At 45.1% G+C, this 72089-nt stretch overlaps 1 protein-coding gene across 11 annotated transcripts; it reads right to left on the bottom strand.

Moving 5' to 3' along the window:
* Positions 1 to 20105: 20105 nt before the first annotated feature.
* Wt1 (WT1 transcription factor) lies at positions 20106 to 66466 on the bottom strand. 11 transcript variants are annotated; one of them, XM_026404810.2, is made up of 10 exons: positions 66010 to 66466; positions 60327 to 60449; positions 59806 to 59908; positions 50135 to 50212; positions 49056 to 49106; positions 29631 to 29727; positions 26236 to 26386; positions 23170 to 23259; positions 22494 to 22577; positions 20106 to 20227 (listed from the first exon to the last, which is right to left on the bottom strand). In XM_026404810.2, exons 1-10 carry the CDS (start codon positions 66449 to 66451, stop codon positions 20106 to 20108), a joined length of 1341 nt encoding a protein of 446 aa, XP_026260595.1. In that variant the 5' UTR covers positions 66452 to 66466. The 11 variants fall into 11 exon arrangements, with proteins under 11 accessions (XP_026260595.1, XP_026260585.1, XP_026260604.1 ...); XM_026404800.2 differs by having other exon boundaries at positions 22485 to 22577; positions 66010 to 66451; XM_026404819.2 differs by lacking the exon at positions 66010 to 66466 and adding an exon at positions 62149 to 62158.
* Positions 66467 to 72089: the final 5623 nt, after the last annotated feature.

Here is a 72089-nt window from a genome sequence, read left to right as displayed (position 1 = left end):
GTCATGTATAAATAATTAGAACAAATAAAAATAAAATAAATGAAATCAAACACTAATCAAAGAGCTATATATTGTTGTAGTTTAGTAAATAAAATAGTATGAGTTAGAAATAGAACTTAGAAACTTAAAAAACAAAGTAAACTTTGGGAAAATATTTTTTTGTTCCAAGATGTGTCCTTGAAGTTACAAAAGATAGATCTAGGGATGCGGCTTAGTGCGAAGTATGCCTGAGTCCCTGGGTTCAATCTTCAGCAATGTAAAAAGAAGGAGGAGAAGATATAACAGATAACAACAGACTTATTTATTAGTATAGATGAACATATTTCTCAATCACTCTCTGCAGTTTTAGCTTTTCTCCCATTTATCATTATTTTATATATAGGGGTGTGTGTGTGTGTGTATATATATATATACACACACACATAAATACACCTATACATATATATCTGTATCTGTTAAAATGAAAACTCTAAAACTATTGGCACATGAAATTTATATGCATATGTGTGTATAGTATTTCAGACACAATATACAAACATTATTCATTCTGATGAATTTTCTTATATTTTAGGCTATAAGATTCATTTTCACTAAGTCATTCTTGTGCACTTTACTTAAATTAACTAGATGTATACTTATGCAATCTACAATAGAGTGATAGTCTAGATACAATTTCCCATTTATCTCCTTTGAGGAAATGTAGCAGACAGCAGCTCCATCCCTCAGTGCCTCCTCTCCCTTTTGATGTTTTGTCCAGTGGAGGCCAGCTAGATGAGTGACATGTATCCTTTCCACAGAACCCTCAGTTCCTTGCCCGTTCCCACTGAGGGAGGGGTTTTATATAGGCTGTAGAAGCAGTGACGTCATCAACATTAGCTTGCTTAGTTTGCTTAGATGACCAACATCCCAAGAAGCAACCATCCTGGGTACATGCAGGAAACTAGCTTTCTACAGTAACACTAACCTGCCCTAGATCCCAGTGTGCATAAAAGAAAGCCAGTGTCCTCCAAGATAACATGTATCTGGACTTTCAGGCTCGCTCTCATTGTTCCCTTAACTTGGCTAGGTTTTTGAGAAACAGAAGGGGGCATTCATGAACTTGGTGTTTTACCGTCCTCCTTTTGTTTAAGGATGATAAAACACAACACTGTATCCATCCCTATTCTTATAGCTAGAAATATGTAGCATCTATTTACAACAGTGGGTACCCTCCTCTGTCCTGTCTCTCCATAATTCCTATCATTGGAGACGAATGCCAAGCTCTTTCCTTCCATTCTATTTTATCTGATGTCATTTTGGAAGACTGAGCATTGACTCCCAGAGATGTCCACAACTTAATATCTGGAACATGTGAATCTGTCACCTTACATGCAAAAGGGGCTCTGCAGGTATTATTCAATCAAAGACTTTGAGATGGGAGCTTGTCCCTGATTATCTTGGTAAACCCAATGTCATCACAAGAGTCTTTAGAAGCAGAAGGTGGGAGGGTTTATATGCTATTATCCAACAATGTAAAAGAAAGAGAAAATAAAACCTAGCAAATTTCTTTTGCATTTTGTCCTTACTACAACACCAAAAAAAATGATTTAGGTATCCTTGAAGTTTCTATGCAAGCAAAACCCAAATGAGGAAATCTTTGTCATAATTTTATGAATTTCATATTGACTGCAAATTCCGATTGTTCTTTAAGTCTGGTACGAATAGGGATATGCATCTTTCCTTGAATTAACCATGTTCTCAGGGCCCCCATGAATGAATCTTCAGTACCAAAAATTGCTGAGCAACATCAACAGTTTGTCCATTTTAGATAAGATTTTCTCTTCTGCATTTTTGTTTTATAGACTCATGGTCAGCTGATTGCATAGCTATGGGTCCAAAATGAGGTAAAACATGGCAGAAGGGTGTGGTGGAGGAGTGCAGCTCACCTCCAGTGGCCAGGGTGTAGAGAAAGCTTATTTCTTATTCTCATTTTACCTTGCATAGTTGTTACCAGCATTTTTAATCCTGGTTAAATAGCAATGGGACAATTAACAACTTCATCTGCCTCCTTTTGGAAGAATTGCTTTGGTTCTTCAACATTATTGAATGGTATTGGTTTTTTGTTTGTTTGTTTGACTCTTAAAAATTTTTTATTATAGAAATTTCAACATTTATAAAGAGAGAACAGTGCACTAAATCCCATGTACTTAACACCCATCCTTAATAATTTTTTAACATTTCTCCATCCTTCTTTCATTTATTAACTGAACTCCAAATTTTTTTCCATGTCCTCCTCCTTCATTTTTTGGCTTGGAGTGGTGATGAGACTGATTATTATTTTTTAACTAAGGAAAAGTTCAATGAAATGTATAGATTTTAAGTGTATAATTTTGACTTTTGAGAAATATGTATACCCAAGTAAACAGCATCCTAGTCAAGACACAGGACACAGGACATTTCCCCTAGAACTTCCCCTGGATCTTCTTCCAGTCTATCCCCAATCTCCACAGGCAACCACTGGACTGACTTCTATCTACTAGATATCATAGAAATCGTGCCTTTTCTTGAACTTCACATAAAAGGAATCATGTTCTCTTTTTTATACAATCTCCTGGTAATAGACATTTGAGGTTTTCCCATTATTTTTAGCTCTTACAATTATAATACATATGTTTGTGTACAATCGTTGGTATGAATGTACATTTTATTTGTTTTGAGAAGATAATAAGGAGAGGAATTGCTGGGTGCTGGGGTACGTAGATCTTTATCTTTATAAGGAACTGCCAAACAATTTTCCAAAAGTGACTTTCTATGTTACACTCTCATCAGCAGTGTGTGAGAATTCCGGGTGCTTCATATCCTTGCTGGTATTTGGGGTTGTCAGTCTTTTCTATTATAGCCATTCTGGGTAAATGTGAAATGCTATGTCATTGTTGTTTTAATTTGCCAGTTGCAATGGACTAAATGTTTGCATCCTGCAAATTCATATGTTGAAATCCTCACCTGCAAAGTGGTGGTCATAGGAAGTAGGACCCTTGGGGCCGAGTTCTCATGAATGGAATTTGCCCTTATAGAACAGGCCCAAGGGAGCTCATTCATCCTTTCAGCCATGGGAAAAACAGTAGCCCATGAACCAATAAGCAGGCTCTTACCAAACACCAAGTCTGCTTGCACCTTGACCTTGGACTTCCCAGCCTCTAGAACTTTGAGGAGTAAATTTGCAGTATTTATAAGTCACCCAATATATTGTTTTGTTATAGCAGTCTGAATAGGCTAAGATGCAAGTATAATTGTGAGTGTAAAGAAATTCTATCAAAATTTTTAAGAGTTTGATCAAGGAAAATGAAAAGATCGGTTTGTTGAAGGTGTTTTATATATGGATATGTGTTTTATATATGTTGTTTTACTCCAATTTATATAATTTGTTATACAATTTTGCCATGTAGTGATTAGTTTAAATTATTTGGTAGGAAGAGCATGGTAAATGTAGTACTGTGTCCCCATCAGACATAAGGGTTAAAACCAAATTTGATTCACATGATAACCTCAATGGACAGGTCATCCCCCACTCCCAAACATTTTGGAAGAGTTTATGTGATAAAAGGATCACTTATGATTTCAGAGCCGCAATCAGCCAACCATTCAGCAGCCTTATGACCTGGCAAATTATTTCATCTCTCTGGGCTTCAGTAGTTCCCACAGCACTGAGCAACTAAAGGATAGAGGACAGATAACTGATGAATCTGACTTTGAGATTAAAATTTCCATGAACTGGGACAAGCAACTGTGGGTTGCTTGTCTATTAGGCATAATATCTCCTAATAGAATTATTTTCACATTATGTGAGTTTCCCACAACTGGGTGGCTTAAAACAACAGAAATATATTCTCTTCCAGTTCCAGAGGTCACATGTCCCCAGATCAATGCATCAGCAGGATTAGATGTTTCTAGAGGGCTCAGAGAGAGAATCTGTTTATGTCCCACTTCTAGCTTCTGGATGTTGCCAGCAAACCCGGCCTCCATCTTCCCTTGGAATTCTCCCCTGTCTCTTGGAATTCTCCACTGTCTATTCTCCTCTTTTAAGGATACCAGCCATTTTGGACTAAGGATCCTCCCTGCTCAAGGATGACCTCATCTTAACTAATTGCATTTGCAATGACCTAATACCCAAATAAAGCCACACTTAAGGTTCTGGGAAGAATACATTTTTTTTTTTTTTTTTTTGTGGAGAGACACTATCCAAACAAGTACATGCATCTGTATGTGCACTCATCTTTAGAAACTTAATTTCAGGTAATAAGACATTTACCTCACTTATTCTGTGCCTTCTGCAGACAGTGTGATGCACTCATAAGACCTGAATTCCAGTCATGGTCTTACCTTGAACAATCCACTTCACCTTCCTGGGTTTCACCTGAAAACTGAAAGTGGGACAGGTAGCCTCAAAGTACTCTGAAGTTAGCTATTTTTAATATTTTTTTGATCCAGTGAAACTTCTTTCAAGCAGGGAAATGTGGGAATGAAAGATCAGGAAACAGTGCCAGGGACTGGGGAGAGGGAATCAGTGAACACAAGTGGATGAGGAGTAGGACATTTCTATGCTGTTCCAGAGCAGCCCAGGCTGCAGCTTCCCAGGAAGCATCCCTAAAGGGGCTACTTGTTCATTGTCACCATACAAAGAAACACATAAATGCACATGGGATTGCTTTCATCTATGGCTATTCTGGACATTCAGAGCCTGTTCTTCAGAGCCAGTTTCTCATTGAACCGTGGGATTTACTACCACATAAGTTAAAGACCTCAGTACACATTTTAAGAAACGTGGATTGATAGCTCTAGCAGAAATCAAGAGAGCAGATTCCAATCACTGATGTTATCAGGCATTGTGCTAAGGGCCCTGAATGGCCTCTTTCATGTAATTCCCCAGACAACTCTATGAAGTCACCTGTGAGTTAATGAACTCATTGCTTCTCTGCTCCAAGTTCACCCTTCAGTACCTGCTTTGCAATAATAGACTGGATTCTAAGCCAATTTCTCCTTTACAGTGAGCACAGTGCTCAACTTTGTCAGTAGAGTGCGCTGGAGAGATGTATGGGAGGAAGACACCTCTCTTCCAGGTTCTCTGGTCAGCTGTTTTTCTTGCTCCTGCTTCATTAAACATCCTCTTCTGCATGCATGTGGATATCAGGTGACACTCTGCCCTTCTCCGGCTCCCAGAGTGCCCAGTCCCTAAGCAACCTCACAGCTCTTCCTGGAGCCCTGGGACCCCCTGGCTGTGGCCTTGGTGTACCCTCCAGACCTCCCTGACTGGTTCTCTAACTCACCCACCAGCTTCAACCTGCCTGCACCCTGGAGGAATGTTTCCCATGGCCCTCCAAACACCAACACCACAATCCTAGGCCAAGTGTCACCCTGCCTGGAAGCAGTCTGAGCATCCTGACTCCCTCAGCCCCTGTCCCTTACCTGTTCCCCATGCCTGGCAACTGTGGACCAGCTCGGTCCTGCAACCCAGCAAACTTCTCTGCCATCTGGTGGGCTGCAGTCTTGCCTTCCATGGCCTCCCCATTCCAAGTCTGTCCTTCCTTGGGTACGTTCCCTTGGCCCTGAACTACCCTTTGGAGTTATTTTTTGCATCTTTATCATTACTCACCTAATACAGTTTAATACATCTTTACATTGGACTATCCCTATTCAAATCCTGATTGGATCCAGATCAATACAGGAAGGGACTATGTTATTTCTATTTTTATTTGAGATTTCAAGAGGCTAAGCGACTGACTGAGGATTCCCATGAGTGTGGCAGAGCTGGACACAAACCAGGACAGCCCAGCTCTGAAGATTTTGCTTTCCACCACTTGGTTACACTAACTAGAAGTTACTGTAGAGATGCCACGTAAGACAGGGCTGGGTGAGTCTTCTCCCACCCCTCCTTTCTCTTGCTTATATGTGTTCTGATTAAAACATGGGTTAAAAAACATTGCAAAAACAAGGCCAGCTCCCAAAGGAAGATTTGTAGTGGTCAAGAATGTCAATAGTCATCCCAAGACAAAGGCCAAAATAAATACACAGGAAAAAGAAGAAGGGAGAAAAACACCCCGCATATTTAAAAATCGTTTTTACATACTTTACATATGGTCAATATTCTGTTCCAAATACATTTATTTTGAAGCTCTTTGATTTTTGCCAATTCCCCCAGCTTTGTCTTATCTGCTAAAATGCCTCTTTCTGCTATGGAGAGGCTGAAATCCCAGCTTTGGGTCTTGCCTGTTCTTGTACTTGGCTCAAGGCATCAAGATTCCTGGATGATGTATGTCCCATCAGCTCTAAGGGGCTCCAGTCCCCTTGGAGTTGCAATTGAGGTAGCATGCAACAGCTTCCATATTCCTGGAAATCAAGCCCTGGCCTCCTCTTACAGCTTCCCCACAGGGAAAAGCAGCAATGTGAGTCTTAATTAGCCTCAAAACAGCAAGCACCAATATTAATGATCTTCCTTGAGGATTGTTCTGGTTTTCCAGATTTCATAGGACAGGAAGGAGTCCAATATGAGGATTCACCATATCCTGCTGATTAGAACCAGTAAACTCTACCCTCTGAGCTAGGAGACCTGGATTTGAGTCCTGGCTTTACCGCTAATTGTGTGGTCCTTATGTCTCTGTGAACAAGAGGACTGGACCCTAAGTTCCATTCTAGTTCTGTAATCCTTTGACTCTCTGAGTCCTTTCAACTGGATTTAGTTGCAGCTAGGGAAACAGCAGTGGCTGTATCACTGAGAGCTCACATTGTACCAAATTGTTCAACACCTTCAATGCATTAGCTCATCTGATTCTTACTACAAGCCTATGAGGTAAACACTAATCTTATCCATATTTTGCATATTCAGAGAGCTTGGAGGATAATGATAATAAGGCCAGACTGTGAGTCGCCTCCGCAGATGGGTTACTGACTATTACCCTATCCTGAAAAATATGCTCCAAATGGGATCCAGTAAGAGAAAAGTAGGTATGCTATTGGTTAAAAGTCCCCACCAAAATTCATGCTGAAATTTAGCCCCATTGTGAAGCTTATAGATGGTAGAAGTTTATTTGGGCTATATTTGGAAGTGGGACCTCTGGAAGACTATTAAGGTTAAACAAGGGCTCAAGGGTGGGTCCCTAATGAATGCAAAGGTGGCATGGTAGGAAGAAGAGGAGGAAGAATATGAGCTGGGCTGCTGTCTTGCCAAGTATCCTGTGCCACCTCCAGACTCTGCAGAATCCCCATGAGCAAAAAGGACCTCATCAGATAGAGCCACGTAATCTTGAACTTCCCAACCTTCAGAACTATGGGCCAAATAAACCTTTTTCCTTATAGATTCATCAGTCTGTGACAATCAGTTATAGCAACAGAAAGCACACTAATTTTTTTTTTTAAGTCAGCATCTGCTAGTGGTAAGCAAAGATAGGGAAGCAGGTGGGAGAGGTCAGGGGTTGGATGGAGCTGAAGGGAAGGAAAAGGACATTAACTAGCAAAGTCACACACTTCATGCACACAGCCTCTGTAAATCCTTCCAGGGGTGATCCTCACCCTATGAAGTGAGCTTATTATTCCCATTATACAGACAAATCAAAGGAGACACTGAGATGTTAAGAGACTTGTCACTCAGCACCCCGGATCAGCAGACAAGCTGACGTTTACACATTGACTCCTCCTCCACACTGTATTGGGACAATTGACTGTGCCCAGAGATTTCAGGGCCTGGCAACCATATACATTTATTAAGGCCAACTGCTTGAGAAACCATTTCTTTTACAGATGTTATGGTTTGGATGTGCAGTGTCCCCGAAAGCTCCTGTTAGTGCAGGAATATTCAGAGGTGAAATGATTAAGTTATGAGAGTTGTAACCTGATCAATCCATCCTCGTTTAAATGACTGACTGGGTTGTAACTGTAGGCAGGTGGGGTGTGGCTGGAGGAGGTGGGTCACTGGAGTGTGCCCTGGAAGGATGCATCCTTCCTGCAACATCTTCCCCCTCTCACACACACTCTCTTTGCTTCCTGACCTCACCATGACCTGAGCATCTTTCCATCTTTCCTAGGTCCTTCCCCCAGGAGGTGCCACCTCACCCTGGGCCCAGTGCAATGGCGTCAACCGTCTATGGACGGAGACCTCTGAGACCTTGAGCCCTTGACCTTGACAGTTGTTCTTGTCAGATGTTTTGGTCACAGTGACACAAAAGCTGACTAAAACAGCGCTAGTCCTCTCCTTGCTGTTGGCTAAGCTGAGATTGCTGGGCCCTGCCCTGTGCTGGGGGGCTCTTCCTGCACAAGGACTGTCCCCTTACCCTTCCCTCTGGAAAAGAAGAAATTGAGGCCTGTTTCTGATCTCAACTGGAACTGACGAGTGGGTTGGGGTCCAAGGAGGCTTCGGAGCCACCCATCAGAGGAGGCACAAGAATGCGCCATGAAGTAGGAGCAAAGCCTGCACAGGCCAAGCCACCTTCCAAGGTGGAAAAAATCAAATGTTTGTCCTGTTTCTCTTTTTGACCCCATCTTTGAAGACTACATGCTTAAGAGGAATCACATAGCTGGACCTTCCTCACAGAAGGAAATAATTACTCTAAATCCAAGAGGCTTTGGGGCTATAACAACCCACCCCCCAGCCCAGGGCACCCTATCCTGCTATGCTGGTGAACTGGCTCTCTGGGATCAAAAGCGGCCCTGCCGTGTAGCACTTGCCAATTTCCATGGTGTAAACGCTTCCACTTCAGGCTACTAACACTTAAACTGGCTGTCAGGAGCAAATTGTTAAGTCTTCACAAGCTTGTGAGTCAGTTGTTAGTGTTAATAACTTGACTATTACTAACCAGTGGAAGCTGGATCCATAGAGCACTGGGGAACCAGTACTGAGGGTAGACCATGGTCTTTTTGGATGATGGCCCAGGGTTCCTTCCCCAATATGACTCCTGAAAGACCACAGTATTCCCCGCACTTGTCATTTCTATAGATTCTTACACCTGGAATGTTCTTCCCCTCCTTTTCTTTCTTAAAAACTCCTATATACCCTTCAAAACTCAGGATGGAAAATAATCCTGTTACATTTTCCCTAGCCTCTTTAGGCAATCCTCATTCCTGATCCGTTGCTCATGCCTGTATTGTCTATTTAAGTTTCTGATTCTCCTACTAGACTGTGAAACCCTCGGGAAGAGGAAAATCCTGGATTCGTTTCTGAATGAGGAGCCAGATTTTTAGGAGGTTCCAAATCAATGTCTGTTAAATGAATGAAATTAGAGACTTACCTCTGAGTTCAAGTTAGGAAGTGAAAGACATGGCTCCCTAACCCAATCCAAATATCCATGTCTCCAAAAGCAATTCTAATGGCAGCACTTGGGCAACAGTGGCTAATGGGGGGTCTGCTCTCAGACTGTGATAGGAATTGACAAGAGCAGAGGATGGAGCTCCTCCTGGCCATTCACAGCTCTGAAAGAATGTTCTGGAAACACTTGGAATACTACCATTGGTATCAACCTTTTAGACAATCCCCAAAGGGGAGAGGCAGGTTCTAAGGCCAGAGTCTGATCCAGCTCTGAAGTTCCCTGAGCACCCATGCATGCTCCACAGGGGTGGACTGTAGGCAGGGAGTGTCCTCTGCAATGTCCCTGCAAGTCCTGCCACGAGAACCCAAGCCTCAGCAGAAAGGCCAGACCAATTGCCTCAAACTGGGAATTTCCAATAGTCAAGAGACAAATGGAGAAGAGAAGGAAAAGGAGGAGAGTGAGAGAGGAAGGAGAGTGAGAGAGAAAGGAGAGAGAACAAATGACTGTAGAGAGTGGTGACATCTCTCCATAAATGGGTGATAAAAGCTGGTTACAGCAATGACAAAATTCAGAACATAAAAACATTGTTCTGAAGATTTATGGACTAGGTAACACGGAGCTAAATCGTCAATAATGTGGACTGATTAAAAAGCAACAGGGCATCGGCCACATACACACCCCGGCCACTTCAATGCTTCCGTGTATGTTATAATGACACTGGTTTGTTGACACCACACCACCTTCCTGACCCCAGGCACCAGGAGCCCTGCCTGACGCACTGGGAGAGGAGGGGGCTTGTGCAGGGTCAAGGCAGACAGGCAGTTTTTTCAGAAGGACGAGTCATTCTTGACTGGATGCAGATGGCCCAGTAAAAAATGAAGTCTGCCAGCAGACGCTGTCTTTATCAGCAGCAGAAGTTCAGCAGGGACGAGACTACCCCATCCCTGGCTCGCAGAGCAAGCCTCTGGTTTCAGCACCGTATCACAGACTGTCCTAATGAATTCTTCTGAGAGGTTGGAACCTCCACATATCTCCTTCCGGGAGGGCACCCTGGGAGTCTGGGGCATGGTACTGGGTGCGCCTGGGGTTTGCATTCTGCCCTGTGGGGTCAGCAGGGAATGCAGGCAGCAGGGAAATGAGGGTCAGCCCCATCAGGGCTACGTGCCTTGCCTTCACAGGGCCATCTTGCCACAATCCTGCAACATCCTCTTGGCTTCCAGCTGGGAGGTACCAGGAAAGGCCAAGGTTCCTCATGGCATGTCAAGCCAGATAACCAGTGGGTGTCCACAGTGTCAAATACGGCAGTTACAAGAGGGTTTCTGTGTATTAGCTTTCTCCTGTCTGCCAAGCACCATTCAGGTACCTGGCCTCACTTAATCCACACAACTGTCCAATGAGATTGATGCCACAGCCCCATCTTATAGATGAGCAAACTGAGGGTTAGGTAAACCTACCTAGAGTCATGATATTGGTGTGTTTTCTGTTGCTGTAACAAAATACCTAAGACTGGATACTGCATAAAGAATATCAGTTTATTTGGTCCTTGGTCCTAGAGGCTGCGAATTCCAAGATCATGGCTCTGGTATTTGCTTGGCATCTGCTGAGGGCCTTCCTGATACATCACAATATAGCAGAGGGCTTCACATAGCAACTTGGATCTCTCCTCCTCTTCTTATAACGTCACTAATGCCACCCTAGGGGACTCTCCCTCCTGACCTCATCTAATCCTAATTAGGTCAAGGCCCTAGCTCTGAATACCATTAACATATGAATTTGGAGATTGGGTTTCTAACACAGGAACTTTGGGGAATGCTATAATTTGGATCTTGAGTGTCTCCCAAAGGCTCATGTTTTGAAGGCATGGTCCCTAGCCAGCAGCACCATCAGGAGACAGTGGAACCCTTAGGAGGTGGAAATCATGAAAAGAAGTTAGGTAATTAGGAGCATGCCTTTGGTGGGTGCCGCAGTCTGGCTGGGCACAAAATCACGAGCCACTCAAGCAGGAACAAACTTTATTTTTGAAACTACCGCCAATGTCCCGTAAGCTCCAGGGATGATTGCTGACTGACCCACAGGACGTTCTCCTGGACCCCAACAGGAAGTCCCTCCTCCAGAATTCCCTCCTACCGCACTTCCCCAACTAATGGGAACTCTCCAGGAGTCCCGTAGCAGGCCGAGGTGGACAGCAGGAGTCCAATATCCATATGAATGCAGATCATAACATAATCATATCATCTCAATGGCTTGATGGCGTCACCTTTCAACCAAAAATGCCATGCATCATATTACTTGGCTGTGGCTCTTAGCAGGTGGGGATATTGGGACCCCAGTACCTTCCTGTTTCTCTTTGCTTCCCAGCCTTCGGGAAGTGAACATCCTCCTGTATCACTGGCTCCTGCCATGATATTCTGTGCTGCCAAAGGGGCCAAGTGACCATAAACTGAAATCTCTGAAACTGTGAGCTAAAATAAACCTTAGTTTGCTGATTATCTCAGGTATTTTGTCACAGTGACAGAAGGCTGATTAACACAAAGGAACACTTTTGAGCCATAGCAGTTGGTAAGTGACAGATCCAGCTTAATCTATCCACCGAGCTTATAATCTTCAAAAGATAAATATGGAGGAAAAATAGGCAAAGTCAAATTAAATATCTGGAAATTTAGCATTAGATGATGTCTTGGCCTGTTTCCTGCTGCTATAACAGAATACCTGAGATTGGGTAATTTATAAAGAACATAGATTTATGGGTACTGGGAAGTCCAAGAACAAGGGGCCACATTGGTCAGGGCCTGCTTGTTGCATCATAATAGGTTGGAAGGCCTCATGAGGCAAGAAAGAGCAAGAGATTAAACTCAGTCTTGCCCTTTTATAGTCAGAATTAAACCATTCACAAGGACAGAGACCCCACCACCTAATCACCTCTCAGAGGTCCCACCTCTTAACCCTGTTGCATTGGGGATTAAGGTTCTAACACATGCTTTTGGGGGGACATATTCAAATATGGCAGATGGTCAGATAAATTAGTGTACTTCTCAGTTTCAGATACGCTGCAGGGACATCATGGAGGGCACAATAATTGAAAGATGATTCTACCATGGTGGATTTTTTTCTAAATCATAATAAATTCATTTGGGAACCCAGTCCAGAAGTTTCTAATTACCATCGCTTTAGGTAATTCTGCTAGAACCAGTGATTTAGGAGGCAACGTGTCTCCCACCCTGGATCAGGCCACCAACCTCATTTTTAGACCACCTCTCTGCCAACTCAGTCCAGGTGGAAAGGTGTGTCTGTGCCAAGTCCTTTGGATACTTTCTTCCTTTCCTCCTATCTACAAAGTTGATAGCAGCAGGAGGCATTCGATGGGTTCCAAGAAGACCTTCATATGAAGGATTCTATAGGACATTTGGGGCCTGAGCCTGACATCTGATGAGGGTGGAGTCCAGCCAGTCCCACCTGACAGCACTGCCCACCTCTCCTCTCTGCTGTCAAGGCAAAGTGAACATTCACTGGTAGGAGCAGCCGGGGGTCAGCACAGCCCAGGGCCAGGGACCAGGCTCTGCCTCAGGCCTTTCTGAGCAGCTGAGCTCTGCTCCACACACGTGCCTATGACCCAGAATAGGTGGGTAGAGCTCATGTGATCAATGGCTGTGCCATCCTGGCTGAAGCTCTGAGGCTTTTTCACAGGAGTGAATGACAGAGACCTTGGGTACCTTCCTGCATCCTGGAGGACATGCCACCCATTGCCTCTTTCAACAACCCTCATCGTTGGCTGCCCCTGGCAGAGGTGTGAGCAGAGGGACCCGTCAGGAGTTGGATCAGCAAACAAAACCGTTTGTGCCTTGTTACTACTTATTGGACAGTACTAGACCCTGAGATTTTTTTTTTTTTTTTAATTCTCCTTAGCTGCTTCTCCCATGGCCTGGTAATCTTTGTTAAAAGTGGTGGCATCTTGTTTCCAGGTGAGAGCCTCAGAACTTCCCTCAGAACACACTTTGTGTTGTCCACGCAGTGAATTCTCAGGCATGAGAATTCATAGCAGCAGGAAGTGCATAGGAACTAAAGAGCTTCAGCCTGGTTTGGGGACAAAGGCAGATGCCAATCCCTCTCATCCCTCTTGCTTTCTTCCCTTTCACCAGTCCCCCAGGTCCCTGTGAGCTTTAACCAGGATCACTTGGCTTCTCCTCTCATGCTAGGGCAGAGGTTTGCTGGGGTCAAGGCTGGAAGGCAGGAAGGCAGGTTACGCCCACATTGAGTGCTAAAGGCCACTGATGTGGTTATTACATTTTTAGGGCTCAGAAAAATTTGGCACAGGAGACATCTCTGAAGATTCCCTGGCCTTCTTTGTTTGGAGGGTAAGGACTCCAACATGTCTTTCAAAAATGGAGGCTGCCTCCTGAGAAGAGGGACAATCCTATCCATGGGGGCCCATCCCCCACCCCCACCATCACCGGGAACAAGGGCTTCCTCCTGGACCAGCTTCTTCTTACACAGAGCTTCTTGGGAAAGCAGGATGCTGCCTTTTAAAAACTAACCAATTGACCTTGAACTTTTCAAATGTGTTTCTCAATTTTCCCCTTTTATCACTGTCCGGCTCACATTAGGCTATGTCATCTCTTGAGTTCCGGTATTTAATATAAAATACTGAATGAAAACATATTTTGCAAACAGGCTGTACAGCTGGATACGAGGGGAGGGAACATTTTGCCCATCGGCCTGTCCTGTCTCTGGGCACTTGACAGACATCCCTGGTTTCCTAGCAGTGAGTGGTGAGGTCTGGCTCTTGCATTCTCGGTGGTCGCCCTCCTCTGGTTTGGGGGGCCAACGAGCCCTGGGATGGGGGGTAGTGCCATACAGTGCAGGGGTTCAGAGTGTGGGCTCTGAGTCAGAATGGGGTTAAAATCTCAGCTGTGCCATCCCGCCAGCTGTATGGCCCTGGGTGAGGTGCTTCTGAGAGCCTCGGTCTCTTTACCCGTCTCATGGGCATTGCTGTGAGTGAGGGAATGCACATACAAGGGCTCAGGTCTGGGCACAGAGGCTGAACAAACGCCGCATGGTTATTTTCCCTTTATCACCTGAGCATCTGCCACTTGGGGAAGTCCTGCAGGGTGGGCGGGAGCAGGGCCCGTGTAGGTTCACGTGGGGGTCAGGCCCTGACAGACAGAAGGCCCCTCTTGCTGTCAGACCTCCCTGACACCCACACTTCATTCCTCATCTCTCTTGTCTTTCTTCTCCAACCTGCCTTCCTCTTTCCACCCGTCCTTCTTTTTGGTGGAGTCCAGCCTCCCTCTTAGTGGGCCTCAGAGTCCCCTGTGTCAGGCCATCCTTCTCACCCACTGTCAGCATGGCCAATGCTCTTGGGACCATGAGAGGGGGGGAAAGCCACTTGTTCTGAACAATCGCCCCCCTACATTCATCTCAGCCCCATCCCCCACACCCTCCTTCAAGCCTCCCCTGTTCCAGAAAACTCTCTTGCTATCTCTTCAGCTCCCAATGGCTAGTTCCGTCTGCTTTGCCTGCTCACATCTGCCAGCTCTGTTGGAGGCTTCTGCTCATAATGGTGTGACTGTCCATCTGGTTACAGGCACTGCCTTCCAGAGCCTTATCTTGGGGAGCATGTCTGGCCCTCAGCAGCCTCCAAAGCCCAAGCCTGTCCAGGAGGACTGTGAAGTCCTTGGGCTCTGGCCTGGCCTGTGCACAGCTCCTGTGAGCGGGTGGGGCTGGTGGGTTCCAACCTTCTGAGACTTGGCCCTTCCTTTGCTTTCTGCCTCACTCCTTCTTGGGGCCAATCTAAAAACTAAGAGAATTGGGATTTTTACTTTTAAAATGTAGAAATATAGAAAATTTTAGAGCCTTCTATTAGTTACCTTCTCAGCAGAGCATTAAATGATGGTGGAAAATTCCTCCAGGTGTTGCCATCATCATGAGCATCTGCATTAACTGATTAGCTTTGGTAAGCGTCTATCAAATATTTGCAGATTTCAATCACTTGATAAAAGGGTCACTAAAAATGACATGAATGAAAAAAGCCAAGACCTTCTTCATATTTCTTCAGGATGTGTTCTCCTCATTGTGGTTTGAAGGCATTTACCTCTGAGAAATTCCGACGAACCACTCGGCCTGCTTAGAGACTTCAATGCAAATGCCTCCCAAAGAGTTAATTCAGAAAGGTAGATCTCAGGAGGACTGGCCAGCAATTCTTAGGCCACCTAAGGACTGGACCCCTTCTCCCCTCTAACCTGGTGATAATTCTATCTAGGGAAATTGACTCCCTTCTTCTACACCAGGACCCCTCAACCTGGAGACCATGCCATTTTGGTCCAGATAATTCTTCGGTGCAGGGGAGAGGTGTCCTGGGCACTGCAGGTTGTTTAGCAGCACCTCGGCCTCTTAACAGTGGTGCTCCTGCTCCTGTTGTGATGATCTCAAGCCTCTCTAGACATCGCCAAGAACCCCTTAGGGGAGCAAACTCTCCCCTAGTTGAGAACCACTGTTCTACACATGTGTGCATATGCACACACACTTCTTCCTGACACACTGGTTAGTCCAACTTCAGTGGGGTGTAAACACCCTGCAGGAAGGACAGGGTTCCGGGGCCATTGCCTTTGCCACTGATACCCAAAATAGCCAAGCAAGTACTTCCTAGTGGAGGCAAGATCTGGGAACTCCCTGCCTGCCAATGAGGCTGCTGGCTCCCAGGGAATGGACCCTCTCCAGTCACATGGTTTCAGTTGAGGATGCTGGTTCATGGTGTCAGGGAGGCAGTAGCCCATTGCCGAGATGTGTGGCGGAGTGACATGCTCTGGATGGGATATGCAGGCGTGGTCCCCGCCACACTGGATCTTATCGGGTGAAGTCTCCCCTGCTAGTAGAAGTCACTGACACAGGATGGGCTGTTTGAAAACTAACCTCCTCACAAATGGCTTCACCAGGACTAGTGAACAAAGTTTCACTGATCAAATTCCACAGAATGTCTGACCCATAACATCAGGGGCCACCATCACGGCCATTATCAAGGGCTAGCAGTGTTCAGCACCTCCCCAGAGTTGTCAAGTGCAAATCTCATCTGTCACCTTTGAGTCACCTTTTAACAAGTATTTATTGAGACCATCCTGTAGGTCCTTTCTACATAAGTGCTGTCCGCAGCCCAGCATGGTGGGAATGGGTTAGTGTTGGGAGAGGGTTAGTGTTCGGATTCTTAGGTCCTGCCTCAGAACTTTGGAATCAGAGTCTACACCTTAGCAAACTCCCCAGGTGATATCTATAGACTAATAAGTTAAGAAACACTAAGGCAAATAACCCAGAACAGGGACTAGATCTCCCCCTAGAAGCTTCTGTGCTGGTTGGGGAAACCTAGTATATAGTCAAAAGGGGCAAAATAGAAGTCTACATCAATCAAGTTTGGGTAGGAAACTTGAATCAAGAAGAATGAGACCAAGACCTGTTTCAGTCTCTTACCTCCCTTGGGCCTCAATGTTTTCAAATGTAAAGTGGGCATAACACTTGCCCTGTCTACCTTACAGGATTGTTCTAAAATTTAAAAAGATGGGCAAGCACTACACTGCCATTAGGCACTGTTTCAACTGTACACATTCTGAATGCTTGAGAAATTCAGATGAGAGAATAACAGGAAGTCTGGATGAGAAGACCCAGCAGAGGAAACTGGGGAGGCTGGAAGGATAGAACCAGCCCCTGGTGAAAATCAAGAAGGAAAAACACACATTCTGACCATCTCCCAATATAGCCTCTAACCTAGACCATAGGAGACTCCCACGCACCAGCGCCCACCCACTGGCTCCGGAGAGTCTGCCGAAGGCCCACACTGCGGGTTGCAGAAACACACTCAGGGTTCATCAGGTGCTTTACAAATAACACGGAGCAAGCAGAGCTGGTCTCTGTGCAAGGCTGGCCAGGAACCCAACTGCTATAAATTTTCACCCTAGTTTGGGGGTCTGGGGGCAGACTTTTTGTCATTTTGCAGAGCTGCCCTATGAGGATGCCTAGACACTGCAGGCAGGGAGAGGGAGGAAAAAGAAGTGAGCAGGTGAATCAGTGGCGAATAGTTTCCCTAGATAATTCTTACATAAGCCTTTAGTGTGTACTAGATGTTTTCACAGTTTTTCAGTTAATCCTCATGGTGACCCTACCAATCAGAGGCTCCATCCCCACTTCAAGAATGAGAAAACTGGGACTTGAGATTGGAACCAAGGTGGCTCTCCTTTCTAAAGCCTCTGACCTTTGCTGCAAGCTATACTGCAGGGGTAGTCAGAATCTCCTGTTTTCCTTGAGCCATGGAAGCAATGTGGCTGTGCTTTTTTTTTTTTTTTTAATTATTATTTTAGCTGTTGATAGACTTTATTTTATTTATTTATACATGGTGCTGAGAATCAAACCCAGGGTCCCACACATGCCAGGCAAGTGTGCTGTTGCTCAGCTTCAACCCCTGAGGCTGTGCTTTTGTTGTGAAATCTCTGACTTGCTGACGTTTGCCATGCTTGTCCGGAGCGTCTCCAGGGAAATGCTATCTTCTGGCGGGAAAAGATAAATATGGCTGATATACATGAGTCACCATACTCACTATAATTAACAGTGATGCAAGAGCCAGATGCACAATAAGAGGGGCCTAGAAACCAGGCTTTCAGGTGGCCCAAACATTGAACTGCACTTGAATGCTAAAAAGAGTGTCTGTTGCTGGGCTCCTGTCTGCTCAAGACACATTAAAAAAAAAAAAAAAAAGAAAGAAAGAAAGAAAGAAAGAAAAGAAACGTGGAATGCACATAAGCTCCGAGATAATAGAATTAAGAGGGGCCCACCAAATGAATCTTCTTGTTTACAAGTGGAAAACCACACTCCAAACCATAAAGAGTTTATAGATAATATAGATCTTTGCTTTCACACTCAGCTGCCCAGGAAAATCTAAGCAGTTTTACCTGCTGAGCTGATTTATAGCTACTACAGTTGTAAATTCAGTTGTACTCTGTGTTCAGCTTATGCCCTCCTGATCCCCGGAATGTCTCTATGAACTTTTCAAAAAAGATCACTTGTCATTAGTACCTCTCTGTTCTCTTCTGCTGATCTGGAACAAAAAAGGTTACAATGAACTGGGTGCAGTGGCACATGCCTGTAATCTCAGCTTCTCAGGGGGCTGAGGCAGGAGGATCCCAAATTTGAGGCCAGCGTGGGCAACTTAGTAAAACTCTGTCTCAAAATAAAATGATATAGGGGCTGCTCAGTGGTAGAGCAGTTCCCTAGCATGTGTGAGGCCCTGGGTTCCATCACCCCCTTAAAAAACAATGATGATAATCTTGGTAAAATAAACCCTAAACCATAATTCCCATCACATCATCCACAGACACTCAACCATCTAGCACAAACACAATCATGTCACCATGCAAAGTGAAGGTGGCGCTCTGCTTCTTCTAGCACAGAAAATTCCCTCTGTAAGTCTGACAGAAAAAACATCTGTCGTCAGAACCTAGATAGGCTTACTAGTAGCCAGCAAAGGCGGTGGCATCGTACCTGTTTAAAAAAGGCTGAATTGGTCTCAAGATTCAAACACAACACAGTTGATAAAATCTTGTCATTCTTTTTGAACAGACTTTAATTGAGAGCAAAGTGAAAAATGCAGGTTACAGTTTTTTAGTGTTATCATCAATATGCTGCAAGATCAACACCCAGTGATGCACCTAACATTTATACATTTCCTAATTTTAGTCGTCAAAGAGCAGATCATTACCAGATATATATATTTACACAATAATTTCAAGCAACAGTAAATAATAAACTCCCTCCCTTAAAAACCAAAATACACATACACACTCACACACATACCCCAAAACCTTTAAACAATGGATTTCCTCCACACTAGCAAGTCTCATTTTTTTTTTTTCACATATACTTGTAGACCCAAAGTTACTTAAGTTACTTAAGAACAGACTTATCCGGAGATCCTGGACCAGCCCCCTATTTTCTTTTAAACTCACTTTTAATTTTTACAACTTGAAGCCACATGGCCAGTGTGATCTGTACACTCTAAGGACACCCCCAATGATGAACATGAATTCCATTTTCTTTGTGTGAAGACATGGGTACATCTCTGAAGATGCATCTGACTCAGAAAAAGTCAAAACCACAAAATCCTCCCATCTTCACACACGGTTGCTTAAGAACATTGTGCTAACATTAACACTGATTAACTGAGCAGTTAGATTCTTTTAGATGTCTATACAGAGGTACTGGTTAGTTCTGATTTTTTTTTTTCAGTTGCTTGAAACACGTGTGTTTTAAAAGTCGCCTGGTGGAACTACATCCTGTCTTCCAGGTTAGCAGCCCGCCTGACCTCCAGGATGCTGGATGAGCCTCACCCCCAATGTCTCTGATTTATTTCTTGCTGCTGCTGTTAGTAAATGGAACCCATGACAAAGTTTACGTTAGCAGACACAAACGCATGCCCTGGCCTATAAATATTCCATGATGGGAAATGGTACCATCCCTCCCTTCCTAGTGAAAATGAGCGTAAAGGAGAAGGGGAGGGTTGGAGGGATGTGATCAACAACGGCTCTTCTTACAATGGAAAATCCAGATCAAATGGCGATGGGCTTTTAACTAACCAGACATCATTAGCTGCTTCTCCAGGCCTGTGAGTTAGGCAGAGGAGAGTCCAACTTCTCCCGCAAACCTGGTAGGATCCAGTGGTACAGGTATCTTGTCTTGGAAGTTGGATGAAGATGATCAACGGCCATATCCTTAGGTGAGTGAAGAATTTCAAAATTGGATTTGAAAGTAGTTCACACACTGTCCTGCCTGGGACACAGAACTGTGCCCGTGTTGGACTCCTCAGAGCGCCAGCTGGAGTTTGGTCATGTTTCTCTGGTGCATGTTGTGATGGCGGACTAATTCATCAGACCGGGCAAACTTTTTCTGACAACTGGGCCACCGACAGCTGAAGGGCTTCTCACCTGTTGATACAATTGCTGGTCAGAGACACTTGCCTCAGCAAGACTGGCACAAGTTCAATTATCAAAGGCCCGAGTTCATTCATCACAGCCACCTGCCCCTGACTCCCACAGGTCTTTCCCTAAGCTAACCAATGGGCTTGCTTAACGCAGCACCTCTGGGGGCTAAATAATGTCCGAGATCATGTAAAAATTATGAAATATTCTTCCATCCAGACTAAGGGACTAGGGAAACAGGAAAGAAGGGATGAATCTGGTTAATGGAAATATTTGGGAAATTCGTATTTAATTAAGGGGGAAAGCATCTGTTCCAGTCTACTGTTGGAATGATGTATGAACTATGTCAATGGTTCCCTGTGGCTGAGCAGGGAACTGAGCTCAACTCAGCTGCAAGGGCCTCGGGATCATCACACCCTGGATGTTGTTGACTGCTATACAGAGGTGGAGCTGGGTCTGCAGCTTTAATGTCTCTCTGTGGATATAAATAAATCACTGATACCAAGTTGCATGCTATTTGCTTCTTTTACCATGAAGGGTCAGGGTCACTCAGAGCATCATCTCTGTTATAGAGAAGATTCTAACTGAGGCATGGTTCTGTCAAAATATAAGCCGACTCTATCGACAGAGCCTCAAGACATTCCTCCCAAGCCTCAATCTCATTAGGGACGAATACTAATTTTTATTAAATGCTTGACAAATGCCAAGACTTGTCCTGTGCTGGACATTGTGTGTGCGTATGTGTGTGTGTGTGCATGCGCACACCTTATATATTCCTTACAACAGTCCCATGAGGGAAACATTATCCCCATCCTATAGATGAGGTTGGACATCTAGCAGGAACAAACCCAGGCAGGCCTAAAATCCAGCCTTGTCTAATTCCAAAGCCCAGACTCTTTCCTGTATTGTACCTCCCGGGCCTTCCTAAGGATAATGCCATAGGAGCCAACCCTGTACCTCCTGGAAGATCTTCTCAGGATATTGCTGGTCCCACTTCGCTTTCTCTGACTACTGATCCGAGAAATGTCCCAGGAGATGTGGTGTCCCATGGTCAGAATGGGGGATGAGCAAATATAATATCAGTCTGCTGGTGACACAGGTCACTTGGAACACACATGGGGGGTGGGTGCACAAGGGACAACTCTTTCCCACCACTTTGTGAGCTCAGGACTAAGTCAGAGAAGCCATGTCAAAAGACGGGAGCAAAGCACCGCCCATCATGCCCACTGTTACACCGGTGCCTCGACTGTCTTAAGCGCAGCCTGTGGACTACCGGGGTGGGGGTTGTTTTCCTTCACCTCCCGCTCACTGTCCCTCTGCTCTTCCTGATCTGCTCCTGCTCCCAACTCTGCCTCCTACTGGACAAATTCCGACCCCTTCTCCCACCAGTCTCAATCAATCCAACCTCAGTGGAGACAACTTTCCTGGCTTTGGCTGTCTTCTTACTTCTGTCCTCCTTGGAGGCTGCATGAACTCATGCTCTTCCATCAAGAAGACAGTGGGTTAAGGGGGGCTGGGAGCAGTCTGGCTGAGTTTGCTGCTTACTAGCTTCGTGACTTCAGACAAGTCCTTTACTCACGAGAGCCTTTGCCTCCTCGTCAGTAAATTAGGGATAAATCACTCCTACACTACTCTTTTTATGTGGATATTAGGAAGATAAAATGAGATCACCTAACCAAAAGCCCTCCTTCCGAAGGTAAAAAATATGCAATACAGTGGTGCTAATTTCACTATGAATCACACCAGCCTTGTGGACAAGCAAAAATCCTTCAACAGCCAGTGGAGATGTAAAAGCCCTAATCCCTCTGTACACTAGGACTGAGGACTGAAGTCAGTCTAGCAGAAACTAAGACTGCTTTGGGGGCATTAGAACCAGTTCTCCAAGCAGGGTCCTGAAATATGAACTCTCAGGAGAATAAGTGTTTGGCTTGCTAAATTTTTATTTTTTCTGTAAGGTTGATTATTGTGTCAAACCAAGTGAAAAAAAAATGTGACTGGACAAATCGGGAACAGTAGGGACCTAGTTTATCTCTTCATTTTTATTCTGGACACTCTGGATGTTCCTGCCACATCTCTCTCCTATTCTGTATTTCCCCTTCTCTCCTTCTTTGAGAAACATTATTATTTATCATATTAAGATAGCTACACACTGTTCTTTCTCTCAATTGAGTTTCTAAATCTAATCTCTCTTATCACAAACAAGCTCAATCAACGATAGTTTTTAAAAAAAATGAAAAATAAATGTGAAGAAAAGTTTACGCACTTGTTTTACCTGTATGAGTCCTGGTGTGGGTCTTCAGGTGGTCGGATCGGGAGAACTTTCGCTGACAAGTTTTACACTGGAATGGTTTCACACCTAAACGGACAGAGAAGGTCTAGCCTCGGCCCTAACGATGTGGGGCACAGCGAGGCCCACAAGGCTGGCTTGGTGGCAGCTGGAGGAGCCCAGTATTTCCAGCCACACTTGCAATGTCTGTCAGGCCCTCACATTTCCCCAATCCCCCAGGTCCAGCAGTAGGATCCACCTGGTTCTGCACTGTAACCCTCAAGGACCTGCTTCTGTCCTGGAAACAATCATTCCTTGACCTCTAGCTTCTCATCCGAGAGAAGGTCTCAGCTGGATCATAACTGAAAAGGTGAATCCTGCTGCACCCCTATTCTGCTCTCCGCCACCCTTGGTCTTGACTGGTACTCTCTACCAGCAGCCCATTGCTGTGGGACCTCACTGTGCTGTGGTCTGCAGAAGGCACGGGAGGTTTCCTTTTCTTTCCTTTCTTTTTCTTCAAGAAAAGGAAAGTCTCCAGATTTGGGGGAGGGGGTGGATTCTTGGAAAAAAACGAAACAGATGGCTGACCCTCTCATCCATATTCAACACGGAAGAGCATCACAAAAATCAGCCCTAACCCAAGGGAACATGACTGCTGGCAACGAGAAGGGAACCTACAAACCTGTGTGTCTCCTTTGGTGCCTTTTGAGTTGATCTGAACGAGAAAACCTTCGCTCACAGTCCTTGAAGTCACACTGGTATGGTTTCTCACCTTGGGGAAGACACATATTCTATTTGAAAACAACATTGCAAGTGCGATCTCATCAGAGGCAACCTCACCTACTTGGACTGAGGGGATCCCAAAATGCCTCAGGCACTTCGGGGAGCTCTTCTGGGCAGCGATGCCAATTTCCACAGGAGATCAAAGGCCCAGCTGTGCACACTCGCAGACACTGGGCTGGGTGAACGAGGGCCGTCCCTCACCCGCTCTGCTGCTTACAATTCTGGGTGAAGCACAGTTCTTCCTTGGGAAATTGGACCAATAATCTGACACCTTCAAAGGACTCGACGGTCCATATAAAGGGCTCAGGCTGGTGTGTAGCACAAAAGCAGTGCTCAAAAAATAACATCAGGGAATACTTAAATAAAAACCAAAGGTGTTTTAACTCCTAGGTTGAGTGTGGAGCAGAATTCTGGGATGGGTGTGCCTTGAGGCTAGCCTCAGAAATAAGTGTTTTAAGTTTTATAGCCTGAAGATTTGGTGTTCCTTGCTACTGACTTCACATTTTTGAGTCAAGCATCAACCAATCCACGGAGCCAAAGCACTTAGAAAATTTGTATCATTCTGTTCTAAGAGAAAAGTCAGTCGTGGGGTTGCACAATCCCCTGCCCCACCCCGTCCTCCACAGAGAAAGTGCAGCCAAACCCCAGGAGCTGAGGGCACTCGGTAACTGTGGCCTTCCCCCTCCTCAGACTTCTGAGTCACCGGCATTCTGAGATGGACAACAAGCCACCCCAGGGTCTGGTAAGTCTTTTCCATTGGTGGGCAGCCCCTAGTGCCTTTTTCTGCTCTTGACCTCTGCCCTCTTCCTGATATCTGTACCCCGACTGTAGCCAACTGGACACTCTTCATTCCTACGTTCACATTTTTTTTTTTTACCCATCCAAGAGTCAACCCTCTGTCCCTCCCAACTGCCATTCACTTCCCTGTGATGCCTGCTTGGACACTTCACGGTCAGATACAAACCCCTTCCCTCCCTCATCACAGAATTTATCCCAGTGCCTCTAATGAGGTGAGCCATTTCCGTCTGCCTTCTCCACAGGCTACAATATCTGGAGAGCTTTCCTTCGTTTATATCTGGACCCAGCCCGGTGACTTCTGTGGCAGCTCTGCCACCTGGAGGAGACGGCGCCCCTTCTCATCTGGTTTCCTTGCCCTGCAGTCGGCCTTCTGCTCACCCTTCAAGGGCTCTGCCTGACCTCAGTCTTCCACGGCTAACCCAAGACCTTCCTGTTCCTCAAGAAAACTTCTCCAGTGCCCCTCGCTCAAATCCCTTCCCTCTCAACTTCAGAGCTGTTCCAGGACCTGAGTTAGACGGTGATCCCATGTTTTCTCAGTTCCTTTTCTTTAGTGTATATCCTCGCTCCAAAGTGCACCACCCCCTCCTTGAGAAGGAGGATGTGATTTGGGGTTAAAAGGTCGGAGTTCTGAAGTCCTGCTTCCACTATGTCCTACCCTCTTGACAATGGTTTTGTGTGAGAGGATTAAATGAAATAACGTGTGTAGGCAGATCAGCACATAAAAATTCTCCATATACTAGTCTGTATTGTTATTATAAATACATAAACAAACACTGTACCCTTTGAAGACAGGGGCTGCAGGATTGTTAAACACCGACCTGACTGCCTTGTCTTCTGCAAGGAAGAGCTTCGTGGAGGCTCCAGGGGGCCTGGGGCTCTTGGCTGTCTCGTTCACTGCCTTCATCCACAGCCCTCTAAACCTCCCTTTGCTGTCAGTGCCTCTTTCCCAGTAAGTTTCTACAAACCATATCACCTTCAATACAGTCGCTTGCACTTTTCCAGGCAGAATCTGACTTTATCATTTTTTTTATTACGTTAGTGGATACTTTTCAAATGATCCCATTGAGGGGAATATGTAAAAAGCATAATATGCCACAGGTGCTCTCAACAAAGCCCGTGGTCTACTGAGTGCAAGCTCAAGTTTATGGCAGAATCACATCCTCCAGATGCAATAAGTTAGCAAAGCCCAACGGTCTAAAGGGATCTGAAGGCAGCTCACTTTCAGTTACCCCACAGCGCAATCAGCAGGAATAACAAAATAATGAGAGTAGTCACAGCATGAAGCTGTCCTTCACTTGGAAAGACCAGCACCAGCTTCTCTGCGGAAAAGCCTGGGCTTCACATTCTCCCTGTAGGGAAGACCCAGACACATGCCCATTCTGTGCCTACAAGGCTGAGTGAATCTGTGAAATGCCTGTTCACGTTCAAGGTGGCCAACAACCAGACAAGGCCAACTCTGTCCCAGACACAGACTCCTTGACCCAGGATAGAAGGGTGTGTCCAGTTTCCAGAACATATAATCAAAAAAATCACTTCTCCGTTTTTTAAAAGACTAGTGACAAAAATTTAACTACAGGCCATTTCCCTTTCCTTGCTGGTTGGTTATTACTAACCCAAGCGATTCAGTTCTTCTCTGGACAATTCCTTCAAAGTTTTATGATGACCTTGTCCATCACTCGAGTCATCAGATTATCCTATGCCCAGGTTTGCTCCTCTCCCCTTAGAGATGGTAAGAATATTCTATCACTAGCATTCATTCAGACCCCTAGACATAGGGTCCTATGATAGGTATTTTAAATCTACAATGCCTTTAAATATTAGTCTATGCTTAACAACTCCATAAGGTGGGCATTATCATCTCCGTTTTCCACATGAAGCAAATGACGTTCAACAAGTAACTTGCTCAAGGGCTCCCACTAGGTGAAGCCAGCATTCAAGCGTGGGTCTCTTTAATTCCTTGATATTCTCCTTCTACCACTCTATTCTGTTCTTCCTGAAGATGGTTTACTGACTTCTTAATAAAGGACGGACAATCAGGATGAAAATGGACTTGGCCTGACCTTTCTAAGCAATGCCTACTTTCCATTCCAGAAGTCACCTACGTGTGAGCCCAGAACAGGAGCTCTTGAACTACCTGTGTCCAAGGCTGGACCATGGACACACTTACCAGTGTGCTTCCGGCTATGCATCTGTAAATGGGACAGCTTAAAATATCTCTTATTGCATCCCGGGTAAGCACACATGAAGGGACGTTTCTCACTGGTCTCAGATGCTGACCGGACAAGAGTCGGGGCTACTCCAGGCACACGCCTCACATCCTGTAGGCAGAGTGTGAGAGGAACAGAGGTTTTAGGCCACGTATGAACATTCATGTCAGTCCCAAGGAAAAGTGAGCACTGGAATGTGAGATCTGAAACCATTCCCCTCCACACCCCAAATGCCCGTGGCAGACATCACTAGTGGAGGATAGATCAGATATTCTGCAGAGTTGTACTCTAATGTTATCACTACTATTCGGGTTCCCTAACACAGAGACTCTGAAGAAGAAATGCTGGTGCCTAGAAGAGCTCCCAATCCATCCTGTCTCTGAGCTCCTCCACATGAGGCAGTGAGGTCCGAAAGTCCTCACATCCCAGATCTCATCTATTCCCTCCCACTCAGACGCCATGACCTTGAGCCCAATCTGCAATGGATGTTGAAGTTTCTTATCAGAGAATAATGTGAGCTAGTGAATCAGCACCAAAGTGACCAGAATGTCCACATGCAAATAAATGACCAGAAAGAAAGAGCCCCTGGATTTGAGGGTTCAATCTGTGAAGGGGAACTGAACCCAAGAGAAGCCCATGGCACGGCCAATACAACCTTTAATACTGTCACCAGAAATGACTGGACCTGTCTGCTGTCTCTGCTCTTTACTTGTCCTTCCAAGGCATCTGCTCATCCCCTTTATCTGGTGGAAGAGGCTCCCCTTCCCCGCTGTCAGGCTCAGAGTCACAAACGGGAGCAGGGCAGGTGCCCGAGGAGCCACTGATTCCCCCTGTTCAGCGTCAGATGTGCAAGTCTAGGCCAAAGGGTGAGAGTGGCTGACACAGAGCACACCCACCATCACGCTAAGACCTGGAACGGCTTCAGAGCTTCATCGACACCCGGCCCTGTGTTTCCCACTCTCCCCAAGCTTGAGTTCTCGTTCCTGCTTCACACCCCCTTGCACTGAGAGGGCACTATCTTTTTTGAAGTTAAAAGTGTGCAAGGACTTAGGAGAGCCGGGTTGATAGGCCATAGCATCTCACGGTAAATGGTGGCATGAAACTAAATGCTGAGCCAGCCGTGTGGTGTCCTCGAGGAAAACAATGAGTAGACAGTGAAAGAGCAAGACACCTGTCCAGGGTGGAGTTTGCTACAGGCCATGACAGTGAGTCTGACAAATGGGGTACTGACGAGGAGGAAGGCAAAGGAAGCACTTTCCCTTTCCTCTCATTCATCCCAGATGCAGTGTACATGGCAACAGGACATAAAGATGAGTGTGAATGTCAGTCAGGGTCCCGGTGGGGAAAGGATTGATGGTTTTTTGTCCAAAGAGACTGGATGACTCTTCCTAAACCGCCACTGGTTCCCTGTATTTCTGTGACCTTTGCATTTATTTCTCACCATGGGAAGGCCTGGGATGAGGGAGCACGCTGTTCTACTTCCACGACACTTCTGGAAAATAATCAGAACATCTCGGAGCTACTTGCCCCACATATCACCCAGGGGCCTGGCCCACACACACTTATCCCTAGGGTGCTGACTATTCTGGTGGAAGGATGACAGCTGTTTCTCTTGTTGTGGCCACTGAGTCACACTTAGAAAACACTCATACAACCCCTTGGTTACTGTGTGCTAATGACAGCCCCAAAGAGGCTCTGTGAAAGTGGTCTTCCACCAAACACTGAATTCTCCAAAAAGCTTTTACCTTTCCACTTTACTTTCACTACTCTCCTTGGAGACTTCTTCCTCTAAACTGTTCACAATCCTGTCCCCCCAGCAAGCTGTATTATGCAGCAGTTAAAAACAGCTGTTCTTGCTGGGCGTGGTGGTGGTACACACCTGTAATCCCAGCTACTCAGGAGGCTGAGCCTGGAGGACCCCAAGTTTGAGGGCAGCCTGAGCAACTTAGTGAGAATATGCCTCAAAATAAAAGTATAAAAGGGTTGGGGATGTAGCTCAGAATAGAGCTTGCCTAGCATGCACAAGGCCTTAGGTTCAATCCCCAGAACCACAAAATTAAAGAGGGTTCTGGAGTCAAACAAGCCTGAATTCTAGGTCTCAGCTCCACCGCTTGTTAGCTATGTGGTTCTGAACAAGTCACTCATCTTACCTGGGCTTTGCTTTCCCATCCAGCAAAATGGAAATGATAACATACCTACCTCACAGATGTATGCTGAGGACTAAATGAGGGGAGGAAGACTATGTTTAGACATGGAGGAACCTTAAATGCACAGGAAGAATACAAAGAAGTCAGCCTGAAAGTGCGACATAGAGTACAATTTCAACTGTATGACATCCTGAGAGACCATCAGTGGGTGCTGGGAAGGAAGAATGGAGGAGGGGAGTGATGAGCGGGTGGAGGATAGAGCATTTTTAAGGTGATACACCACATAAGAATACCATGATCTGATGCTATCCAAATAGATTCATGGCATTGTGTATTTATTAAAACCCACAGAACTACACAACATGAAAAGTGAACCCTAATGTAAACTATAGATTTAGTTAGCCTGAACCCGTCAATATTGGCACATCAATTATAACAAATATATCGTACTAATACAAGATGTTAATAATAGGGGAAACTGAGGATACTGGGAAGGGAGATATGGGAACTTTGTGTATTTTCTGGACAATGTTTATGTAAAACTAAAACTTCTCTAAAAGACAAAGTCCATTTTTTTAAGGTCCGTGTATAAATCTTAGCACATAGAAAATGTCCGAGTAGCTGGGCGCAGTGATGCATGCCTGTAGTCCCAACAGCTCAAGAGGCTGTGGCCGGGGATCACAAGTTCCAGGGCCAGCCTCAGCAACTTAGCGAGGCCCTAAGCAACTTAGTGAAACCCTGTCTCTAAATTAAATATAAAGGGGCTGGGGATGTGGCTCAGTGGTTAAGTGCCCCTGGGTTCAATACCTGGTACCAAAAAAAGAAAATGTCCGAGCCTAGGTGGTACTGTTATTATTGCTATTATCAACATCCAGCAAGACAGTCAGTCTCTGGGCACTTTCCAATGCAGATCAAATCTCGTAAGAGTCCAGGTTGTTGATTCAAGCCCAGAATAGAGCTTGCCTAGCAAACACAAGAGCCGTACAGTTCACTCTGGAGAAAGGAGGAAAGAGCAAGACTCTGCAGGAAGCATCTTGGTCTAAGTCAGGCAGGAGACAGCATCTCTGGAGGAGGAGGAGGTGGGGGTTCCTGATGGCTAAGTCTTTCCAGGGCCAGATGGTCAATCGGCAAGGAACTGAAGGACAGTGGAATAGGAAAAGAGGCCGTGCAGTGAAGGCAGCGTCCAGGGGACACCCCTGAGTACTCACCTGAATGCCTCTGAAGACACCATGGGTGTGTATTCTGTACTGGGCACCACAGAGGATGGGTGTTGTGTGGTTCTCGCTCTCATACCCTGTGCCATGGCTGCAAATACAGAAAAGGGAGGCCAACACTCAGGTAGGTTCACAGCCACCTTTTGGAAAGGCTCTTCTCCAGCCAAGAGGGAGTGATCTTTTTTTAAGCTCATGGGACAAACACAATTGGTTTTTGCCTCCCTCCATGGGGCGCCTCTGGAAGCAGAGCCTCTGTGAAAGCTGAGGCCACTTCATCTTCATGTCACCACCACTCAGTCCTCCCTCACCCTCAGATTCTTGCAGGCACACCGTCTGGGTCTGTACCACGCTCAGACAAGTCAGGAAAAGCCACAGAGGCAGGACTTCATCCCCAGCAAGTTGTTTACCATCTCAATGGAGGCTGACAGCCTCGGATATCTCAGGAATGAGCAGAATGCTTCAAGCTTCACATGAAGTGTACTGGATTTTTGTCGACACCTCATGACTCAGTTTTTTACCAGATAGCACCAAAAAAGTGACGACACTTTCAAGAAGAGATATCACATCCCCAGGAGTGGGATTACACATCTGTGGCTCTATTCCACTTAACCTACAGATTTGTCTTCCAGATCAGGTTAACTCTTTGTGGTCAATCTGTGCTGCAGCTGGGCCCTGGACAATCTTCCAGTATCAGACTGACTAGTCCTCTACTTGGTGCTCAAGGTAACTTGGGACTACTAGTGAGACCCGAGGAATGTGGAGCTTTGAAAACAACCACTTGGAAGAAGTGACTGCTCTGTTCTAAAAATAGTCTTTACTTCAGGTACAGTGCTGAAATCTGTTCTGCACCAATTTTATTTCCAAACGAAGCAGAGAAAGGATTCTTATCCACACAGGCAGGACGTTAGAATTACATCAGGAAGCACCATGGAGATGATGATGAAATCTCTTTTATGAAACATCTCTGTAAAATGGTGCAGCTGCTTCAGAAAATGTCTGGCAATCCCTCAAAAAATTAAGACACACAGTTACCATGTGACCCAGAAATCCTGGGTATATTCCCAAAAGAAAGGAAAACAGATGTCCACACGTAAAAAAAAAAACAAAAAAAAAACTTGTGTACATTGTTTAGAAGCTACACCGTTTGTAAGATCAAAACACAGAATCAAACTCCAATGTCAATCAACTGATGAATGATAAACAAAATACAGTATATTCACACAATGGAATACTATTTGACCATAAAAAGGAATGGAGTACTGATACATGCTATAATATGGATGAACTTTGAAAACACTATGCTAAATGGGATGAGCTAGTAACAACAACAACAAAAAAAGATATTGTGTGATTCCATTTATATGAAATGTCTAGAACAGGCAAATCTATACTTGGTGAGGACATGAAAGAGTGACTGCTGAAAATGTCCTAAAATTGTGGGAGCGGCCAAACTAATGGTTTTGGATAAGAAGTATCTCCCAAAGACTTATGTGTTGATGGCTTAGTCCCCAATGCAGCAATATTCAGAAGTGGATCTGGGGAAGTAACTGGATGAGGGTTCTGACCTCATCAGTGGACTGATCTATGGAGGCATTAATATTTGATAGCATTATTAGAAAGAAACAGAAACTACAGGCAGGGGGGCCTGGTTGGAGGAAGTAAGTCACAGGGCCACGTCCTGGAAGGGTATATCTTGTCCCTGGCCTCTCTTTCCCTACTACGTGGCTATCATGAAGGGAGTAGCTTTGCTCTTCTGCCATGGTGTTCCTGCCTTGGAGCCAGTCAACCATAGAATGAAACCTCTGAACCTGGGAGCCAAAATAAATCTTTCCTCCTCTAAGTTGTTTTTCCCAGGTATTTTGTCCCAGCGATGAAAAGCAATCACACCGTACATATTAACAAGTATATTAAAACCCACTGTATGGTGTACTGTAGAAGGGTAAAGGATGAGATATGCAAACTCAATAAAGCTGCTTTATAAACATTGTGCATCTGCATTTTTCAGCCTTCAGGTAAGATTAACCGGTTGTTTGAGGCTGAGAATCTCCACCCTCTGCCTTTGTTACTCCAGCTGCTCCAGGGGTTTCAGGGCAACAGGCAGGTGCCTTTGTCCATCTCATGGAAGAGGGGGCATACCACAGGCTGACTCAAGTCTCACTCAACCAGGGGAGAGAATTCCTGGAAGGCAAGAGTGTCTGACAGGATGACTGAGGTGTCCACACAGCCTGGGGCCACAGCAGCCAAGGGGTTTCACATTTACTTCTGGCTCCAAGCATTTTAGAAAGAACTGCCTGTCTGCTTTGCATAGTTTGGGCAGAGAGGTGGCAGTTCTGCATCCTCAGTCGACTACATCTTTTCTCTTGTGCCCTGCTTCGAGTAATTTTTAGCACATCTTGGAGGTGAGGAATGTCTCAAAGAGCTACAGCAGGGTGAAAGATGCCAAGCCCAGAGGGCCTCTGTCGGAGGCCGCCCTGCACAGGAGCTCTGCACACATCTTTAGGTCTTGAGTAAGGTGGTACTGAACTGGCACTGCACCTGCTGCAATGCAGGTGGACTCACCTCTGCCAGGAGAGGTGCAGCCATGGAACTGGGCGTCACCCGATGAGTTCCACCCACCTGTTGGTTGTGATACTACCCCTTACCTTCCATTGATTGGCTCCCTTAAATACACAGGGCTTCAAAACATGCTCCCCCCTCTCTTGCCTGCCTCCTGTATTTTTCTCTTGCTCCCCTTGTGGGAGCTTGTGTCTGAGGTGCAGAAGCCGTCTTGAACTGCCCTAGAAAAAGGTATTTTCTGTGTCTCTGTGTGATATTTCATGCCAGCTCAAATGCACCTGAGTGCCACTGATTCAGCAGCCCGCGTTGGATGGGGGCTACAGTTGCATCTGTTTTTCTGACTCTTAGAATGTGCATGCCAGGAAAGCAAGGGCGTGTCTGCCTTCCACACCACTATAGTCCACAGACAGTGAGAGTGAGTGACATGGCAGCGTGACAGCAGAAGGAGGACAGGGCCAGAATGGTGCTGCCAAAACACTGTGCCTCAAAGGCTGAAAGGAGAAGCTGTTTTGCATGGTTCTATCTTCTTCATAAAGCCAAAATGCAACTTAAACATTTCCTCAGGCTAAGGGACTTTTGGGGACACACCATTAGTAGAAATCTGAATTATGTGCAATTTCTGCCATCAAAGGGGAAGTATTAGTAATATGTCTTAATAGTTGAATTCTGGTGGGGGGGTATCTGAATTTTTTTTTGTGGGGGGGGGAAGGCTCAGACTTTTCTCAACAAACTAGTTCCATGACTCAAAGTGTTCTGTCACTCAAAGGGAACAACACTGATCCTCACAGCCAGATAGATGCAAGTCAACAAAGAAAAGAAGCAATAAGACTATACCCGAGACTGAGCCAATTATGCCACAATCTAGTAGAGTCTTCTATGAGATCCATGAATAAAAACAGTAAAACAGTTGGCCCCTGCCTATGGGTTCTTATATCTCCATAAGACAAACACCAATGCAATCCCACACTGTGGAAACCCTGTAAGCCAACGTGCCTTCCAGTGTGGTCTTCTCAGAAGACCAAGCCTAACTTGTGAGCATTTAATTTGTAGAAATCACTTCAAGTCAATGAAGGAAAACAAGCTGGTAGTCTTGGGAGCCATAGACTATAGAGGCAGAAGGGGCCTAGAAAAGTCATCTCCTCCAACCACAGTCGAAGCAGAAATGGCTTCCAGGTCATTGTCAACAGCTGGACAACATGACTGGTAAATTTTCAAGGCATGCTGTTCTATTTGGGGAAAGTTCAATTGTTAGGAAAGGCCTTTCCAAACCAAGCTGAGATCTGTGTCCTCACTCCTGCCTGATGGGGAACTGTACAAGTATTACTATGTTACAGCCATCTCTATGCATCTCCCATACATGATGGTAAAACTTGGCATGGACAACAGAATCACCTCACTCATCCCTGCATCCTTTAAACTTAGTGACTAAAGGATGGGCAGAGTCCACAAACAGGCCCAAGATGGACTGACTCTAACTCCTCCTCCACATTACAGCCCTTCAAGTATTTAAAGATCTAGCTCTCTTGGGGCTGGGGATGTGGCTCACGCGGTAGCGCGCTCGCCTGGCATGCGTGCGGCCCGGGTTCGATCCTCAGCACCACATACCAACAAAGATGTTGTGTCCGCCGAGAACTAAAAAATAAATATTAAAAATTCTCTCTCTTTCTCTCTCTCTCTCCTCTCTCACTCTCTCTAAAAAAAAAAAAAATAAAAAAAATAAAGATCTAGCTCTCTAGGCTATAGATCTCTTTTCTCTCAGCTCCGACAAGGTGAACTGTATTTTGATTCTTTTACCGCCTTGATTGTCCTCTTCCTCTTCCCCTTCATTTTGATAAATCTTTCTCAAAGTGGTCACTTAGGATGGATTGCCAATGCTACAGAAATGTTTCTATAAAGGAGTGGGAAAGAAAGATCATTCAAAACATAAAAGTTTTTAGAATCTGGACAGTAACATGAATGCATAAGAATAGAGAGTACATGTCTGACCTGAAGGGATTCCATTCCAAATCTTTCAAAGTTGATCCACTAGTCAAACACAGTACCATGGATTAGGCCAACAGGCTGCCAATGCTCAATTCTGGGTCAAAAGGCTTGGGCCTCTGGGCTCAGTGTGGACAGAGTATTATGATTATCACATGTAAGAGGAAATAATTCCTCTATACTCAGGTCACAGTGACCTTCCTCAGTTTTACAGTTTGGATATGAGATGTCCACCAAAAGCTCCTATATTAATGTAGAAATATTCAGAGGTTCATGAAATGACTGAATTATGAGAGCTGGAACCTAACCAGTCATCCTAGTTTGAATGGACTAACTGGGTGGTAACTATAGGCAGGTGTGGCATGGCTGGACGAGGAGAGCCAACTCCATGGGGCAACCTGAGGGACCATCAGAGAGAATTGAATAGCTTGGATGGGGTCCAGTCCACCAGGGCATGAGTTGTCAACAGGAGTTAACCTAAGACAGAAATGCTCAGGAAGATGATGGCTGCCAATGGGACAACACCCATTGTTAAGATGCAGCTACTTGGGCTGGGATTGTGGCTCATTGGTAGAGTGCTTGTTTAGCCTGCAAGAGGCACTGGGTTCAATCCTCAGCACCACATAAATGTAAAATAAAGACATTGTGTCCACCTAAAACAGAATAAATATTTTTTTTTTTAAAAAATCAGTCTCCAGAGAGGATCCAGCTACTGGCTTAGATGTTCAAGTATCACCAAGCTTCACCCCTGGAGAGAACCATCCTTCAGAATATCTAATGATATTTAATGACTATGCTGTGGATGAACCAAATAAGAATGATGGTAGGATTCCAAGAGGTCTGGAGCCATAAGGCCTTCCAAGAATGAGAAGGAACTGCCAGCCTAGTGGGGATACTTCCAGGGTCAAAGATACACATTCCAAATAAAAGAATCACAGAACCCTGAACAGTTGTGGGGTGAAAAGAATCAGAACCAACCCCAAAACAGAGAGTTGTTATCATTCATGGAACAGGCTCTACAGTATGAACTAACAGAGCCCCAAATCTCCATTAGGATAGAAATGTATGTCCTGGCTTTATCTACCTTCCAACTCAGATAATTAAAAGGAACATAAAAGAAAACGTGGCACTATGCATAGCAAGATGCATGATCCCAGTCTGAGTAAGTCTGGACAACTTTCTTAGGATAAGAAATTGGTGCTTTATAAAAAGTGTCTGTGTTTTGTTACCTAGGAAACTTCCCTTAGGAAGATATCTGATTCAGCTGAATGATGGAAAAAAAAAAGGATTGGATGACTCCTTGGCCAAGATAATCAGGGAACCCTGGGATTTATACTGAGATATCATAGGACTGCTATAGCTCCAGGTGGGCAAAGATCCAGTGGGCCTGGTACAGATACTGAAGATACAAAGGATCATCAGAACGTGCTTGTGCCCTGCCACAGAGGCCACCCTGCCAGAGACCCCTCTTCAGCTTGACAGAGAGACTTCAGACATTGCCTCTGGTTTTATTGTTCAACTAGGCACAAAGCATCCATTCAGAGCCCACAATATCCTATCTTGATCAGAAAATCATCAAAAATAACTATCAAATGTCTGTTCACAATAAATATCTACTACATTAGTGACCTTCCACTATCAAATTGGTAATTTTACCACAAAGGAAACAGACTTGGGCACACCTTACATATGGCTAACCAACTTTGGCTGCTAATGATCTGTTTTCTTCCCTGCATATTCCCAAAGATCTAGCTTAGTAACTGAATTCCTAAAATGCAGGGTATCCTCACTGCTGTGATTTCTAGAATCCTCTGACATTTTCTACTTGAAAACCAAGATATTAATCTGTCTCAACTCTTCTGTCATCTGTCTTATTCTCCATGAATTTCCACATTATTAGCCAAGAGGGCAATTATTTTATGAAAGAAAATGGATTTAGTTCTTTTTTATTTAAAGCAGAGCCAGAAATTCAAATATTCTGACAGGGTCAGAGTAAATGAGAGAAATCAATGAAGAGGGCTCTACAGAATAATATGGCCCTGAACTGGCAAGGACAGTCACCCAGGCTACACTGTCCCCTGCCCAACAGAGGCAGCCACAATTCAACTCTACTGGCCACCATCTGTTGTTAATGATGGGAACCCAATGGGACCACATCTTTCCATTCTTCAAGGAAAAATAGTCATAAATCTCATCTTCTTCTGAGATGACTTGAATTTATATTCTTGCAAATTATTGAAATCTTAAAGAGTCACTGTTGGATGAGATAAAACATACATCTGCCCTAAGGGTCAACAATTTGCAACTTCTGCTTTCAAGGCTGAGCAGAGAAGTTATATACTGGAAAAATCCATTTGTTTCTGCTGGTCTTCCCACAGGGCAACAAAATAGAGGTGGGGATGTACCTGGCTCTTTGAAAACTGGGTGTTAGAATCTCCCATACCCTAGCTTGAAAGGATGCCATACTTATACAGCAGGAATGGCCAGCGCTGTCCAAGCAAAATCTAGAAGTTTCCATCGAGAGGCTTTCTGGAGTCCTGGAAATGGTATGGCTCTAATTTCAGCAGCCCTCTTGAAAGCAGGTGTAAGTACTGTGGTCACAGACAGAAAGCCATAGGTGCAGTACTGCCAATTCAAATGCATGAGTTTCTTAAGACAAATCACCACAACTTTAAAAAAAAAAAAAAACTCACCAAGTTACCCTCTTATGATGATGGAGAGTTAGAAGTGCCAAATCAGCATCCCCAGGCTGAAACCCAGGTGTCAGCAGTCCTGCTTTCCCCCAATGGCTCCAAGGAGAGAGCTGCTTCACTTGCTTCTTTCAGTTTCTAGAACTTGCCTGGTTTCTTGGTCCCTTCTTTGCATCACCCCAACCTCTTGCATACTTGTTATCACATTTAGATAATTCAGCCCACCCAGATTAATTCAGGAAAATTCTCCATCTCACGGTCCATAACTGAATCATAACTGGAAAACCCCTTTTGCCACTTGAGGGAACATTCACAGGTTCCAGAAATTAGGACCTGGATATCTTTGGGGGTCATTATACAGCTCACCATACCAAGGAAACGAGATTTATTACATTTCTTGCAGACACATTTTTTTTAAAAAACTTAATCAATCTGGATCCCTTATCTACAGATTTGTCTGGGAACACATGATTTTGCATCTGAAGACCTGTATTCCAGGCCCAATGTTACTATTTATCTTCTCTGTGGTCATGAGCTAGTCATTCAATTCTCTCCACATCTGAGATGCATCATTTGTAAAATGAAGTTAATAACCTACACTAAGGATTCATCTGAAGATCAAAGAGATGAGTCATGTTGGGAGCAAAAGCTAAACATCACCAAATAACTTTATCCCAACCAAAAATTCTGGAAGTCTATGACTATATTCGATCACTAACAACCATAAAAATTATTTATTGTATGCTTTATGTAAGTCTGGTGATTGAGATCAATATAATTTGTATTTTTTATTCACAGCACAACCCAGGAGTCATTAAGGTGTATTGCCTTAGCAAATGACTTAGCCTTCCTAGAACAGCTTCATGTAAAATGAAAACAATAGCACCTGCTTGCTCTTCGGGCTACGTCCTGAAGGAACCAATGAGATCAGATTAGTTCTGTACAATATTTGGTGCATGTATGCACTCAATAAATGTTAACTATTGCTTAAACAGTACCATCCCCATTTCACAGTGAAGTATACAGAAGTTTAAGGACAGGTTGAGCTTATTTGCCCAAAATCAGACAGATGGCAAGTGGCAGAGCTTGAGGTGTGTGTCCAGGTCAGTGCAACCCCATCCTAAAGGGTTCCATTCTATCCTGACACTTGAATGATTCCAGCTCTTTTCTCCAAGGTATGAATGAAATCAGGCACACTGGAGTTTAATAAATGTAGTGATGTGGAGGGGAAGACTAAGGGTGGGCAGAGAGGAAGGGCAAGTTCAAAACATTCCTCCTCAGCATATTTCTGCTTCTGCTGTACGAGACAATCTTTATATTGGCATAGAGAAAGCACAAGGGACAGAAATGACCTGCTCATATGTGACAGAGTAGTCCAAACTGTGCACATTTGTTACAAAGTAATAATAATTAATCATTATCATCATCTCTTTTTACCTAACTGGGCAGGGGGGGAACTAAGCAGAAGCAATTATCACAGAGCATACACCTTGTGACTTCATTTCTGGTGGTAGCCGAGACAATTTTAACAGCAAAAACTGTATCCTGAGAAAATTTGCCTTTCCTTTCCTAGACAGCTTTAAAATGCATCAACACGTGTCCTTAGAAAGTCTGCAGAAAGAGAAAAATGTCCCTCATCTAACACAAATTATGAGCCCTCGTCTCACTAAACATGTGTACATTGAGGCTTGGCTTAGAAAAAAAAACAACATAACTTTCGAAGGGGTAGCTTCTTTAGAAATGATTAATTTTGATGTTCCACAGGCACAAGAAGATTAATAAAAAGGAATTGAGGTTTTACAGATGAGAAAAACCAGAGCCGCCCTGAAATCCCTTATCAACACAAGAGGAAAAAAGAAGAAGAAAGAGAAAATGTAAAACGAAAGAGAAAGAGACTTTTGAAGGCCATTCTCATTGAATATGAATATTCAGAAAGGAGACACTTCAGCCTGTGACTTCTCTCTCCCACCTCTACTTATTGGCCAGGTGGTCATCCCCCATCTTCACCTCGGTCTTCTCGCCTCTGCAGACTTAATCAGACTGCAGGGAAGCACCTGGGGAAATCGCAAACACTCGTGCACCAGGACACAGAATCCCCCCGTCAAGCTCTCTGTATCCTTAATGCTGGGGGCTTATATATGAGATGCTTAAGTGCCTGATTCTTTTTGGTGTTGACAATAAAGTTTGCTGCAAGCCTTGAGGCCCATCATCCCCTTCTCTAGCGTGCCAATTTCTCAGAGAAAAGAATGAAGAACTGCGTTAAGAAACTGGGCTTCCTAAAAGGTTAAACACGAGATGAGGCTGAACTCAGCACCACCCATAAATTATACTTGCCTTGAGAGAGAGAGAGAGAGAGAGAGAGAGAGAGAGAGAGACAGAGACAGAGAGAGACAGAGAGAAGAAGAGGAGGAGGAGGAGGAGGAGCTGTAAGAACCCCAAGTCTAAACCAAGCTTCCAGAACTAACTACCTGTCTACAGGAAATACAAGGGATAGAGGCCCAAAGTCAGAGACACCAAGCTCTTCAATCCAGATCATGGTACAGTCTACTGAACATGTGCTCTGGGCATATAAAAGGAGAAAGATAAAGTTTCTTTTACTAAGCCAGCACAGAAAGTAAAAACCTAAAATAAAACAACCAAGTTAAACTTGAATGAGTTTAAACACACACTCAATGTCTGTTTTCTAATAACGCATAGGTATCAAATTTCCTCAAAAATAGTCTACAGGAGAGAATCTGGTTTGTTTTTTTTTAACTTGGGACAGTTTACCCTCTGTCTGTCCCCAGGTGTTTCATTTCAGTTTAGACCTTAAGAAAAAGATGCATCTGTTACTTTGGACTAAAACAATGTATTTTAGTCATTTTTCATTAAAAACTACACTACAGCAATGCTTCTATTTTGCTTTTTTACTAAACATTTTCCCTAGGAACCTGGGAAAGCAGACTCCCTGCCTGCTTGCTCTTCATTCCCATTCTCTCCATGTCACATGCATCCCTATGGCACCCAGAGCTACAAAACATCTGGAGGGAAAGGGCACTCACCCCACTTCCACTAACTCTGACTTTTTAAAACTATTGCCTATTTCTTGTCATGCCCGCCCACATCCACTTTCCTTGGTAACAAAGCCCTCTGTTCCTTTTAGGGAAACTCATATATATATATTTTTTAGTTTAGTTTTAGGTGGACACAACATCTTTATTTTGTGTGGTGCTGAGGATGGAACACCTTGCCTCAGGCATGCTAGGGGCGCTCTACCTCTGAACCACAACCCCAGTCCCTGGAAATTCCTCTCTTTAACCCCACCCCAGGCTCTAGAAGAGAGTACAAGACTAAGACCTGGCCAATCAACCACTATTTTCTCCAGTCACATGACCCACTGCAAGCCAATCAAAGACCTTTCCCTAAGTCTATTGTTGAAAAAGAACCAATAGAGAGACATTCTTCTTGTCAGGCTGTAGGTGCTAAAATCAAAGCTGCTTTTGACACAGTGGAGCAAGGTTGCCTGAGATGACAACCAGCACGGAGGAAAACAGACAAGAGACAGTGAAACAGTGTTCTCATGACACTAAGTCCCTGAATCCAGAAAAGGGTTTTAAAATATAATACCCACAACCTACCAAATTACCCCATTGATCCACACCTGTTACAACTGGGATTCTGCCACCTGTTGCAAAGTTCTGATTAATAATGTGCAATCTAGCCAGGCATGGTGGCACACACCTATAATTCCAGCAGCTCTGGAAGCTGAGGCAGGAAGACCAGGAATTCATAGTCAGCCTCAGCGAAATCAAGGTGCTAAGCAACTCAGTGAGACCCTGTGTCTAAATAAAATACAAAATAGGGCTAGGGATGTGGCTTAGTGGAGTGCCCCTGAATTCAATCCTGGGGACCAAAAATCATTAATAATAATAATAATAATTATAATACACAATCTAATATTCAAAGGTAAATGTATTTTCTTTTCAAAGACATATCAGAATATGAAACCTGTAAATGAGTACTGGTCCCTCCAAATTACCTTTTAGAGGATGCTCATTTCTTCCAACCATGCTGTTATTACTAAAGTCTTACTGTATTCCTCTTTTGAAACTTTCTTTATAGTCCTGGCTCATTCGTCTTCACTTTCCTTGCAGCCTAGTCCTCAGCCACTATTTCATAGGAGCCACAATCTGAGTGGGTTAAGAGCCAAATCAGGCTCACGAGCCATCAAGCCCTCCTCACTGCTTGCAATGGTTCACAAACCTCCCCCAACTGACCTTTTTCCTTCTATTTTACCCTCAAGGCAGAGCTGAGGTATCCTCTTAGATCTAGTTTCCCACAACAGTTTGGAGGGAAGAGTCCAAAAAACAACCCCTATGCTCTTTTCTGGCCCTTCATGCTTATAAGACTTTTAGACATGACTTTCTTTCTTACATCAATACACACAGACACAGGAACTCACGAACCCAAGGTCCCACCATCAGATCATAGAAATATCTGGATGTCTTACTGGAAGTGGGGTGCTAGTCCGTCCACTTCCTGGTTTCATCTAACTCACTGGGTTCTGGATACTCAATGCTTTCACTCTATGGCCAGAGATTACTGCTGGCTCCACCCCTAAGAACAGGGTCCCAAATTTATATAACAGACGAACCCTGCATCTCACACAGGAAAGATGGGAGCAGGATCTTTGTAGCCTGGTTCTAAGAGGTTCCCACTCAGGTTGCTCATACCCTCTTCTGAGAAAATTTACTCCAACTACTCAATTGCATTTTTAAAATAAAGTTCCTTCCTAAACCCCAGGATCAAGCACAGCGTTCTGAAGACTAAACCCTCTCTTGATTCCCCAACTGAAATGGAGCTCGCAGGTGTGAGGAATCTGTGCAGATCCAACACTTCTGCTGGCTCCATGCTCCAAACTCTGACTTTTCACAACACAAGTGGGATGGAGATGTAGCTCTGTGGTGGAGAGCCTGCCTAGCATGCTCGAGGCCCTGGGTTGGATCCCCAGCACCAAGAGGCAGGTATAAATTAATTCCAGGTGAACAAACAAAGGAAAACTTTTGTAATAAATTCAAATGAATCACACTCATTCTTGAAGGGATTTTGAGACCAGGGGTATTACTGTTAAAGTCTTGGAGGAAATTCTACACATGGGCATCTGAAAGAATAAGACATAAAAATATTGAGAACTGTTTTGTTCTTAAAGAAAGGATTCAAAAATTTTCAAAAGTCAACGTACTTCAAAATCAATTTTTTTTTTTGTACTGGGTTTTGAACCCAGGGTCACTTAACCACTGAGCTACATCCACAGCCCTTTTCGATATTTTATTTAGAGACAGGGTCTCGCTAAGTTGCTGAGGCTGGCTTTGAACTCACGATCCTCCTGCCTCAGTCTTCCAAACTGCTGGGAATATAAGCATATGCCACCATACCCAGCCTTCCAAAATTAGTTTTTAAATGTGATACAATCCATCCAAACTTACATTTAAGTTTTTTTTTAATAAACTTACTTCAGAATAGTTTTAGATTTGTAGAGAAATTTCTAAGATAAAACAGAGACCTCATAGACCCTACATCAATTTTCCTCTATTATTAACATCTCAAATTAATACGGTGTATTTGTTGCAATTAATGTATTGATAAAAAATTTCTCTTAAATTAACAAAATTAAATAATCTTAAAGAGAAGAGAGTCAGGCATGAGTGGCTCATGCTTTTAGTCCCTGCTACTGAGGAGGCTGAGGCAAAAGGATCATTTGAGTCCAGGAGTTGCAAACCAGTCTGTGCAACATACTGTGACCCTCATCTCTAGTAGTAGTAGCAATAATAATAATAATAATAACAACAACAACCACCTCAAGAGCTAACAGCTAGAAATACCTTGAAAAAGAAGACAACGTTGGGGGGAACTTTAATATCAGATATTAAAATGGACTATGAAATTATAGCAAAGAAGCTTGATACTTGGTAGAAAAGCCAGACTGATCAAAAGAAGAAAATAAAGAGTCTAGAAATGGATCCAAGGAATTTAGTCTTTGGTAAAGGTAATACCTGAAAGCAAGGAGGGAAGAAAGGATAGCTCAAAATGGTCTAAGTATACTGTATAGTTTCTCGGAAATAAATCAAATTGGAATCCCATAGTCAAATAAATTCAGGATGAATTGAATGTTTAAATGTGAAATGTTAATTTTTAAATATTGAAAGTAAATAAAATAATACTAAAAAAAAGCTGGAGTAGGAAAATCTTTTCAAGTATGATACCAAAGCCAAAAACTTGAAGCTATGAAATAAAACATAATTTTTACTGCAAAATTTTTAAAAGTTCTGACAGGAAAAAAGCCATTGTCATAGCTAAAATATAAACAAACCAGAGAAAAAAATTCTAGTACTATGACAAGCAAAAGAACTCTTATAAACAAAGAATGCTCACGAAACTAATATAGTTGCTATATGAACCAGCTTCTGGCTAAAGCCAGCCCACTTGCCTACAGAGCCTCTTCCTTCTCACCTCCCATCATCAATTTTTCCCTCTTTCTGATCATTCCCATCATCAAACAAACAAGCAAACATCTCTTTTTAAATACAAAAAAAAAAAATAAGTAAAAGCAAAACAATTAAAAACCCTACTATCTACCATCTTTTTTCCTCAGTCAACTAGAACCTCATTTTTTTCTTCCCCTTTGCATCAGAACTCTATGAAAGAGTTGTCTCCATATGATGCCTCTGGGTCACCTCCTCCCATTCATTCCCCCCCCCCACACACTTGTTACCGGGGACTGAACCCAGTGGCACTTAAGCACTAAGCCATATCCCCAGCCCTTTTTCATACTTTATTTAGAGACAGGGTCTTGCTAACTTCACTAAGTTGCTGAGGCTGGCTTTTTTTAAACTCACAACCCCCCTGCCTCAGCCTCCTGCTTCTTCAGTCTTTTGCCCCTTCCCTTAATTCATCCAGAGGTTAGATAGTTAATAGATAAATGGTTCTAGCATTTTTTTCTCTGCAGATTCAATACACACCAAAATGTTTTAAAAACAAAGAGGTTATCTCTGGGTGGTGAGATGTCAGATGACTTTTCTTTTCTTCTTTATGTTTTGGTACTGTCTGAATTTTTTTTTTTTAAGTGATAAGCCTGTGTTACTGTTCTAATCAAAGGGGAAAAAAGGCTGTTTTTATTTTGGATAAAGTCACCATCTTCGCCTAGAAAGCACTCCCTTTGTGACTTTGTGTTAAAAATTAAGAGATGGAAATAAAGCTAGAATACATGAACTTGTTCACTTTCGGTAGAAGAACTCTTATGAAACGAGGCAGTAGCCTCTTATTTCTAAGAAACATCTGGATGACTTTTTACTGGTGTGCATTCTAGATCAATATTTTTTTCTAGCTAGACGATATGATCTGTTCTTATAAATGATGAGCAGATAGTCTCACAAGGGCCCAGAGGAAGCTAAAGATATAAGAGTTCCAAAATACTCCTTTGGGTGGTGAAGATATCCTCCCTCATCTGATGTCCCCTCTCCCCATGGGAGACACACACACCCCTTTATCCACCATTCATAGCTTGATTTAAGTTACTGAGGGGTTGGGTGATTTCCTTCCCTGCATAATTGTATTTTCTAAATGTTCTATAATTTATATATCTTATTCACTTAATAAATACAAATACATTAGTTGAATACATGCCCCAAGAAAAAAAGGGTGGGAAAGGCCAACAGCCAGGGAAGGTAAAAGTAGCAGCAGGAAAGTGAGACATGAGGTCCAAGAAGCATCTGAATTAGTCTTCCTTAAGTGGGGGCATGGAGGGGGGAGAGCACTAGGTCATCAGCTCCATCACTATGGAACCAGAGTCCATTATTCCTTCTGGTAGTTAAGTCCCATACAATAATAAAGAAAGAGCTGCTTTAACGACACACGTGTTGCTGTTTCAAAGGGGGAAATCCACAGCCTTCTGCTGGGGGTGGAGATGGAGGAGTGCACTCAGGAATGCGCCTGTTCGAGGGACTGACTGCTGAGATTCCCAGAACTGAGGCTCCCCACCTTTGCTTTGCATCTCAAGCTCTAGCAGCCACTTAAAAGCAGGCTATCTGCTTTCAAGAAGTAAATCTCCAGGACGGGTACCTTATGTTCACAAGCCCACAAGGGAAGGCACGGGGCTGCGTGAGGAGCTCCCGGCCAGAGGCTCGGCTATCTCTTTTGGCACAGGTTCTCAGGGATGAGACCATGTCTAGCGGGGATTTTCTCCAGATTCGACAGCCTTGGCCCTACCAAAAGGCACAGCTTTGTTTGCACCATACATCACTCACTGGGAGTCTTCTCGTTTTTCCTTTCGAACATCCTCAGGTCAAATACTGTGTGTTCCCAACAGTCTGTGAACTTCTTGGAGCAGTGAAGGGACATTCATTTTGCTCAGCACTCCTTTTACATTTCTATTGTGTTCCATTTCCCACTCCCCCTACCCCAGTCCCCACAGAGTAACTTCCTCCTCTCTTTAATAACTTGGACCACAGTCAAGGTTGATGTGTTTCTCCATTTTGCAGGATATTTTCTTCAGAAGAGACAAAACAGAGGCCAACAGGGTAGCCAAGGCTTATTAGCAACCTTTGTAAATCAGCAACCCTTAAGAATACTCATAGAAAACGTTTTTAAAGAAATGAAAAGCTAACAGTACAAGGCATCATGAATAGGATTAATAAAGGCGGACTAATCTTAGAAAAATTCCTCAGCAATTTCCCCCACCACGGACCTGCTTTTAAAATCTAATTTCACTTGTTTATGGGTGTCAGAAAGTGGTTTCATGAAAGAAGGTTTCAGTACCTTCTTTCTGACATAAATTGAAACATGGGATTCTTCCATTTGAGGTCATAAAAGTAGCTTTGATCCCAACAGACAAGCCGAAGTCAGAAAATGAGTAAGGCAGGGTGGGGATGTGGTCAGTGGTAGAGCATTTGCCTGGTGTGCATGAGGCTCTGGTTCAATCTCCAGCACCAAAGGAAGAAAGGGAAAAAAAAGATGGAGAGAGAGAAAATGAGTAAAGGAAGAAGGAGGACAAGGACTCAGTCAGCGGGCAATAGCAACTTCCTACCATATCATCCTCTACTTCAAAATCCTATCCTCACCCATTCCAGCACTGCTGCTGCTATTTAATAAAGGTGTCTCCGTGGACTTGCTTAGGACACAAGGAAACAAGACTATTCTTTTTGGAGTCACTTTTTTTTTTTTTTAAGTAGCTTTCAAGGAAAGAAGACATGAGTAAGTATTCAGTGGGATTTCATCTAAAGCATATAATATTTCATTAAAAATTAAGCATGCCTTATTTTCACAAGTGATATAGAAATTATGTCTTTTTAAAATTATGCTAAGCCTGGCATGGTGGCAAATGCCTGTAATCCCAGCAACTCAGGAATCTAAGGCAGGAGGATCACAAGTTTAAGACCAGCCTCAGCAAGTTAGCAAGGCCCTAAGCAACTTAGTCCCTAGGTTCTCTCAGGTATTCTCTTGCCCCCAACAAGCCAGTTTTTCCTGCTATAGCTCTAGCTTGCCACCATGATTTTTCCCATGTCAGGATACTACTAGTTAAGGATGAAAGCAAAAAGTTGTCTTTCTCTACTTCATGAAGTATCGTTTCATTTCCCAAATGTATTTTCCATATTAACAATGTTTGTATCATGGCAAAAGAAAGTAAATTCAGTATCAGAGGGAATAATGACTCCACCCTGGATTGTGTCTCTTCTGGGAAGAAGCCAATTTTTCTACTGGAATTTAAGATCCACCCAAATTCAGTTCTCAGCTGTTCATGGGTTCAGAGGAAAGAGCTAAGGAGTCACCACCTTTGAGAGTAAAAAGAGAGGCAAAATGGAGTTGTGACACATCAGTGCACTGTAAAATCAGTCTAGTATGTCACAGACAGTATTTTTTAAAATGATGTGGAATAGAGTAAAAAAAATCAGCAGAGCAAAAACATATCATAAGGATAATTACTGTTTAGTGAAAATTTGTGTTTTGTGTGTCTATTGGAGCTCAGTGTAAAAGGTATTTCTAACTGTGGTCATAATCTTAAAGTCTAAGAAACTCTAAGGCCAGGTCCCAGAGTCAGAAAGAAGCTAATTCCAACATGGCTCTGCCACTTACTCCATGGACTGGGTTAAGTGGCTTAATCTCTCCAGCCTCATCTGGACATGACCATAGCTTTGGGGTGGGCAGGGGATGATGACAGTAGTAAGGTCATTAGAGAAAAACATGTGTAGCCCTATATGTACCCTTAAATAAGTGGGAATTCACAAAATGGAAGCAGAAATCAATTGACTTAAATATGTTCTAAGGGATAAATCTACCATGTAAGAGAAGATGTCAGAAAAATTAAACAATTGTTGACAGGTACACACTTGTAATCCCAGGAACTCGAGAGGCTGAGGCAGGAGGATTGAAAGTTGAAAGCTGGCCTCAGCAATTCAGTGAGGCCCTCAACAACTTAGTGAGTCCCTTTCTCAAAACTGAAAAATAAAAAGGGCTGGGGATATGGCTTAGTGGTTAAGTTCCCTGAGTTCAATCCCTGGTACAAAAAAAAAAAAAGGAGAAAAAAAAAAAAGAAAATTAGACAATTGTAATTTTTTGTTTTTATATGGGACTATACATTGGGGCTATTGGATCCTTGTTCTATAGCTTTCTAAATAAAGATTGTATTAAAAAAAATTTAACTTCAGAAATCCTTCCAAGATGTAAATAGCCAATCAATGAAAACTTCTAGTTTTTTTTTTCCTCTTACACAAGACTGAACAAAAACTATTTGCACTTTGTGCTTCATGCTTATATTACAATTTCTGACTCCCCAGCTAGTGACTAATATCACATATCTGAAGACCTTTAAAAGTATCAAAATTATCTCAACTCTGGAAAGATCAGGATTCAAACCATGCCAAGATTCCTTATCTGTAATTTTTGTAATTAAACCAACCAACCAACCCTGTAGTCCAGCATGCAGAAATTCTAAAAATTGAAACATACTTCTCACTTGGCAATCATGTTCTGTCTGTTGTTGGCGTTTAATATGAGAAGAGTTACTAAGTTCTGAGTAGAGAGAAGGAAAGGAAGGAATTCAGAAATACAGGGTGGGACCGGAAAAGCCAAGAAATGTAAAAGAAGCTGGCAGCAGAGGAGGACAGAAGGCTAAAATTGTCAGCTGCCCCTTGGATGGAAGTGGGAAGAGAAGAATCCAAAGCAACAGAAGGCTTTCTACTTTGGAATCCAGAGAGAGGAAGTAGAGATTTGGATACAAGAGCAGAAAAATTGGGGTGGGGGTGGGGAGAAAGATCTGAGAGTAAATCTTAGAAGTTGATGGCTGAAGGATGATCCAAAAAATAGAACTGAGCCAACGAAAGAAGGAAGAAAGATGCAACCTGACTGGTGTTTCAGCAGAGAAAATAAAACAAAACAAAATAGCCACAGAAATGCCCCAGGGTGCAGGTATAAAGCTGAGGAAGACACAAATGTTTGCGAATGAAAAAAAAAAAAAACAAAGTCTTCACAAAGCCTGGCCACAGATTTAGAGTAAAAACTAAGTTCTCCTTGGGAGATTCAAAGGTAAATAGAGAAAAGCAAGTTTACCCAAGTTAAGACTGAAAGACTTGACTAATCTAACATGGGTAATGTCACAAATTTGGTGTTTTGTGACACACTCACAAAGAAATGAACAGAGTTCTTGCTGCATGATTTTTAAAAATTATTTCCCCAGCCAGGCACAGTGGCACACGCCTATAATCCCAGTGGCTCAGAAGGCTGAGGCAGCAGGACTGTAAGTTCAAAGCCAGCCTTAGCAATTTGTGAGGCCCTAAGCAACTTAGTGAGACCCTATCTCTAAATAAAAAATGCAAGTTATTCGTCACTCCCCGGTTATTTTGCTGTAGCCGGACTGTGGCAAAAAAATAAAAAGGGCTGGGTATGTGGCTCAGTGGTTATGCACCCCTGGGTTCAATCTTTGGTACCAAAAAAAAAAAAAAAAAAAAAATATATATATATATATATATTTTTTTTTTTCCAGGAGTATGCTGAGAAGAAACATTTCCACCTCCATTTGACCTGTAGCACGTCTATGATAAACATGAAGAGGTGGGGAGTAGGGATATATTTTCCCACCCCCCACCTGCTCCCTGATTACCCATGTCAGTCCTAACTCCTGCATTGCCCCAGACGTCAGTCAACAAGGCCATTGATCACTCACTTGCTCTGCCCTTCTGTCCATTTCACTGAGCTGGAGCTCCCAGTAGCAACTCTAGAAGAGAAGAAGAGGTGGGAATGGGGAATGGAGCATGGGGGCTCTGGAAAGCCCCCCTGATCCCAGATTCTAATGAGAAACCATGGAATACACGGAGACGTGATGCTAGCTGACTCATCAAGAGTGCTGAACTAAGTCCCTAATCCCACTAGGCCAGTGGTGGGATTTCGAAGGCACTAGAGAGAGGCTGGACAGAGCCTGGGCTTTGGAAATCTCTGGATAGATCTGGACTTGGAATCCCAGCACGACCACTTAGTAGGATGTGAACCTGGGAAGTTACGTGACTTTCTGAGCTTGTAAAACGGTAACTACAGTACCTACACCTCATAAGGCTGTTAGGAGAGAAGCCAAGGTAACCTAGGAAAGTACCTGCTATATCACAAGCACTTCATGAGTGTGGTATCCTACTGCCAGCTCCTTAAGACTTATTAGAAAACAAAGTGAGTTCTTTTGTTGGTGAAAGCCAGCCCCACACACCTGTGTTCCATCCTTCCTTCATTTTTAGTTGCAAGGAGAAGCTCCTATGTTCGGCAACTGAACTTTTTCTCTATGGTGGCTGTATATTGTGTGTGAGCAAAACCTGTTGGTGCAATTAGGTATGAGCACATCTGACTTTGGATTTTCCAAATCATCCTCACACAGATAATAATTTGGATTCTGGATTTTTTACATGCAAAGCATTTCTTGGATAAGATAGTATAATGGTTAACATCTGTGATGCTGCTAGCCAAATATTAACATTAAACAAGGCTGCATGGACACAACCTTGCAGAATTTTAAAACATTCAACAAGGAGAGACCATATTAAATGTCTCCAATATTCTCAATTCCCTTAGTCCAGACAAAACATCCCGTTTGTGTTTTTGAAAATTTAATGAACACAGCCCACCAACTGGAGGACAGAAGAAAACATTTTAATGCTACATTTTTCTAAAACTGTACACCCTTTGTAAGTTATAAGCACCTTTAAAATGACTTGAATAGGTAGAAGTCGCTGTTGAAGGGCAATGGAATAAAAACCTTACCCCTTTAAGGTGGCTCCTAAGTTCATCTGATTCCAGGTCATGCATTCAAGCTGGGAGGTCATCTGATATAAATTGTCACTGTTGGAAAACATCCAGAGTTAGAAACATATAACCATGCACACCTGTGCATGCACACTCACACGCACAAATACAATTGTCTTCAAAAGCAATGGAGTTTTAATCTGTCTTTACAGTGCAAGCCTTTGCATTTTCCAGAATGACAGAATATGTGTGTCTGAAATTATTTTCATTCCATCCCACTGATTTCTGAACAGTTATTCACTTCACACACAGCAGAAGGGATGTGAGGGTAATTTGGAAGCTTTTTACAAAACCTTAGTATAGCAAACACTGGCATTTCTAAAGAGGTCTTAAACCTTGGAGGAGAAGAGACTGACGGGAGGGAAACTTTGAAAGGCAACACAGGCTGGATAACTCAACATTAAAGTTAAAAGCCTGGAGCTGAGAGTCAAAAGGCAGCAGATTAATTATTCGTGAAAAGGCCATTAAGTTGTTTTAATCAAAAGGATAAGTATCATGTGGATTATGAGGGCCTGAAAAGTCCGAGTGATGGGTGATGGATAGCCTAACACACAAGGATGTGACAAGCCAAAGAAAGAGGATGATAAACTTTGTGCCCAGCTGAAGGAATTATTCTCTATATAAGTTTTATAATCCTGGTACGAGTCAAATGGAGTTTTTAAAAAAAAAAAAAAAAAAAAAAGCAGCCAATGATTTACATTAAGATTCCCAAAAGAAAAAACACACCACCATGCAAACCAATCAAAAGCCTTTCTTTCTCCTTTATGTTTATCTTATTCCTAAGAAAATCAGCATATAAATCAATTACCAGAAATCTGAATTACTAAGACCTATTGACAATAAATTGAGGCCAGAACTGAAATAGTTAATTATGAAACCAGAGACCCTAGAGATTAATGGTTTGTCTGGAAACCTCACGTCTAAACACATTACAGGAGAAAATGTTCACTCTACCTTCGTGGCAGAAGTGAAAGAAGATAAGCAGCCTTCAATATCTACCGTGTGATATCAGATCCCAAATCCTGGACAATCTCCGTCTTGTCATGGCATTCCTTTCCGTTGCAACACTAATTTTTAATTCAGAGAGGGTTTGCTCAGGCCAACTGAACTAGGGACTTGTGGAGGGATAAGAGAAATTCCAGCAACATGGAATAAATGAATACTGGGCTCCCTCTGCATAGCTTGATAAATCATGGTGGAGTCCATCTGACTCACATATAATCACTCTGCAAATTATTTGGAACTCCTTGGTGTTGGGCACATGGGATAAGGAGGAAATCAGATTGCAGGAGGGAACTTTGCATATGAAAAGTGAAGTGACTTCAAACTCCAAGTATGCATAATTTCATTAGTCAGCGTGTATCTGGACCCCATCATTCATCCCCATGTCCAACTGGCTATTATGCTACTACAATATCCTACATATCAATGAAAAAAATGATTACTTTCTCCTGCAGCTTCCCTGTTTGCAACAGCAGCCCGTGCTGGTCTGTGCCACTACATTTCGCAATTCCACAAATTCTTGCTGTAAGGCTAGTGTAATTAATTCCTGAAGGACCCCAACTTTTATTAGAAGTGCCAGCCTGCCGCATTTACCACAGGAGAGTTTCTTGAACTTTCTTTGGGCTGACAGTTCATTAATAAGCGGCCTCCTCCACAATCTTTCCACTGGTTTTTGTTCTCCTGCACCTTTTCATCAAGCAATCCATTTATTAATCTTGCCATTAATCTCAGCCAACAGGCATTGTATTCCCCAGGTAGCTCTATATTTTTGTCACTAATTTTTAAAAAATTGTTCACCAACTAAAATCACTCAGCCCCAGCTGACAATTTTTCTAGGCCCTTTGGGGATGTGGGATCTTTCTGAAATTATTTAATCTTTGCATAAGATGAAGAATATGATGGGAAAAGATGATGAGTGACAGAAGTTTATGTGCAAACCCAAAATATCTAACTTTATGATTCAGAAACTTTCTCAGACTTAAAAGCACAGTCCCACTGATTCCAAAGGGTCCCCACATAGGAGGATAACACGAAAAAAAAAATGTTTTAAGGCCATTTCCTTGGTCCCCAGAATGCAAACTTTCTCAAATACAGGGTCTGTGTCTTAAATGTGTATGTATCTTCCTAGTGATTGCTTAATAAATGCTCTGTTCTGCATTGTCCAATATGATAGCTACCAGCCACATGTGGCTACTGAGCACTGGAACTATGGACAGTGCCATACACTGAAATAAGATTTGGGCTAGAATGGGTTAAAGTGTTAACTATAACATTTCAAAATTAATTTTATATGTTCTTATTATAATTGGTTTTAAGGTGCGTAATGGCAAATTTTAAATTACATGAATAACTTGCATTATGTTTCCATTGGATGGTGGTTCTTATAAGTTTGGGGACATTAAGCAAAGCACAGTTCAGTTCTCTGGACCTCAATATTCTGATCCATTAAATGGGAATATTGATCTGTCATTCTAACTTTTATGGGGATATTCTGAGGCTCAAAGAAAGGAAGCTGGGGTTATGGCTCAGTGGTAGAGTGCTTGCCTTGCATGTGTAAGGCCCTGGGTTCAATCCTCAGCACCACATAAATAAATAAATTTAAATAAAAGTATCGTGCCCATGTACAACTAAAAATGTTTTTTTTTAAAGAAATGGCTCTTTTAAGATGATACAGATAATTAATATAATTGAATCTCTTCTAACCTATCAAAATTTGCATAGCACTTACATACATCCTCAGTAACACGCATAACAATTTTGTGACATCAGCATAATTATGACCTCCATTTATGAGATGAGAACTGGGACTCCGAAAAGTGCCTAGTGCTGGCATGCTTGATGTCCCCCAGGCATTACTTGACCTCTAAGCCTAGTCCTCTCACTACCACTAAATAATACAGACAAGAATCTGGAGATTGAAGAGAACATGCTCCAGGGAATATTCTGACCAACTCCGTTCCCAGGAAGGCACAATGGTGAAAGATGCCCAGGCATCCACTTCAGTGAACTAAGGTCCCAAGAGGAACCCCACTTTGTGATTCAAGTTGTCCTGTAAGCTCAGCCTGCAAACCCCGAGAAGGGGACAGGAGGTGGGGATAGCGGATGGGAGAGAAGGACTTCCAGAAAATCCCCAAGCTACTAATAGGTTTCCTGAGATAGGATCGGAGCTCAGTTTTAACCACATCCTGCCTTCTGCTGGCTGGGGCTCCGTGGTGGCTTGGTCAGTCGGCCTGGCTGGCACAACCTTTCCTATGGAAGTCAATGACAACAGTAACAATAACTGCTGCCGGAGAGAGGACAGAATGTGAACTTGGGCTAAAAATACCAGGCCTAAGCATGCTTGGGCTCTGATCTCCTTGGGCAATCAGTCAACACCCAGCTCTCATCATGGAAGTGCACATGGCCTCTCGCAAATAAAACCTCTAATTATTAAATGACCACTGTAGGTGTCGACTATCTCATTCCCAGAGGAGATCAGATAAGCAGGTAGTTTGGCTCACGGTGACCACAATGGTGGTCACGTAGGCATTTCAGCTTGAACTCTGCCTGTTTGGAAGTGAACTCTGAAACTGCAGGCTGCCAAAATATATTCCAAAGTCATGGGATCCTTTATTTTTTAAAGTAGATCTTTTTTTAAAAAAAAAAAAGTCACTTGTTTCCTATGTTAAAAAAAAATATGTTTGAAGTTAGAAGCAAGGGAGAGAGGAAAGAAACTACTATAACTGGGATTAATGCAATTTGGAGTAAAATAAAAGGAAGTCAGTCTGAGCAAAAAAGGGAACTTAAAAGGAAATCAGTAGTACATCATATAGAGTTTGTTTTGGCCTGGACTGCAGTATTACTGAGTTCTCGACCTTTGCACAAAAAGAAAGGAAGGAAAAAAAAAAAAAAACCTCAGCTATTATCTAGACCAGGACTCCCCCACTCTTCAAATGCACGTGTGATCCGAGCACATTTTGCATCTTAAGTGTTTACTATGTTGGGCAGGACAAGAAAGAAAGGTTCATGTCACCACTGGACCAGAATCTTTCAGCCTTGCTGAGATTAGGGTTTCTTCTGCCACATGATTGCTAGCTGTTTGCAAAGTAGCATCTTGGTACTAGAAAAGTTTCCCCCACTGGATCCAAAAAAAAAAAAAAAAAAAAAAAAAGTTGAGCTAACTGGTTTCTGTGATATGAATTCATGATGTTTTCCAGTTTCTCCTATCATGGCCCTGTTCCATACTAAGGGAAAGACCCCTACCTACTAACCAAGGTTCATGCTAAGGCTGCATGCAGACATCCACATGGCCCTTTCCTGCTCTTTCCTCCAAAGCATCTTGGAAGCTGCCTGCCTGAACTTTCTGCCCAGCAGGCTACAGTGAATAATTATTTCATAGTCACTTTCTTGGTATTATAATTTCTCTCAAGCTCTCCAGAGAAAACCCCACTGGGGGTGTGATTTTTATTAATAAACACTTGGTCAGCACAAAAATTAACAGAAATATTTGGAACTGATTTTTCCTTATCCCTGGAGACAAGCTCAGTTCAAGCCTGTGGCTTTGATAACACTATCTACCATGAGACAAAGTATTTGAGATCTTCCATTTTGCCTACCTGTGCGGAAAGCAAATAGTAGTATTGTACTAGGTGAAAACACCAAGTAACACTCACATGGGTGCACATGAAAAGAGACGTTATTAATTATGCCTTTATTTTCTTAAGCACCAGTTGTCATCTGATTTATGTCTACGTCTGAGACCAACCCAAATGGTGAGTGATGCACTTCCCATTGACCTGCAGATGCTGAGATTCACAGAACCCTTATGGCTGCCATGGAGGTTTCTCTCATATGAAAGGCAGTATACTTCCAGAGTTGAAGCAGTATTACCTGATAAAGGGCCAAAATAGAGGAAATGGATATATCCTCATTTATCCAGCACAGTAGCTAAAGAAAGATACACAAAACTAATAAAGGAATAAAAAGAGAAAAAAAAAAACAGAATGTCTTTTTAAAAATCAGTGTGAATGGGAATATGCTTTAAAGTCCAGAACTTTTCAAAACAGCTCGGAGGATCAATTCATGAAGTAGGCGCAGTAAGGGCTCCAAGGACAGCAAGCAAAAGAGAGAGAAGGGGACTGGAGAAGATGGAGCAAGGGAAGAAAGAAGGGAAGGTTCAGCTGGCTGCCTGGTGAGGTGATATTCAGAGGTTGGACTTCACTGCCCACCCCCTACTCGCTGGACATCAATGGGGTCTGCCCTTCCTGGGATCTTGCTTCTAGACAAGCACAAAGTAGTCAGTCCTCCTGGGTCAGATGAATGGACAGAAAGGTCCATGCCCTGGAATTCTTTAGGTGCCTGTACTGAGCTTCTCCCCAGTAGTTCATGCCCATTGGTAATGAGAGAGCTGGAGTGGTCTAGAGTTTGAAAGACAGCTGTTTTGTGAGTTAGGATTTCAGGAGAAAGCTCAAGTCCATTTCTAACAGTATTCACCAAGGAAAATGCTGCCCCTAAGCCACTGAGAGCTTTCTAGGGATTGTAAAAGACTTTCACAACTGTGGGGGATAAAGTCCTCCAGTAAGACCCAGGACAAATGCCATCTTCAAAAAGAGAATGGCAATTATCCACTTGGGTGCAGAGGGAAGGAGGATGGATTCTGAAAGCTCACTACTTGAATCTGAACAACAAATCTATCCCTTACTGTGTCACACTGGGGAGGTTCACCTCTCAGGGCCTCAGCTTCTTCCTCTGTAAAATGGGAGTTGACTTGTTTTTATGGGGATTAAAGAAGTCGTCAGGATTTGTAAGGTGCTTACAATGAGACCTGGTGCACAGTAAATCTACATAAGCATTTGCTCTTATTATTTACCAGAAAAAGGTGCAGGCATGGAAGTAAGTATAAGGGAATTATCCAGACAAAGAACAGTGAGTGGTCCAGCATTACTTGTGATTCAGAGCACAATCTTTGAAGTTAGAAAGACTGAGAATCAAATCCTGGTTCCAATTCTCACTTACTGTATAACCTTGAGAACAAACGTCAAATTGAGTCTAATTTTGTCATGAGTAGTCAGAAAGGCTAAATGAGGGAACTGAAGAAGCCCTTGGCAGAGTGCCCAACAGCACACAACTAGCATGGCTTATTATAAGGAATCATGCTTTCATCCAGCTGTGGTCACTGGGTTCCATAAAGGCCAGCATCTGGTTTCAGAAGCTTTGGTGACGTTTAGACAAAATTGCCCACCTTAGTATTAGGGGGCCAGGGGCCTAGGACAGATGGATAAGGGAAACCATTTCCAATCACTTCCTGTGAGTTGAGTAGGGGTATTTTCTATTCATTGCTGTTCATATTCACACAATAATGTGAGCAGCTGTAACTTCTCAGATCTGTTACCTGAGAGAGAGGAGAGAATTATGCAAGGGACAAGGAAAGAAGGGGAACTTCTTGAGATTTCTCAAAGTAAATTCACAGTGTACACTGCTTATTTTATATCAGATATATACCACTGCCACCATTTCAGGTTGAGAAGAAAAAGAAGAGTCCAAGTCTGGGGAGACAAAAGCTTTGTGTGGGGGAGGGGAGAGGAAATGGTGGGGAAAAGCTGAGCAGTCTGTCTCAGAGGGTCAAATGCAACAAAGCAAACAAGATACAAGCAAGTCTTTCCCAAGAGGCCCCAATTTTAGAAAGAAAAAGGAATGGACCCAGGGACTAGGAGAAAGAACTAGTGAATATATAAAATTCAAAAGGTAAGCCATTGGACAATTAAAATTTCATCTTATTTTCTATGTTTTTCAAACATGGCATTCACAAAAGCATTTAAATACCCTTCAAATTTATTTTAGAATAGGAAAGAAAAAACCATATAACTACAGTAATGTTGGTGCACAGGCCCAGTTGTAAAACATCTGTTTACCTATCCATTCATCATTAGTACATGGGAGGGACATGATTTGGAAAAGTGATTGGCAATGTTGTGAATTTAGGTTGGCTGGAACGTCAAAAGCACATACTTTAAGGGAGCAAACTCTTTTCCTACAGGGGTCACAAATTCTTTTTTGAGATGTTTCTGAGGAAATTTCTATAACAGAAGAAAATTGTAGGATAGAATTCATGTAAAAACAAAACCAAAGAAAGTTTCATAATTACATAGAAAGAAGAACATCTTCTTTTAGTGGTCTTCATATATTTCTAAAAGATGAATCTAACAAAATTGCTTTCTATAGTGACCAATTAGAAGCCGGATTCGAAAATGTGAAAATTTGCCAGGCACGAAGCACACGCCTGTAATCGCAGCAGCTCAGGAGGCTGAGGCAGGAAGATCACAAGTTTGAAGCCAGTTTCAGCAATTTAGTGAGTCCCTAAGCAACTTAGCAAGACCCTGTCTCAAAATAAAAAATAAAAAGGGGCTAGAGATGTGGCTCAGTGGCTGAGTGTCCCTGGGTTCAATCCCTGGTACCAAAAAGAAGGGAGGGAAGGAGGACAAAAGAAAGGAAGGAATGAAAGAAGGAAGGAAGGAAGGAAATTTGTATATAAAATACAACCAGGGACTAGGGGTGTGCTTAGTGGCAGAGCCTGTGCTTAACATGATCAAGGCCCTGGATTCAATTTCCAACACCAAAAAAAGTTTTTTTAAAAAAAAGAGGAGGAGGAGGAGGAGAACAACAAACAAACAAAAACATCTGAATGACCTGTCTACTTCCACAGTAGTCACAAATTCAGCCCTAAATCAAAATCCACCTCAGGGATGTGGTTTGGAGAACTACCATTAAACCACTGGTTGTGATTACTTTATCCTGGAACTCTTCTGTTTAGGCTGCTCAGCTTCTCTGATGGGCCCCCTCCTAGAGTCCCACAGAGTCCAGGCTTGGCAGAAAGAGGAGCAAGGGATCTGCATGTAGCAGATCATCACTACTGCGAAAGACATCAACACCTCCTAGTCCTCAAATCCCAAGGAGATATGGAGCCTTCATCAAGAATGCCCACTCCTATACCAGAGTCTTCCTCTAGCCTGGGGTGTGACTTGGGGGAAACTCCACATGGTGCCAAGGTGTTCCCATAGGGAACTATTTCAACTGGTCCCCTTACAGCTACTAAAATAACAGCAATGACACCCCGGCAATAAACAGGAGTAAGCAGCTTAAGAAGGATGTCAATGGCCCAGGTGCCACAGTTCTGCTAAGGTAAGGGGTTTCAGCACAGAATGGATATGAATTCTGTAACCATTCGGTGACTTGACCACCGAGAGGAGGCCTAGATGGCAGGCTTGGGGTAGAAGGTGGGTCTGCTGGTCTGTGATGCCAGAACAAAAATGGTTTCTAGCTAGGGAGGGAGCAAAAGCAGGGTGCGCAGGTGTGACTACTGGCCTCAGTGTGACCTTCATCCATTTCTCTGCTTCTCCCAACTTCCCCCCACCAAAAGATCCGATTAAATATATCAAATTTTCAGATAAAAAGTAAAGGTTTTAAGTCTGCGTTCTTCAGGCGTCAGAAACAGAAGAAGCACGACCTTATACCTTTCTAGAAACTTTTAGGAAATGATGTCCGGGGTGAGAGAGTCAGACCAGTCCCAGGCACAATCTCAGAAGTGCAGCTGGGACATTGGGATGCGCTGCTGCATACTCAATAACAAGGACGCACCCCTCCTCCACCTGCGTGACGGGAGGTCCCCAGGCGCGGCCATTCCCCCACCCAATCTCCCAAGACAGGCGCTTTTCCTTCCTTCATTACCTCACTACCTCCTTCCCTTGACGTCAGCCCCGGGTCTCCGCGCGGAGGGGCGGGAGGATGGGGATGGGTTTGGGGGCAGTCGGTGTCAGGATCCCCGCAGCACCCGGGGAAGGGGAGGCTATGAGGTAATGCGCGCCCAATCCTGGGCCACAAGGGCAGCAGCGAGGACACTTTCCTGCCCCCGCCCCACCTTCCCGCCCAGCGCAGGCCGGGGTGTGCGCCACAGTTACTAGGCAACCCTATCAGGGACGCGGGATGCCGGCCAAGTTCACCCAAAGTTGAAAAATAAATTTGGGGGAAGAGAAGGATAAAGGGCCTCGGGGGAGGAGCTTAAAAGGGGGGGCTGGTCTTTTGCCTCCAGCGAAGAGCAAGACGGTGTTGCGGGCTGGAGCAAGGCACACGCCAGGCCCTGCTACGTATGACCCGATCATCTTGTGGCACCCATGCTGGGGTCGTGCCCCGGCGCACAGCCACGACGATGCTGGGAAAGACGCTTACAAAGCATTGCAGGCCAAAAGTCTAGTTGGTTGGGTGGAGAGAAGGATGTGGACCACCGTAAGTGCCGTCTAAGTATTCTGGCCAGTGTGGCCAGCGGGTGAAGGGGAAGAATAGAGAGGGATGGACTCCCTGTTCAATCTTTAGTACGGAGGAAGTTATAAAACTCCCAGGAAAGAGTCTTTTAAAAAATCACTTCTCTGGAAGTGGGCTCCTTCTTTAGTTCCATACAGCAATTGCCCTCATTTATATCCCAAACAAAAAACAACCAGGAGACGAGGGAGATTTGCTTTTGGGCCAGGTAGAAAAGTGAAGGGGTCTTTTGACTCCAGAACCCTGCATGCCTGCAGTCAGTGCTGCCCGGTGTCTGATGTTCCCGCCACCTGGAGAGTTCCCAGGACCCATCACACTGCTCAGCAACTTCTTACCTGCTGTAGGGCGTCCTCAGCAGCAGGGCCTGGCTCCCCGTGCAGCTGTCGGTGGGGGTATGGCAGCCATAAACCGGGGGCGGCACGGAGTACTGCTGCTCGCCTGAAGAGAGAGCCAAAGACAGCAGTTTGAGCGCACCCCACGAGTGCTATGGACAGCGGGTAGGGGACACGGCATGCTGAGCTGAGGGCACTGGGGCCTGCATTCTGGGGCGTGTTCATTGAGGCCGCCCAGATTGTAGCAAGCTAAAAGCTTTACATTCCCATAGCAGTCAACGCGTGGCCCGAAAAAGCTCTCGGGATAAACGTAGACTTGGTTGAGCAGCGCTCTACTTAACGCACTGGGGATGGAAGGAGAGAACATCGTTCTAAATGATGAAATTTGCCTAATTATTCCTAAGATTCCTTTGGATGTCCTCTTTTCTCTTCCCCAACTTGGTATAGGTTGAAAATTCCGGGAAAGGGGCAATTGTCTAGAAAAAGCGTGTAAAGACCCACACACATCATCGCCACCGGCTTACCCAGAGATCCCTGCTGGCCCATGGGGTCCTCGTGCTTGAAGGAATGATTGGGGAACTGCGCGGCATGGTGCGAGGGCGTGTGACCATAGCTGGGCGTCCCGTCGAAGGTGACTGTGCTGTATCCTGCAGGAGAGGCCGAGAAGACAAGCTCAGCGTCAGCGAAGCTCCTGGGGAGGTAGGGACCCTGGATCTGAACCAGAATCAGGGCGGAGGGATGCCTCACCACTGAATTCGGGTTCACCGCAGAGGATATAATTCTGCTCCACCTGCCCAAGACTTCCCGGCGGGAAGCCGAGGCCCAAATCCTGGAGAAGGATCTCCAACAGGTTCCCCATTCATTCCCAGCCCAAACGCAGAGTTTCCCGCTGTTTCCCAATCTGTCTATGCTTTTATCTTCCACTGTGACTGTCGCTTCTAAACCGAACCTCCGACGGCAGATTAGGTATAAAAACCTGTCGCCTGCAGGGCGGAGAAAGTTGTTCTCCCCCCAAAACAAACCGCGGTTCTCGCGCTGGGGCAGCATGGGCGAGCGAAATGAATCTGCTGGGCTGACTCCGCACTGACTCTGAGCTGTAAATCAGGGGCCCCGCGCACCAACTTTCATTAATTACTCGGCCTGCGTTTTAAATGGGGGGAGTAATTACCGAGTCATGTTATCTGTCTGGGCTGCACAACCGACACCACAACACCCTGGGCCCTAGGGAAAGCTGGGGCGGGGGAAGTGAGAGGGGGAAAGTCGGCCCCGGAAACCTTAACCCCAGACCCATGTCCCCCTACCTCTCTTGATCCACCTGGCAACTCCCTCACACCACCGACCAAAAAAACGGGGTTCTTTCAAGGTGGTACTATATACCTGGTAATATATCTCCCTTTCCCTCCATGGCAGTGCCCAGTTTGCCTACCGAGAAACTATCACGGTTCTTCCATGTCCCTCAAAGATGAGAAAAGGAATGTGGTGTCTCAGTTGGAAAAGTAGGCTTTTATGCTGTTATTAAATTTGCTTTAAACCTATTCAATCCACTCACTTTTTGAAAATTGTTGGTGCCCCCAGGGGGGGGGGGGAAGTATCCTCGCTAAAGGTCACTCCGGAGACCTTTCATCTATGCTCAAGCTCTGAAGGCTGTGACCTGAGGTTCAAAACAAGTGGCAAGGAAGTGGGGCAGGACATTCACATTGGGGCTCCCTCCCTGCAAGGCCACTACAGCCAGCCCCAGGTCTTTTCAACTGCTCTGGATCTTCAAACCTCATAAAATTCCCAGGACTGAGGCAGGGCAAACGGTTCTGCAACAAGTGTCCAAGAAGACTTGTTCAGGACAGGGATTGGAGGCCAATGACCTCCATCTTTGGAACACAGTCATCCACCCTCCCCCCACTCCCCCAAAATCGAGTCTCTTTTGTTCACTATGTGGCAATAAAACACAGCTCCCTTCCGTGGTGTTTCAGAGAGGGATGGAAGGAGGGAACGAATTGGAATCACCTGGATGGTATAGGTCAGGCAAAGATTGGTGCCAAAGATTGGTGGTTTAAGAAACCACCAGCTTTTATAGTCTACATGAAACCCTCCATTTCTTGCCTGCTGAGTAAGGACAGGTAACCCCCTTCCAGTTAGCTCTTGGGCGTGGGTGAGCACGCTTAGGCTTCCAGGAACTTCTTTTAGGGAGCGGAGGCCTGGCCGTCTGAGGCCTCCAAATCAGCTTACAAACGAAATTTGGCTCTCGGTACCCATTTTTGCCCAGAGGGAAGACCGAATTTCTGAAAGGGCTTTTTTTAAATGAGGAGGAGGTGGAAATAAAAGCGAGAAAGAAATTTTCTATAGACAAACCCTTCTCCATTCCTGAGCTGATGAGCAGGCAGTGACCCGAGGCCCACGCGGTCTTGGGAGACTGGGTCCTCAAACAGTAAGTGTGCGGCAGGAGCTGCGGGTCCCCGGGTGCAGCTTCGGCACCGACTCCGTGGTCCAGAATCGCACCGGCCCAGGGATGCTGGTGTCCCGTGAGGCTCCCTAGTCCCCTTCCCGGACGGGACACCGACCTCTCCGCCAGCAGAGACCAGTCTCGAACCACCACCCCCTCGGTTTCTCCGGGAGGGGCAGTGATGAAAGCGCCTGCTGAGCTGAGGGAGGCCTGTTTTAATTAGAAGCTTATCGGACGCAGGGCTGATTAGAGCGCACCGTGCCCGGGCCCTGCGCCGGGGCGGGCGAGGAGAGCGGGGGCGGGGGCTGGAGGAGGGACAGCTGCAGCCGGGAAGGAGCAGCGTGTTCAAAGGCTCCTTGTACAGGCCTTGAAGGGAGAGGCCCAAGCAACCAAGGTAGCTCCTTTCCCACGGTTAGTCCTGGCCCGGGAAGGGAGCGCAACCTTGACCGCTGGGAGAGGCGAGACACTCTCTGAACCCCTCTCCCCCGCCCGCAGCTGCGGAGGATCCCGGGAACTGCCTTGCCCGCAGAGCCCTGGGGAAGCTAAGGGATGGAATGGACAGCCAGGAAGGTGCTCTGGAGGCTGAAAGTGATAACCACAGCGGTAGTGGGATTGGGAACATCTTTCCCCCAAGAAATACTCTGTCCTGTGTGACCGGAGGGGGGCGCTTTGACCCTCGGGCCTAATTCCTCTGACCATGTGCCCATGCAATAGCCTGGAGATCCAAGGCCTAGTCCTGAGCTTGTTCTTTGGGATCAAGAGCTGCCTGGAAGCAACATTTCTCTTTTCTCTCTTTCCCCTTTTCTTCTCCCTTCTCTTTCTCCCTCCCTTCCCAACCCTGCTTTGGGCTGGGGTTAGAAAAGTCCTCACTCCCACTTACACCCAGACAGACTTTCCAACCATCACACACATTACAAGTAGTTCAGTGCTCGTCCAACTAAGCAGAACAAATCAAACTCCACACTGGGGTCAAGATCTCTAGAAAAGAACCCTAGAATAGTCTCACTTCAATCTCCACCTCTACCACAACCTGAGAGACCTCTTGCACACCTAATCTCTTAGCCCCTGAATTTTCTCATCCAGAAATAAAAGTGTCCTTCAGTGTCAGGCTGTGAGCTTCTTGCAAAGGTTCCTGAGGCCATTAATTGTCTTAACATTCAGTCTTCAGTGCCTGGCATAGTGTAGGCAGTTGATGTTTGCTAAATTAATATTTAGAAGATGTCAGCTATACTTATGAAATACAAGAAAAATAAAGTGTTTATAAGAAGCTTGGGGTCGGGGTGAGCGGATGCCAGCAATATCAGCAATTGCCCTTGCCTGTGGTCCTGCTTGAGGGAAGGTAACCAAAGCCCAAGAGCCTGCAGTTTGGTCTTGGGAGTTATGATCACCATTGTAACCCTTTCTGGAGAGAGCTGGCATCTTTGCTTCTCCCTTCCAAGCCTCAGATTAGGCCTTGCATACCTGGGGGCAGCCACAGGACCCTGAAAAACCAAAGGAATAAATGTGGAATCTCAAGGGCCCGTCCTTGCTGCCTACCCAAAGTAGCAGCTTCTCACATACCAACCCAGCTTCTATTGCCAAGTGAGCCCCAAGGGATAGGCATGCTGGATCCATTTGTTTTTACTAGGAGCAAAAACTCATAGGCAGAAACTGGATTACAAGCTATATGACCTTAGTCTAGGGATATCTTCTTCACCGGGCTTTTCCCTGGAGGTGCAGTAAGGGTGGAAACTCGCATTCACCTGCTCCTTCTGGTCCTTGTCCCTCAAGTGTTTTTTCTCTATTCTTGTGGCAGCTGGGACTGTCTAGAGGAATCTGGATTTTCCCCAGATGTGTAGTGACCACTCCCAGCTCCCCATGCCAGATTGATGGGATCAGGAAAACAGAGCTGCCTGCAAAAGGCTGGACCCAAATCCAAGCAACAGAGCCCATGTTTCAAAAATCTGAATCCAACCTAGAGGACTCAAATACAAAGATAATGACACAACAGTATTTTTGACCCCAGGAGGTTAGATCCCAGTTGCTTCTCCAGCCTCTCCAAATAGCACAAATCCTCAAGGCTCACAGCATACACCTGCCTGACAGTGGAGCTGTATCTGGCCCAGCGATATTTAGGTGGGCTGGTACCTTCTGTGTTTTGACCCCAAACACTGAGAAGGGCAATGTTTCTGCACCTCTGGTGTATAACTCTTGCCCAGATCCAAGCTCAAGTTTGCCCAACTCTGTTCTCTCGCAGATGAAAAACCAGACCCGGAGATTCGCAAAACGTAGCACCTGTATGCTAAGCAGAGATGGCTCCATGGGAGAATAGGAACCTCTGCGATCAACACTAAGCTGTCCCATTATCCGTTAAGTAAAAACTGCTAATTTCATTTTGAAAGGACCTAGAGTGGAGGAACCCCTTGAGTGTGCTCAAGGTTGCTCCGCACGAAACGGATCCCAGATTCTCCTGACCAAAAGGGCGGTTTCGGTTTCGCTAGGGATTTTGGATTGGCCAGGTGCTCCAAGGTGGACTAAAGTAGAAATGGCCTCAAGACATGCTTTAAGAAGAAAGGGACCAAGGCGGCAAGAACAGCTTTCCTTCTGCGACTTGAGAGTGCAACACCTTCTGCAAACAGTTCACACCCTGATCTTCCATCCCACGCATTTCAGAAAAAGCCCAGTCCCTGGGCCCTCACTAATTTTGCTCCAGGAAAAGCATCCGCCATTGTGTTAGCAAAGCATTTCCTAAAATATCGAACCAAACCAAATTAGTCTAGATTCTCAACAGCAAAGAAATCAAATGAGAATAAATGAAGAGACCAAACTACCAGTGAGCAGTAAGACAGGGTCTGCGCTGGCCCTGATCGAAGGCAGGGAGCCTCCAGTACGGGATGAGAAAACATACTTATTGTGCGTCAAGACCCTTTCATGTTGACTGAACATGACGAATAAACCTTTGTTCTAGCCCCAAGTCTCTTTTAAAAAAATTTTTTTTTTTTTGTCCCCAGCTGAATCCCGTAAACCCACAACGAAAAAGCACCGAGTAGCACTGAAAGGAAGAACTCATGTCACCGCCTGCAGTTAAGATCTGGCTCCCAAGAGCGTGGAATCGGATAAACCGGGTTCTCTTCTATCCCTGCAGCCTGCGTGACCTCTGCCTTTTCAAAACCCCAGAGAGATTTTCATTGTACAATATCCTAGAGCTATACTCGGACGCGAACAATGCTCCAAAAAGCCATCTAGTCACTGGCCCATTCATCCCCTCATTCTAGTGTTCCCCAGTACCTGTACACCAAATGCGGGCCAACACTGTTATTAAGGGCTAGAGATGTTTCTTGACATTTTGCAGCGACGGAAGCAGCGCAGGCTGAGCATCCCGAGCTTGTCCCCCTCCTAATCCAGTCTGGATATCTAAAAAACCCAATGCTTAACGACAATTGGGTGGTACCTTCAGCAACAAGACCTCTTTCCAAGGCAGAACCATACACTGCACTAGTCTCTTCTTCCCATTTGCGTGGAGACTAACAGTCCTGGAAGCTCCGAAAGGCCCCAAACCGCCTCCCGGCTCAAGCGAACTTTCGAGCTCCCAACTTCGCTCTGCCGTGCAAGCCGTCTAAAGCCGATGCGGACGTACACTCTCTCCCGCCGCCGCTACCGCTACTCTCGCCGCCTCTGGACAGGCAGCCGGCTAAGAGATGGGATGGGGTAGTATAAGGAAGAGGCCACGGGTGACTAGAGCCCCGGGGCCGCTGCCCCCGCGTGTAGGGGGCGCTCCCCGGCCTACTCACCCTGGTTGCGAATAGCAGGCTGGCTCTCGAGGCAGCTTGGCAGGTAGGGCGCATTGGGAAACATCCTGGCCTGTCCGGAGGACGCCTGGCTCGGCGGGGGAGGACCAAAGGGTCCGTAGCGACAGGCTCCAGCTGTACCGGTGAACTGACCGGAGAAGTGGACGGTGAAGGCGCTCAGGCACTGCTCCTCATGCGGCTCCGCGCCCCCCCAGCTCGGCTCCTGTTTGATGAAGGAGTGAGGCGGAGGCGGCGGAGGTGGCGGCGGAGCCGGCGGTGGCGCAGGACCGCCCAACGAACCGTAAGCCGAAGCACCCGGGGGCGCAAAGTCCAGCACTGGCGCCCACTGCGCGGCGCCGCTCACTGGCAAAGCGCAGCCGCCACCGCCACCCAAAGAGGGTACCGCCGGCAGCAGCGCGTTCAAGTCCCGCACGTCGGAGCCCATTTGCTGCGGCTCAGTTCCGGACACCCCGCGGCTCCTCCGGCCCTGCGGACGCTCGACGCTGGACTCGGAAGCGACTAACTTGGTCCAGATGCCGCCAGGACTTCGGTCCCCCGGCTGCTCAGACTGCTGAAGGCACTCAGGCTCCAAGCGGAGTGTGTGCTGAGATGCCGGCTCCGGGGCACACGTGGAAGCCGGCTCCTGTGGCAGGAGGAAGTCCAGGATCGCGGCGAGGAGGCGGCGGGGCCCCTGGGCTGCTGTCCTGGGTCTGGGTGGGTGGGTGAATGAGTGGGAGGGAGGGAGGGAAGGGGGGAGCCGGCAGGCTGTCGGGTTGCGGAGAGCCCCCGGGTGTGGGCGCTGCCTTGAACTCCTTACCCCAGCTGCCTGGCTGCCCCCAGCTTCCCAAAGCTCAAATAAGAGGGGCCGGCGCCGGGAGAGGAGGAGGAGTCAAGGAGGCTTGGCCGCTCCATTCACACAGCAACCCAAGCCCGGCCAGGCAGCGCGCGCTGCTCCTTGGGGGCGCCCTTGCAGCGGGGGCGGGGGCGGGCCTGGAGAAGCGTCTGTTTCCGAGGCATTCTCTCCTATTCTACCCGCCACGCGCTCCAAACTGGCCTATAAGGCACAGCCCTCCCCCTACCTCCCCTACTGGGCCTTGGAGATGTGGGCGCCCCGCGGCACTGGCAAGTCCCTCCAGGTAAGCTACGAGTCTCCTCAGCATCTGAAAGCTGTAGGAGTACAGATGGGTTGTTAATCTGAGAGGGCGGGTTGGAGGGAGGAGCAGGTGGGCTCCAAGAGGGCGGGAACTTAAAAAGCACCGAGAACTCTCAGGGGTTCAGAGGCGGAAACCTTTTCTTTGCATCCGAGAGTCCAGCTCTTGTTTCTAGAGTCCTACAGGTTACTGGGAAGGGACCGGTCCCTATGAGTTCCAGAGATCGGGACTACAGATGAAAATACCCCAGGTAGATAACCAGTGCGAGCCGCATTAGTTACGGCAAGACTACTAGTAGTCTAGTAGTTGGTTGCTTGGTGAGGTTTGAGCCCAGCGGAAGACGGTTGCCGCCTACCTAAAATCCATGTCAGAAGCACTTAGTTTCCCTTTCTGGGGAGTATTTATTTCTTATACGGTTAAACCGGGAAAACAGTGGCTAGTTTGAGGAGGGGGGGGACTCCTGGGGAAACGCCCAGTGCCTGCGCTCTTTTCCGGCTGGAGCATCCTGGCGCCCAGTTGAGGGAGGAAGGGAAATGGGAAGGGTTTGGGCACCAAGCCGATGGGGAGAGGGTGGCTCCTAGAGCTGCTCTTCCAAGCACTGCTTCTGCTCCTGAACCCGGGGAAGCCGTTCTAGGTGCACAGTGATTAACCAGAAGTTGCAAGCCAGTTAGGCCTATGGGAAATAGGGCAGGAAGAGACTCCATTGGCCGGTGGCACTGTTCTCACCATTCGGATTTCGGAACTCGGAATTCGTGGTTTCGCTCCACCTAGCAGCTGGGATCCTCTCGCCTTAGAGCAGGTGCTGAGGGGTAGGTTTGGTTTTAGTTCTTCTAAAGTAGTCAAGATCTGTTGGGGATCAACACATAAGCAAGGAGAAGGGGATCCAGGAGTGAAGTGAGCGAGGAAACGCCCAGGAACGCCAGGAGTCAGCGGCGACGGCGCAGCCTGGAACCGACAGGCGTGCCCGGCGGGAAGCGCCCGATCACAGTCAGGCCTCCCGCATCAGGCGGGTCAGAATGGGGCTCACAGCTTTCCAGACAACCCTACGCGAAGCAACAATGGAAGCAGACGCAGTTTAACAACAAAGCATTTCGACGACCTTAATTTACTGTCCATTTGTTACACTAAGGTTTTAACTTGCATGGTGTAAACATAACCGCTGTAAATTCTGGCTGTGGATCCGAAGTATGTGCCGGCTCAGGAAGTCCATGTGCGCGATTCCTCTTCCTCTTGGGCTGCACATCCCCTAGGCACAAGAGACCTTGAGGGCAAAAGTTGGAAACGTGAGCTATCCGCTTGCTCTCCCTTCCACTTTCGCAGAGGTGGACACCTTTCTGCGCTACAAATGGTGTTTGATTTTGTTTACTTTGCTTCCTCTTTACTAAGATTTTCTTTTGCCCGTGCTCTCTCTCTCCGGCTTCCTCTCCCCTCTCTCTCCCTCCCTCGCCTTCCCCTTCCCTTCCCTTTCCTTTTCCCAAATAAAGCTCTTGAGGCCAGCTCCTTCCCCCTTCATTCTGCCACCTCTTATCCCTCCTTCTCCATTCTAAACCTGTAGAGGGGCTCTAAGCAGGGCCACATGCGTTTGAGTCTTTTGGGTAGAGACAGACCTTGGAGACAAAACTTCTCAAGCCAAGTTGCCTCTGGAATGCTCCAGATCCCTGTCTCTCCCTTTTATCTTCCCCACCTCTTATTTCTACTTCGAAGTCGTTTTTTTTTTCCTCCCTTGACTATGCTACGACTCAAGCTCTGTGAGAAGAACAGCTTTTGATGAAAAGCCAGAGTTCCAGTTCCATAGGAAAAGACCAAGATTTTCTCTTTTGCTTTCCTTTGCAAGTTTTTTTTTGGGGGGGGGACAGGGAGTGAAAAAATGTAGAGAGTCTGGCTTGAATAGGAGGTCGTGTGATTTTGGATCCCAGATAGGGCGAAGAGACTTAAATCTCTACCTCAGTATTTAAAAAATAAGTTTTGGCCCGGGGGGGGGGGTGAGTTGGGGTCAGATGGGGCACAGAGGTGGGTGGGAAGAAGGAGCACCCAGCAACTTGTGAATCTTCTGTCTTTGCCACTTGTTTTCCTGGCATCCTTGAAGGGAAACGGAGGAAATGCCAGCTCCATTTCCACACCAAGGTGTTCCTTGCCCTGACTTCTCAGTGTGAAGCTGTGGGAGGAGTTCCATGCAGCTCCCTAGACAGAGAAAATTGCCAGTAGCCACCCCCAAAACGGCTTCTGAACATTCATTACCCAGCCCTTATGCCCTGGAGCCCAGGCATCCATAAGCCAGGGTTGAAAAACCCACAAATCTCTGGGGTCACAGGGCTCCCATGCCTCCCATCTCATCTCCCTTCCCTGTGTAAGGTTCTTCATGAGAGTCCTACTGTTATCCCGGTGGATGTACTGGCTTAGGCTCCCTGAGCTGGGTGTGGAGGAGCAAACAGGGTGATGCACCTTTATCCATCCTGCACCTCCTTCAGCTGGTGAAAAGAAGGTTGCAGAGAATTGGATGCTCTCTACTCTCACCTTCCTGCTCCTGTCAGCGCAGGAACCCACGACAAAGAGGATCCCTGCTGGATTCCCAATGGCAAAGCTGAAATTTAAACTCCATGTTCTATAGAGAAAGAAAGACCCAGAAAGGCAAACTGTGGAGCACAGAGGTTAAGAGTAAGGGGTAAATGCCTTGAGAATGGAAATCTCAACTTTGCTAGGCAGCCAATAGCTGTGTGACCCTAGATGAGTTCTGTAGCCTTTCTGAGCCTCAGTTTCCTCTTCCGTCAAAGAGAGAGTGTGATAGTAGCGCCAACCTCGTGGGGTTGTCCTGCAGATTAGGAGGATAGTGTTGACTTATTTACTTGATAAACTACGATTTTTGCTACCATTAGTGCTCAAGGGCACATAGCAAGGTGGTGGTAAAGCCGAGATGAAACGTAGGTCTTTGAATGTCCAGGTCATCCAGCAATGGCTTCAACCATCACTCCTCTGCCTCTCTAGAACTAGGGAAATGAGGAAAAGCCGGCGATACCCTGGAAGCCCAGGGGGCTTTAGTACTTTGGCATAATGCATGCATTCCGGCCTAGAAGGTGCGTAAGTACTGCAAGATGAAAAAGCAATCGCAACTAGGTGGGAGGAGGTAGTGAGGACCTCAACCCCCCACTTTTACTCAGGCACTGTCAACTGCCTATGACCTAGCACGGAGCCGGGCAGCTGCAGCCACGGCCCCAGGGACCAACGCGCACGCCGCCGGGGCCGCGCTCTGGCGGTCACCCGGCGGCTGCTGACAACTGAATAAACACTCCGAAGCACTGCGATCTGTCAAGGGCTGGGGCCGCCAGCCAGTGCCCTGGGCCGCAGATCGGCGTGAAGAGTGGCTCGACCTCCTGGCCGCGCGTCGCCTGAGAGGAACAGGGCTCTCTCGATTAGCTGCACCCTGGCCGGCTCCGGGACCCCTAAAGCTCAACCGCTGCTCCTCCCCTCCCAGCCAACTCCAGCTCTTCGGAATCTGCCCACGCTGGGCTGCTGCGTAGGCACTTCAGTTGGTTTCCAGCCCGACGCCGCGGCAAAAATCACAGCTTCATTTCTAAAATTAAAATAGATTTCAAAGCAAAAGAGGGGATTTTGTGGTAGAGCCCACCCCCGGGCTTTCTCTGTTAATTTAAAAATTACATCGATCTCTGATCAGTCTTCAAACTCTCTCTCTCTCTGACCCGGTTTAGGCGCCCACAATCATTGAGCACTGCCCTGGTGCACGGTGCAAAAAAAATTCCCCTCTCCCCCAGCTCTCGGTGCCAGGAGCCGTCCGGGTTACCCGTGGCAGTTCTGATGCCACCGAGAGATGGTCCCTGAGCTCCCCAAGAGTCCCCAATGAAAGGATTCCTCAGTGCTGCCTCTATTATTATACCGTAAATCTTTTTAAATTCTGGAACTAATTATATAGAGGATATGTCTCAATTTGTTCTGCATTAATGCCACAGTGGGGATAGAGGCCAGGCCGTGGCCAGAGCAGATACGTAGGCCCATGAAATTGATGAACTGAGAGTTGCTTCCAGTCCTGAGTGCACCATCTGGAATTCCAGTCTGAGGTTACAATTAGAACTCCTGACCCCAGATTCAACTTTGCAAACAGGGGGAAAATGGGGGAAAGAAAAAAAAAAAAAACCAAGAGAAACAAAACAAAACAAAATTTATTACGTACCTGTTAAAAACAAAAAACTATCTCACACAATCTTAAAGTGTTTCCATCTTAGAAAAATCTTTTCAAGTATTTCTTTTGTGTTTTTTAACCTATAAAAAAGAGATGATGGAATATATTTTATAAACTGAATTTTATCTTACTCCTTTTCACTCTCCCAACTGCAATTTAATAGTTGTCAGATTTCCCTGAGCATTGGATTTAAGTATATAGGACCCAGATATTCCTCAGTAAATTAGTTTGCTAACTACTTTGTCACTTTTGTGATTTCACATTTGAGAAATAGGTTAATACAGAAATCTACCTAAATCTGGGAACTTTCCTCCCCTCACCCTTTTTGACTGCTAATACAGTTTAACTATAATCAGAGATTTTGTGTTCTCAATCTATTGGGCCAATTGCTTCTTCGTTGTTGTTTTTTGTGTTGTTGTTGTGTTTTGTTTTTGTTGTTGTTTTGTTTGTTTTGTTTTTTGTATTTATATATATATATATATATTTTTTTTTTTTTTTTTGTAACGCGCTTCTTTACTTTCTTCTCACTTTAACCCCGTAAAGAAACCCGCAAACCTTAGGGAGAAGGTCCCTAAGGACCAGGCAGTACTGGGGAATCTGTTAAATTTATTAGCATAAATGCTTAGACAAAATGAGATATAAATCATCCAGATGTATTAAGCCAGATAGTAACCCATTGAAGTCAGCCCCTTTCGAGAATCCTGGTGTATAAATGTTAATATAAAACTAGGTATCACTAT

The sequence above is a fragment of the Urocitellus parryii genome, chromosome 4 (genome assembly GCF_045843805.1).
Source record: "Urocitellus parryii isolate mUroPar1 chromosome 4, mUroPar1.hap1, whole genome shotgun sequence".
In the NCBI taxonomy this organism is placed as follows: Eukaryota; Metazoa; Chordata; class Mammalia; order Rodentia; family Sciuridae; genus Urocitellus; species Urocitellus parryii.
This window is presented reverse-complemented; position numbering and strand designations above follow the sequence as displayed.

Bases quoted from the DNA above. Each gene is read 5' to 3' on its own strand.
- Wt1 (XM_026404800.2), bottom strand. From the start codon at position 66,451: ATGGGCTCCGACGTGCGGGACTTGAACGCGCTGCTGCCGGCGGTACCC. The intron at 23,260-26,235 runs GTAAGTGTGTCC...GTCTTCCCCAAG, and splicing joins GCATAGCCGGAAGCACACTG to GTGAGAAACCATACCAGTGT. The intron at 20,228-22,484 runs GTGCGTAAACTT...TTGTATCAACAG, and splicing joins GACTCATACAGGTAAAACAA to GTGAGAAGCCCTTCAGCTGT.